General features: G+C 44.5%; 1 protein-coding gene and 2 long non-coding RNA genes across 5 annotated transcripts; 1 reads left to right on the forward strand and 2 right to left on the reverse strand.

Annotated features, from left to right (window-relative positions):
• Positions 1-730: 730 nt before the first annotated feature.
• LOC128140002 (uncharacterized) lies at positions 731-3,490 on the reverse strand. Of its 2 annotated transcripts, XR_008234585.1 has the most exons (3): positions 2,563-3,485; positions 1,398-1,506; positions 731-1,012 (listed from the first exon to the last, which is right to left on the reverse strand). It is a non-coding gene; the product is annotated as an uncharacterized LOC128140002 (long non-coding RNA). The 2 variants fall into 2 exon arrangements; XR_008234584.1 differs by having other exon boundaries at positions 1,398-3,490.
• A 6-nt stretch (positions 3,491-3,496) lies between these two features.
• On the forward strand, positions 3,497-28,845 carry TRMT61A (tRNA methyltransferase 61A). Of its 2 annotated transcripts, none has more exons than XM_052783290.1 (4): positions 3,497-3,618; positions 6,377-6,741; positions 16,332-16,598; positions 25,828-28,845. In XM_052783290.1, the coding sequence occupies exons 2-4, from the start codon at positions 6,411-6,413 to the stop codon at positions 26,154-26,156; spliced, it is 927 nt and encodes a 308-aa protein (XP_052639250.1). In that variant the 5' UTR covers positions 3,497-3,618; positions 6,377-6,410; the 3' UTR covers positions 26,157-28,845. The 2 variants fall into 2 exon arrangements, with proteins under 2 accessions (XP_052639250.1, XP_052639251.1); XM_052783291.1 differs by lacking the exon at positions 3,497-3,618 and adding an exon at positions 4,113-4,219.
• Positions 28,632-29,454, reverse strand: LOC128140003 (uncharacterized). Its single transcript, XR_008234586.1, has 3 exons — positions 29,280-29,454; positions 28,871-29,150; positions 28,632-28,739 (listed from the first exon to the last, which is right to left on the reverse strand). It is a non-coding gene; the product is annotated as an uncharacterized LOC128140003 (long non-coding RNA).
• Positions 29,455-71,469: the final 42,015 nt, after the last annotated feature.

The following is a 71,469-nucleotide window of genomic DNA, read 5'->3' on the forward strand; positions in this document are numbered from 1 at the left end:
GCGAGTGTGGATCTGAGTCGCAGAGTTCCTTTCTTTGACACGAGTTGTGAATGTCAGGAGACATCAGCTGAAGCTCTTTCCCCACCACAATTCTTTCAGAACCACAACCAGTACCCTCACCCTGACAACGAGAAGCGTGTGCACTTTACAGAACTGCTTAGGATTTAAAAAAAATATATATACATATAGTGGAAATCATTACAAAATATAAAGCATAGACTGCTTCAAATAAAAATGCGTTGTGTTTGGCTACCATCCAGATTTCGGAGTTACTCCAGGTCTGATAGACTGAGATGCTGAGTATACAGATCTCCAGCAGAAGCCAAAGGGCTCGGCATCTGTGCAAGTCTGGTCTCTTATCTCCCGGATCAAAGAACAAATCCTCTCTCTAGGTCTCCTCTGCCTTTTTAACCTCACAGAATCTTCCCCAACGTTTTACTAGTTTCATACAATATTCATGCTTCAGAATAGTGTAAATTGCAAATAATGCCATCGCTAAGCAAGTATTAAATGAATGTAAGTGTAAAATCATACCCAGAGTCTTCAAAATAAATGTAGTACTGCTGCGTGACCTCAGTTGCAAACATAGTTCTGATTGTGGATTTTGTTGATGTAAAACGCTCAGTTTTATTTTTAAATTAGAACAACAGAAGTAAAACTAAGCATTTTCTTACTTCACACCATATTTTTGTGGCATTTTTCTTCACAAAAAAAAGCATATCAGGGTAGGTAGTGAAGGCTACTTTTGTTTTATTCCATCATCTGTTGCCGCACAAACAGAGAAGCAATCAACTGTTCTGTACTATAATTGTTCCATAGATTCATGGAGTCAAGGTCACCTCAAGAACCAAAATCCAAGGATCCACTTCTGTTCATTGGATATGCTCTTTCCCTCCCAGTCTTGCAGAACAGGGAATACCAGTCATTATTATAAGCTGGTAGTAGTCTCAATGTGCCATTCATTACAGCACTTCCGACACAAACAGACACCTCTTCTTCACAAAACTTCTCTCTGAAAAGACATGGAAAGAGTGTCATGGGTACAAAACAACCAAAATATATCCAATTTATGTGTTTAATAAATAGCGCACCCTCTACCCCCTTTTACTCACCACTATTTGACAAATTTCTAGCATGCAGTAAGTCAAAAGTGTCTATTACCTCACTGGGTTTTATTCAGACAGCATTTTAAGATTTGCTGAAAGCTGTGTATAAGTTGGATCCTACCTTTGTTACAGCATCCCATCCCAGCTTCCCTAGTGACTTAATTATAGATGCTGTGCCTTGTGTCAACAGCCTCTGATCAACCGTTTTATCTAGCTCATCTGCTGAGAGACTACTTTCTTTGGATAAGCCTGTATGGCCTGTTAGACTGTGATAAAGGCACCAATACTTACCTTCCGTGCTGGGATGACATCTTGGTGCATACTGACTTACATGCTACGTTGCCGTTCTGCAGCTCAGGATGGAAAGGTGGGTGATTACTCCAGAGATCTCTGCACTGAGCTTTAACAATGAAGAATTAAGGGAAGTTAATCATGGGCCATGCAGCTAACTTCCTAAGAGGCTTAATTATAAATGTTGTGCAGTGTACAACTGCAAGAGGAGATGGGTGTTAGCTAGTGAATGTGTCTTCTGAAATTACTCGCGTGAACATAAGATGAACCTGAAGAATTAGGGGATAAACATCTTGAAAATCTAGAAGAATATTCCAAATTAGGAAATAGCAAGAGAAAGTGGTTTGCTACGAACAACTGAATTGTTTCCAATTCCTAATTGACAACTAAACAGCACTTGAAAATTAAACATAACACTCATGTATCAGCAGATTAAAGAAATTGGTTATAGCTGCATCTGCTTAACTTCTCAAATGAAACTTCTCTTCCCATTTACATTTATTGCTTAAAATATATTTTCCTGGTTATTATCTTTGGTGTATTTTTTTTCAAACTGCTTAGGCAGTCTGTTGAAAATTACTGATCATTTCCAGTGAGCTGAGTGCCTGTGGAAACTAGGAGTTGCTGAGTGTCTCGATCTTGCAGACAGTTGGGCCCACAGTGATCAGAACAGCAGTTCATCATGGGAAAGAAAGGACATAAGAACATAAACAATGACAAATATAACCAATGACACTAAAAATGACAGAAAAAACCCCAAGGTAGATGCAAATATAAAGGCACAGTAGAGCCATGATTGCCAGTCAGAAAAACAGCTGAGTAGGAGTTCACAGTTTAAGAAACCTCTGAAACTGCATACATTATGTTTAGATTAGATGGAGAAGAGTTTCATAACTAAATAACAAAGACTACTGCAATTATGATATGGGCAGGTCAATAGCACAACAAAAAATATGTTCTCACTTAAGGTAATGGGCAAAAAATTCCCTAATACTTGATGGAATCACATTCATTAAAAAAAAAATCTCAAACTGTCATCTAAACAGCACTCCATTATTGTGTTATTGATTGTGGAAGGATGACTTTTTCTCCACTATTGTGCATTACAGGTTACTGGTGAACGCAGCACCGTACAGAGCGTTATCTGATTTAGTCGGAACGTTACCTGCACGTCCAGGGTGATTCACATGCTCTCTGCTATGCCCATACCCCTCCCATGCCAGGTGGCCTGGGCTTGTTGCAAGCAGAAGATGAGGCGATACTCTCCTCCTTTGCTCCTCCTTGCCTCCTGACTACATCCCCCGTACCACTGGGGCACGCAGGGCTCTCCACATCACTTCAATCCTAAACACGAGACAGAAGTAGGAGTTAGTACCGTGCTATTTGGGGTTTAGATAACGATTCCGCTGCTTCTGAGCCCACATTGTGGTTTCTCCTACAGCCTTACGAAACCCATATGAAGAGCTTGGTTGGCCTTGAGCTGCCTTTCCCCCGAGGAGGCTGCCCTGGGGGGGGGGCAGGCAGAGATTTCTGGAAACCGCCTGCGTGGGTGCCGGAGGCGAGGCCTGGGTTCACTGATGGCAAAGGCAGAGACATTCCCTGGGGAAGGGGCTTCACCCTTGCTGCCGGTGACCCTCAAGTCTCCCCAAACACACATTTGATGGGAGACACATGAGTTCCCCTTGGGTTCATTGGCAACCCTCATGGCCCGTCACAGCAACCCGCTGCCCCCTGCGACCCCTCAAGTTTCATCGAGAGGCACGGTGAATGGCAGCTGCCCCTCTGCGCCCTCACGGCCCCACAGCCGGCTGGGACCGCCACCCCTCGCCCAGGCGGGACCACCCCGGCCGGCTCGGCGAGGGCTTCCCGGGGGGCTGCCGTCGGTGACCGTCGCCCTCCTCAGGAACCCAGCAAGGAGCGCTGAGAGGACCGGAGGCTGGGTCGGGCAGCGGCGGGCTGCGGGGCGGAAGGCTGAGGGGCCGGGCGCCTTGATCGGGCTGCGGGCGGTGGGGGCTGAGGGGCCGGGCGGCGGGAGCTGGGGCTGCCCGCGCCGGGCACGGGCGGCGGCGACTCCCCGGCTACCGGCAGGGCTGGCGGGGGCGGAGGCGGCGGGGAGGCGGGAGCGTCAGCAGCCTGCGACCGGGGCGGAAGGAGGCGCTGGGCGGGCACCGCGTGTGAGGAGAGCCAGGCCGGGCCTGCTGGCGGGGCTCAGCCCCGGAAGGTAACGGCTCTGGGGACGGGGCGAGCTGGTGGCTGCTGGGGGGACGCGAGGCCCTGAGGAGCGGCGGGGGCCCTGGGGCGAGGGCGCTGCCGCTCCATGCGGAGCCGCCGCCCGGGCCCGTCACGGGTTAATGCTGCTCTCTTCCAGGCTAATCCTTCCTCTGACCTCGCCGGCAGGCTCTCTCCCCTTCCCTGCCTGGTCTGTGCTTTTAACCCCCACCCCAGCAAATACCGAATTAAATCAATCGACCCTGGACACGGCCCCGGAGCAGCCATTAGGTTCCCGGGTCCGTTGCGACGGGCTCACGCGCTCCCACTGCGCGGAACGGCGTTACCGGCCCTCACGGCACGGGAGCCGGGCTGCCGCTGAGGGGGCGCGGGGAGAAACGGCCCCCGGGAGGGCGGGAGGCCCTGCGACCGCGGAGAGCCTTTCTGCAACGGGTGGCCACGTAGCGGATTCACCGGCCTTCCTGTTACCGGGGGGGCCTGCGCTGGCCGGGAGGTGAGACGGTTACGCCTGCCTCCGCCGCCTCCTCCTCGGGAGGTTCCCCCTGCTGCCGTGTCAAGCAGCCAGGCATCTCGGAGAGGGAAGAGGCAGCCTGGTAAGTCTGTGTGGAAGCCAGTCAGGAGAGGGAGAGGTGTATCTGGGTTTGGTTGAAGAGAACACAGAATCACTTTAGGGGTTTAACTCGTGAGGCTGCAAGGGATCGCCTGGGTCATTGAGTTTGGGTCGCTGCAGTCAAGGGAAATGTAAAGCTGAGGCAAGCCCATTGAAAAGTCCTAACCCCTTGCCACAAGCCACTGCCTCACCTTCCCTTCTGCTGCCACTCCACAGCACCATGTGGCAAAAGTAATACTGTACCAAGACATCTGCGTGCTACCCAGAGAGTAAAGGAGACAGAGGTAACACCAATGCAGGAGGCCCCGCATTGGTAGGGAAGGAAAATTATTGAAAATGAATGAAAACGAGTGCTTGTAGATCACTGTGCTCCTTGTCATAGCGGGAGACAAAGAAACTACCAAAACTACTCACAGACCCCAAATTTAGTGGCAGGTGAGATCTGAGCCCGAGAGATCTGTCACTTGCGATGTCAGCATACACTGTTGTGACAATTAGCTGTGCTCAAAGGAAGGCAAAGAAACTGGAAGCCAGTTTGTGTAATCAAAGGGAGAATAATTCTCTCCATGTCCCTCCAGACATGCTGCAGGAATGTTGCTTTTGCACATGGGTGTAACTACAGTCTAAATAATGTGAAAGAAATGGATTACAGTCAAGCTCCTTTCAAATGGTACTGTTCTAAGAGCTGAAAACTACATTGCATTAACAGTATCTAGAGTGAGAACTACAAGTGTCATTTATGAAAGATTAAGACATTAATATAATCAGAAGGTGCAAGCTATAAAACACGGTTAAGCATTTGTACTATCTCACAAAGTCCAGTATGTATATGTATATGTTTCTGAACTCATGGGATGCCCTTCTTACTCTTTCACCATATGTCCAGACAGGCCTATTCTGCATCTGAATACCTTATGCAATAAGCATGTCATAAGTTATGGAAGTTTTGGCCACAAGCACATCTGTTTATCAGTCTCAGTGACTGCAGCGGAAAAATTCTAAATCTAGCTGCTTAACAGCAAATTGAACTACAAAAAGTTCTGGTCAACAAAAAAAGACTAGAATTTGAGAACTAAAAGTTTTTAATGAAAATGATGAAGTAGGACCAAGCTATTACACACTCAGTACAAAAGCACTGGAATCAAGTCATTGTTCTGAAACTAAAAGTAACGCTGCTTTTAATTCTGTAGTGGAAGAAGTACCAGAAATCTGACTTTCAAAGCCTTCTGTCATAGGCTTTAATTTCTAGTTTTGGGATTACCATTACTTCCTTCCATGAATTGATCAGCCTGCAGCTTAGACAGTTAGCTGCCGTATCTGAAACACAATGCCAGGTTTCGTTGTAAGCTGCCTTCTCATTTCTAGATTGTCTTCTCAAAGGCAACAAAATTTAATTGTAGTTCTCCAAACAGCTCTGAGATCATGGCGCTAAAGTGATACAACTGTTTGCATTAGTTTGCAAATGGTTGTTTACATTTAGTTGCAGCACAGATCACTTCCCGGACAATTACTTTGCACCCCCAGTGGCATATTAAAGGCCACAATATTGTTCTTTTCCTTTTAGTTAGTCATATTTATGCATAAATTAATGCAGATACTACCTTTATCCTATCCCTAAACCTTCATTTGGAAGACTTTCAAGTAAACTTTTGTTAGTGGTCCTAATAACTAGTGATTGATATCCAGGCAAGTAACAGTTGTCTTATGTTGTAAGTCACCAAGGGATAAGCCAGCAGATGGAAATAAAAGTTACTACTTAACAACAATACTCTGAGAGCTTCTGAACTGGAATTGAACAGAGTGCTGAAATTGATACTACCTTGCAAGTTTCTCAGTAGTATTCTGGAGCAGGCTGAGTAAATTATAATTTATTTCCTAAATTTTCTTTAAAATGTACCATAAAATGGGAAAAATACGGGTTATATTAAAATCTGTGGGATCTTTCCATTGATTTTAATTGGATCAGCAGTGCAGTGGCAGGGAGGTCCCTGAACTTCATGGAGTTCTCTTGCTAACATCTTATTTGCACAGTATGGTTTTGTTCTGTATTGGGGAAAATAGAATTACTTGGGTTTATGTCTGTAGTTTCAGCTCCATTGCGATCCTGCAAAACTCTCTTGGCATATTTATTCTCTTCTAGGTGACAACCACCAGGCAACTACAAGACTGTCACAATGAGTTTTGTTGAATATGGAGATACGATAAAGGATGGTGACACAGCTATTGTGTTCTTGGGCCACGAATCCATGTTTCCTGTGAAAGTCCAGCATGGCACTGTAACTCAGACTAAGTATGGGGTCATCAGGCATTCCACAGACCTCATAGGCAAGAAGTATGGCTCCAAAGTGACCTGCAGTAAAGGAGGGTGGGTGTTCATTCTTCATCCAACTCCAGAACTGTGGACTATGAATCTTCCGCACAGAACACAGATTCTGTATTCCACTGACATCTCTATAATCACCATGATGTTAGAACTGAAGCCAGGCTCCATAGTATGTGAATCAGGTAATAATTAATATGTTGAAATCCTTTATTAAGAACTAACACCAACACTTTAATGAAAAAACAGGCTTATCTTTACATTTTGCAAAAGGTCTCTTTTTTTTCCATTGTGATATAATTTTCCCAGTCTACACATTGAGTAATTCTATTTCATGTGCACGTGTTATCAGCTGCTGTTTCTTCAACAAGTGATGTTACCTCAGTATGCTGGCCTTATGTACGGGTATACCTTTCAGTATGTGTTTGATTAATTTTCTTAGGATAAATATATAAGCATTTTTCTTTCCCTTTTCTAAAACTGTTGTTAAGTACTTAAAAAATATTTTTAAATACATGATTTGAATCAAAATTCAGGCTTTGAATTTGCAGTTTCAGAGAACAGAATTGAGATCACCCAGTGAAAGAGACTGTGATGATAGGATGTTGAGCTAATAAGGGAAATAAATTGGCAGTATTTATATAATGTGATACCATATAAGTACATGTATTGCATCTTTCTCTTCCAAAGTCTGATCCACTTGTAGCACTGCAACTGCATGCAAAATCACTGTAGCTGTATAATACAATGGATGATGTGTTCATCACAGGGCTGTGTTTTGTTTCTAAACTTGGTTTAATTTATTATGGCTTCCATGATTTTGCTTAATTTGCAAGTAAGGAAATTTTATATTAATAGATATTTTCCTGGTTAAATACAGTTTATAGTAATGCCTTCATGACTTTATTACTACAGGCAGTATGAGGCTTGCTTGATTTGAGTGCATCTCCATAGTTTGGAAAAATATGAACTGAGGTAGTTTATCCTTGTTTTTTTCTGGTTGTTTCCTTTGAGTCTTTTTATGAAGCAGTTTCATATACTTCCCTCTCAAGCATAGATACAGCAAAGGATCAGCATGACAGGATTGTGCTGCACTGCATTTTCTTGCATTAAACATTTCCTGTTCCCACCCAAGCGTAATTTTGGACAGCTTTTCAAGCCTAATGGCCACTTTCCAACACAACTGAAACACCACTTATCTCTGCATCCAGTTGCACCCATTAAGAAGGAGGTGGTATATGGAGCTGGTTGCTGTATAGCAGCACTTGAAACAGGCAAAGCCATATGCAGAAACCTCTGGTACTGCTAAAATGGTTGGGTCCTATGAGTTTATAATTTGGTTTGTAGGACAATCAGGCATTTTTAGGGTTGTCATGGGAAGTAGCAGTATTGATCATTGGGCAGCTCTTCACATCTTCCCCTCCCTGCTATGTTTAGACAGAATGGGAAAAATAAACACAGCTAATTATTCAGGGTGAGGGAGGTTTGAATTGCTCCATGTTCTGTCTCACTTGGAATAGGCGGATGTTAAAGTACAGAGCTGCACATATGTTTTCAGTAACGTCAAAGGTACCTAGAGAGGGTGAAAATGTTTGAAAGTTCATTTATCTAAAGAGCTAAGAAATGGAAACACTTGATGAGATAACCTATTCAGATTCCCAAAAATGTTGTGAGTCAAAAGTCATAGCCACAAACAATCCTTTTTGCTAATGGGAAACTGTCCCCAGGTTTATTATAATGCCTATACTGTCAAAGTATTATAACTTCAGCTTTCCGGGAAAAGTGAACAGTTTTACTACTATAGTTTTACTTGTATTGCTTGAAAGATTCACTGTTCACGAAGAAAGAAAGAAAGAGTATTGCATCAAATTCATCTGGTTAACCTTGAAGCAAGAGATACTGCAAATGTGCTTGCAACTGACCAGCAGTGGTGATTTGAATTAAAAATTTTACAGGTATTGACAACTGGAGCCTCCAGTGTGATGATGTAACCTACTTCGGTGCCATCCTAAATTAGACAGTATTCAGTGATCCAAAATCATTAGTTGTAGATTAACCTTGTGTGGCCCAGACGGAACCAGCCCAATGGCGATTAATAGAAACAAGACAGGAAATCTGGTCTAGTAATGACATTTGAGTCTGCTTCCTGCTGGTGCTGGTTTTAGGTGTATTTTGAGCGTTAATTAGCATGGAGGTCTGTCTTTTTTATTATTTGAAATTGAACTGATATACATAGTTGCTGTACGGACTGCCAAAGTAGGCACTGTAAACCGGCCAGGCTCTCTTCCTCTTGTCTTACTAATTAGACTGTGGAAGAGTACCCTGCATTTACCCAGTGCAAGCAAGCAGAATGTATGAAGAAAGGATCGATAAAGTGAGATGAAATACCCTCTGTGTCATGTTGTAATGCTGTGAATATGAGTGTAAATGATCTTTTGTGTGTGATTAGAAAAATTCAGTAGAATAACCAGAAGGCTTAATTTTATATCACTTGAATTATGCAGTTTAAATTGATTAGTCATGATTTGTCATAAATGATACAAACATATTAATACAGTTTTTACTATTTTTAATCATCTTTAATAAATACATAAAGAGCAAGCTTGTCAGCAGTGCATGCATAATTAAAATGATCCAAGCATACTCTACTGAGGCTATAAGGGAACTCGGCATCTGCCTGATGTTTCATGATGGAGGTGTAGGAATATGATCCTTTTTCTTTCTTCTGCTAATTTCTAATTTATAAAGGTATGTTGAGATTTAAAAACTGTTAGCACCGTTGCTGGAGCTAAGATCTCTTGAAAGCATTGGTCCCTGGTCTGAGGAATTCCCCACTCTGATAGTCTTTAACAGCTGAGTCTTTCCAGAATTAAAGGATACTTGAGATAGCTGCTAAAATACCTTCTGTGGGTGGCCTGGTAGTGTGAAACTTTAATTCATCAGGTAACTCTGATCCCATTTGCGTTCATTGCATGTGCAGCCACTGTCTAGATGAAGGCATGAGCTGAATCTTTTTTTGTGTGTGGCTACACTCTCCAACACTAATCTTGATGTCAGCTTCCCAGGCAAGGCTATTTTCAGTCCAGTGATTACAGCTGCCTGTAGTAAAACAACTCCATTTGACAACAAATATTGAGTTTTTTTACATTCATTTTTATACTACATCTGAACCAATATGAAACCTTTCAAATATTTTTTCCAATCAAAAGTGTGTGGAACCCTTTGTTTTTAATTCCCCGTCCCCACATATCGAGGCTGTCTTGCTGTCCTCTCTCCCTGGTGAGACCTGAACAAGTGTCTGTCCTAACCCTCTAAATTGCTCAGGGAATGCAGTACAGCACTGTGAAACCTCGTTTAATCTGATAAATCTCAGAAATATTTTGGCTTCGATGGAGCATTGTATTTAGACAAAATGTAATTTAGTCAAAAGTATTCTAACCACCATCCCAGTGATCCTTCAGCAACCAACAAAATCAGACTCACATGAGCAAAAATGTTGATTGGAGTTTTCGTTTCCCTTCAGCTAAATCCCAAATTAAAAATTGCTAAACCCTGTTCATTGCCACACAGCAATGGGTTTCTGAGCCCACAGACTGGATTTCTGAAGACTGAGAACAGTATTCTGGGTTCTCATGGTTTCTCTGTGGAGGAGTAATGAGAGCTGCTGGCCGGCCTTACACTAGAGCTTCTCAAAAATAATTATGAAATTTTCAAACTCACAGCCTGGCTATAGATTTTGTTAAGAGTACACTCATAAAAAAATAATGAGGACTTAATGATTAATGGATACTCAATAAATGATTAATAGTTTATTGTGGAGTCCCAGCAAGTCAGCTGTATACTTAGGACTCTTCTGAAGCGCTTATAGACTTTTTGACAAATACTGCTCATGTCTTTACAGTTTTTGTGGCATAAGTATATGTAAACTGTTTGCAGCTCTATCTTTAGTGTAAAATACAGACCAAAGTTTCTAAATATTAATTTGATTTTGGAATGTGCTCATACTAATTAAGTCAATGTTTTATAATGTCTCCCTTATCTACCTTTTAGCAGCTGTTCAGGTTAGAGTGTGGGAAGAATTCAAAAACCTGATCCTTGTATAGCACCTTTTGAAGTATAAGAAGGGCCTCATCAGTACAAACATCAGAGAGCATAGTATTCTCTTGACATACCAAACAACTGAACCAAAACTGTGGCCACATGAGGCATCCCTTTAATGTATTCAGACTTGTGGCTGATCTGCAGCTGATGAGGAATGCTGTTCATACCCTAAAGCATTTGTTTCCAGACCTTCTGGACTCACTTTCATCTTATCATTTCACTTGACCACCACGCGCATTTCTCATGCAGCTCTGAACTTAACAATATTATGTCCGTTTGCAGAAGAACCCTCCCTGAAGAACTCTGACTCTTGAATCTCTAAGGAAAAATTCTTTTCAGTTTTCACATTCCCATTCCTTTTGTAGGCAGTGCCAGCCTTGAAAACTTCCCTGCTATCCTTCCTCCAACTTCTCAGTCTGCTCAGTGTGCAGTGGCCCTCTCTGACTTGCAGGCTGCTGCCTAAAATGTCTATTTCAGCATGGTGTCCACAACAGATAGGCAGGAGAAAGAGCTAATCTTCTGTAAAGGGAGCTTCTTGATTTGCTGTTTCCTCTTTCAGCTGCCAGCTCATCTCCTTGAAACTCTTTCCCTCCCTGTCCTCCTCCCTCTCTTTGTCCCTGCTCTTGCTGTGTCTCACCTCTGCCACCATGATTTGTGACCTTGACTATCTTCACAGTAAGATCTTAGGGTTAGTTTCCATCAGATGCTTAGTATCTCTTAATGTATTTGCTAAGAATTATTAATGATTTTCCTGTTACATAAACTTGTCATGTACAGTGAGCAGTCTTTCTCTGTTCAGTGTTTCTTGACAGATAGTAACTGTGGAGTTATTAGCTCTGTCTAAAGATTAATTTTCCTTTGGTTTGGGGCTCCTTCCGTTCTCATGGCTGACTCATGACCTGTCTTACTATTTGCTAGGTCTAAGTGGCGTAGCTAGGAGACAAATACAGCAACACTGTCATTGTTTTGTTGTATTTGTTCATTTTAGAATATCTTAGGTAGCCAAATTTTGCAGCAGAAACTTCAGTTCTATTAAAATGTTATTAGATACTGTATTGACCCAGTATTAAGTAATATTCCTTATACTTTTTCACTTTTCCTCTTTTCAAGCAATATGAACCTATGTATGCACTTAAGAGCTTCTTCAGCTTTATTCCAGAACGCATTTGCTTATGCGCTGCTGTAAATATCTATAGGTCCTAAATCACAATTTGTAGTTCCTTTTTTAAAAAGAAGCAGCCATGATGAGAAATTTTTAGGGAAGACAAGCCAAGCGATAGCCTGCAATGAGGAAATGTAGTGGAACACAGAATCAGGTCACTTATGTTTATAGCATGGGTGGGATTCCAGGAGGTTAGACAGATATGCTTTGCAAGAAGAAAACCAGACTAAACAGAAAACTGTAAAAATGCACTCTCTTACTTGGTTATCAGTCAAGTGCTATGCTAGATACTGTGGTAACACTCGTGTTTCTGTTGACAGTGTTCTGATGTGTATCTATACTGTGTTGAAATAGCACGCATTATTTTTGAACAGCTCAGATGTTGTCCACTGCAGCTTTGAAAAGGTGAGAAATTATCTTAATGTGGACATTGTCTCAAGATGGCTGAAGTGTGTGGAGGCTTCTATGTGGAAAACCTGTCACTTCAATAAGCAGAGAGTGAGAAGAACAGATCTGTTTGAGGTCAGGAGAATGATCAGGGAGTTCATCTGATCAATACTTACGTGTCTACAAATCAGAAGGAGGTATCAGTAAGTGCTGAGCTAGAGTGTTTCATCTAGGTGTTGACTTCTTAGGATTGAGATCCCTCTAAAACTGCAGTGTTTTCCTTGTCTTGAGAGAGGGCAGAAACACTCCCCTGAGCTTAAATGTATCAGAGAAGAACAGAGTGCGCTTGAGCTCAGGAAGAAGGGAAGGATACTACATCCATCTGCAGGGCCATTAGCCAACTAACTCATGGTTTTAACACAGGATCTCAATTCATGCCTTTGGACTGAGATGGACCACTTTCTTAGTCTACATGCTGATCCCCTACACAGTGCCTCCTCCTCAGATTTTGAGCTTTGAGTATGGCATATTGGGGACCCTGTGGTGTCTCATTAAATGCCTTCAATGCAGATGTCTTCTGCTTTTTGACTGAGATGTTTAACATCACAGAGTAGTCAATGTAAAACAGCATCATATTTTCCAAAGGCATTAGCAATGACCTAAGTGCTCACCTAAGTGAGCTCTAAAAACAGCAGCTGTGGTGTTAAGAATGTCTTCAGTACAGTTTGAATTATCGTCGTTTTACCTCTCTTCTATAGACTCCATGATTAATACGCTGTAGTTAAATGGGCATTGTCTTGTAAAGAGCAAATAGTTTCTAAGGCTATTTATAGTGCAAGCTCTCAGAAAGGCAAGCATCCTGGTATAAAAATTATAAACTGTATTTGTTCTAGAAGTTGTCTTACCTTTCGCTTTCTTGGTCAAACCAGGAACATAGGCATTTCACCACACCTGTATGAGAATGAAAATCTATTGAAGTCCATCCAGTTCTTAACTTGCCTTTTCTGATACAAAATAGTAATTTTTGAGCATTCAGGTTTTTGGTTCATTGCTATACAGGTAATTCAGCTGTGATATTTCAGGTTTGGTAGCATTCTAGTTCATGTCTTCAGTAGTACTCCTTGCGTTTTGCTGCTTTCCTGACTGATTCTGTATCATGCTAAGGATACCTTTCATTTCCCAAGGAAACCTGAATCTGACTAGAACTTACTCCAAACTGGTGCCTAAGACTCTTTGAGTCATATTTTGCCAAATACTGCTTTTTCCAGTAGTGATCTTGAAATAAGACCAAAGAGAAGTTGAAAAGGAATTGATAGGGTGGTAGGAGGGCTCAAGTGTTGACTGTTGCAGATTTGCAGGGGAGAAGGCGAATGTAAACATTCATCTCCCCTTCTACAACATCAGAGAAACATAAGGTTGAACGCCTGCCTTCTGTAGACAGTGCTGATGGGTCTTTAGGGGTTGTGTTGACTATGGACTCATGCTGAACTGCCAGACCCTCATATTCTTAATGAATTACATCAAGTGTGCTGAACTATCAGGCACATGAGAGTTGAGGGTCATCATTTCACAGGACTGAGTTCAGAATCTGTCATCTCTTCAAAGATAGATTTTACAATGGTGCACGATTCATAACCATCTTTGTTTCTTGCAGTTTTGAGAGTGTTGTCACGGAGAAGGCAGGCAGCATCTTCAGAACTACTCTCATTAATGATGTTAGTGTGATAGAATTTGATATGTTAAAATGTGATACATATGTATTATTCTCATGTTTGCGGTAGCCAGTCAACAATAAATAATTCCTGGCAACTTTGTTTAACAAAAGCTCAGTCTGTAATACGCCTGCAAGTGGTGACTTCCAACATCCTGGTTTTAGTTCAGGATTTGGCTTGGAGTGTTTGTGAATAAAAAAAAAGAGTACAAGAAAAGAAGCCAAAAATACTTAATGGGTTTTCCTACGAAGGAGACAAACAGTATCTTCTGTGGTGTTTTTAAGAGCAGATTTAAAAGGAAAGTGATTAAAAATGTAAAAGAATATGAATAAGGAAACTGGATACATGCACAAGCTGCCTCTCTCTTCTGCTTACAGCCCAGCTGTGCTGACAGGCCTTCTGTTCACTCCTTTAGATTAGCAGAGAAAGATGCAGAAAGTGTGCAGCATGACCCATTTGAGAGGTAAAATAATTAAATTCTGTCAGTTTGCAAAAGTTCTCAATTGTGCAATAGTGCCTTCTGGCATGAAATGCAAAGGCAGAATTTCAGTCATTTTAGCATCCTGTGAACAATAGTTCCCTGCTCTTGTCATTAAAAAAAAACAACAGTGAAGTGCTTTCTTTGCTATGCACATATGTCATTGAGTTTTTACAACCACATGGCTGTTGTGCTACCATTACTCCTTTTGACCAGGGAAAAGTTTATGTTGACATTTAGAGCCTACAGATGCCATGACCAGATAGTTTTTCATGTGTGCACATGCAAGTGTCTTTTGCCTTTTGTTTGCTTTATTTTAATACTGGCATGAATGCATGGATTTTACCTTTAAATGTGTGTGTCACAGTTTCTCTTTTCCCTTGGACCTCTCTGAGGCCAGTGCTAAAATCTGTAGGTCCTCTCTCCCTGTCTAATCTGCCCCATTAAAGTTGGGGGGAAGGTGCTAGTCTGCCTGTTGGGGTCAGAGCCCTCTCAGAGGGAAGCAGAGGACCAGTGCTGATTCCACAGTGCAGGCGGTTGTTCTGGGGGCAAACATGGGCCCTGAGCTCTGTTTACAGTCTGAATGGCTCCCCTTTCAGAGCTGTCGGATTAAATGCAGTGCCACAAGAATGTTTCTCCCCTTACGTGACTAGAGGGCAAGAACCTTGGATCCGTCAGTAAACTCTGACTTCCTGAACAGTTACGGGAAGTATTGCTCCAATTAAGCAGCTGTACCAGCCCCTGTGTCCCCTAATTAATTTCCTTTCTACTAGTTTCTGAAGTACACCACTGCTGTACTTCAGGTTCTGTCCTTTATAAGATTTTTAAGATTTATGTTAGTTGAAAGAACTTGCTTCAGGCTGAAATTTAGCCTGAACAGTCATTGAAGATAGCTAGAAATAGATTTTCTTTCTACAGGAGAAATGTGTTCCAAGTACAGAATTATAAATCAGTAAACACAGATAATTTGGGGTTGCTGTGAGGTTTTGAGTTTGGGGGGTTATTCAGTTAAATGCCACTTGAGTGAGTAATTTGCAATGTGAATTGGTATATGGGAGTTTTCTTCAGTGAAAACACTGCTTATTAGTCATTCATCTAATACTCCAATGGATCATTTAAAAAAAGTTTCCTAAATTATCGAACTAAAAGAAGGAAAAAAATCTGTGTCTTAATAGTTAGTCTGTGGTTGTACATCATAATTGTACTTACATACAATTTCAGGTATGTGATGGATCTCATTAAACTTCGGTAAGATTGTGTAGGCATGTATGTATGTAAGTCACATGTGAAATCAGGTTGTTTGGTCAGTGCGACTGCAAGGAGCCCGGAGGCCTTAGTTTTGGATAATGTCAGTGGGAGCTGAGGATGGCCAGTGTCTCTTAAGAGGCCTGGGCTAAACAGACTCCATATGCTGAAGCCATTTGTTTGCATGGATATCAATAGGACTTTCAAACACCGACCCTTGCCAACATCTCTTCTTTGTTTTAATGAAGTATAAAGTTTTGAAAATACGTTAAAATTTGCCTTCATCTCTTCTCACCCTCGAAGAGTCTGGCACTTTGAAAAAAACTCTCTGGATAATTTCCCTGAATTTTTCCTGTTGCATTTACTTCCTCCTGTTGTCTTGTGGCACTTGTTAGAGCTATAGCTGACCCTTGACATTACTGTTCTACTCCAGGGAGAGAGGACAGGTCCTGAGTTTGCCAGATTTTTAATTAATGCTTTGAGGACCCTAAAGACTGTTTCCTATGTCATTTAGTCCCCTTTTCCTTGTGAAGGAAGGACTGTTCTCTTTCAGTAGTTTAACCAATGGTTTCTATTCATTTGGGTTTTGGGTAAGTGGACTTTGGGTTTTGGCAGGACTAACGGAGAAGACCTTTGTTCTAATGTTTAGCACTGTCAAAAGGCATTTCATGAGTTGTTCGTCTTTTGTAGGTACGGGCAGCGGCTCCCTCTCCCACGCTCTCATCAGGACAGTGGCTCCCACAGGGCACCTGTACACGGTGGAGTTCCACCAACAGAGGGCTGAGAAGGCCAGGGAGGAGTTTCGAGAGCATGGGGTGGAGCATCTGGTCACCGTGACCAACCAGGATGTCTGCAAAAATGGGTTTGGTGTCTCAAACATTGCAGATGCCGTGTTCCTAGATATTCCATCTCCATGGGAAGCCATAGGACATGCAAAGTCAGCATTAAAACCTGAAGGTAACTGCACTTACCTCTTTCTGTTCGGGAAGTACTGTGCATGCACACATCTCTGCCTTTGAGCCATATGCTAGATCTGCTCGCTTCCATTGTGTGATCACTGTTCTCAAATGTCAAAGTCTCTAGGCATTTCTAAGGCTGAAAAACCTTCAAAAGAGGTCTTCAATTTACAGTGGAAGATTTGAAAGGACAAGAACAACTTTTTCCTACAGGCCTGTGCTAGCTGCTACAATTAGCATGGGCAGTTTATAAAAAGCCCTTTGAACCTCTGTCAGGTGCATTTTGCTAGATCTGAGGTGTGTGCGAAGCAGCAGTAACGATAAATGCTGAAAGCAAATTTTTTCGGCAATTCAGTGGAAAGGTGTTTGTATAAAAGGTGTTCAGATGCACTTCACATCAATCATTGCAGATTTGGACCTATTTAACAGAGCACCCCATCAGTAATGTTAAAGAAAATGTGGTTGTACTTAAATATGCTTGCCAATTTCTGCCTTAAATCTTTGCTGTTGGAGCTAATGAGAAGTTTGCTGTTGGTTGCAGTGGGAAAGGAACATAAAGGCTGTTATAGCTTATGCCAGTTATTCCGGGATTGTGACAGCAAGTGAGAACTGCTGTTGAAATTTTTGATGGATTTCATCAGTTTATTATAAATCTTTTCCCTATTGAAAAATCAGCTTCAGTGAATAAATCATTCTTTCATCCTGGAATGAGTTTTCCCCTAAGTAGTGTTACAGTAATGTAACCATACTATTGTGGATCTGAACTAACTTGCACCAGATCACTTCCACCTACAAAAGTGACTTTTCTAATCAAGAGAGCATGGAGTGCTGAACAGTACGTGTGCTGGGACATGAGTTTAATAAAACTTGATTATGTGCCAAGGCCCAGTTCTTTGTTAAAACATGTAATCACAGGCCTGACTAAGTGAATTACTAGGTCTTCTTGAAATCACAGGATTTAAACTTGTCTTTAAAGGTCACTGAATGTGCATTACCTTGCTGAGTCAGGACTGACCCAGCTGTTAGGCTATCTCAGCTACTACTGAAAATTTTCTAGAAGCTTTCTGATAGCAATGTAACACACACTTTATTTAAAAAGTGAATAGGTAGAGACTTTCTAGCACTCTGTACCTGCAAGAGTTACAGCTTAATTTGTAGCTGCTTTCCAGTGTGTCCTGGGAAAAAAATAATTTTCACTGCACTGTACGATGCCCTTCCCATGCTCAAATTATCTAATCTAGTGAGCACAACACTCAGCTGACTTCCCAGCTTAGAAGGCGCTGCATTGCGCAGTCCAATTTGAATTATTTAAGTAGTATATGTTTAGAATACTAAGCAGAGCTGCTTAAACAGTTCCAAGTTGTGAATTCTTGTCTCACTCCAGCATTTGAAATCCTAGAAAAGGTATTATAGTCCCAAACTGGCCATACCATCTGGCTATACTTTTCTGTGCTATGCTACAAGGTTACATCTGCTTAGGCAATATAAATAATACTTTAAAATCCCACATTCAACTTTGTGAAGTGGCATCATGCACTTTACGTATCAGTCAAAAGGCGAAGTTGCTGTTCCTTGCTGCAGTTTTTGCTGCAAACAGCCACCAGTGTCTGAGATCTGGTATTAGTCTAAGGCTCATCTTTTGGGTTTCATAGTACCTGTCTGAGCCAGGGGGCATTTTTTTTAATTTTGCATACAAACAAAATCTGTTTTTCTTATATAATTGATTGCAGTAGTAATAGGTACAGACTTACACACGTTTCTGTTTTATTCCAAATCATGCAGCTAGTTTTGTTGCGGGTTTTTTGTACTGCTGTAAAATCTAAAATACGATAGAAGGGTATCTGTAACTGCTTCCCTTTCCCTACCGCAGGCAGATAATTTTATAGTGCTCCTTTGTTTTATTTTCAAATAGTTAAAGCTCTTCTGCAGTAAGAACAGTCTGTGCACATACTGCTGTTGTTCACCGCCATTCCAAGGGCTAGTATATTGATAAAGCATCACTGGAGAAAAGGAGTTGTTCCACTCTTTTTGCTCCACCCTCCCTCTCTCACATCTGGACAGGGTCACATTTGAACCATTCATACTGTGGGTTTTATTGTGATGTGCCATGCAAATATCGCAGCTGTACTGCCAGATAGTGATAATTTATTCCCTAAAGTCTTAAGGTACTTTGAATGAAATCAGAGCTAAGGAAATTCAATATATAGCATCAGCTAGCCTCCTCTTTAAAACCGCAATATTCATTATAGAGTGTTCAGCTGAGACAGTGTGTATGAGAGAGTTCTTAACCTTAACAAAACCTTATCATATCAGTGTTTTCTCTCCTACTTAAGCTCAAGATCCTGAATAGTTGCAGCTTCTAGTTGGCTGAGTGTTAATGATGCTCTTTACAGAGTACATTTATTGCTTGCGTTACGCCTTGCAGTATGCTGTAAATACACTACTTACAGTAGCTTGGCCTCCCATTTAAAGCACTGCCAACCCCTGAAAAGCTAAAAGAATAAAATGGCACAGTAGGTTTGTGACGCGAAGGTTCTCGTTCTCTGGTGATGTGCTCTGCCGACGTTCAGGGTTGCATCTTAACTGCATCTTTCTGTGCTGATTTCACCAGTCACACTTTCAGCAGAAATGCTGCTTGTAATACCTCTCGGGCAGTGCTGCACTGCAGAACTTGCTTTCATTTCCAGACCTGCACTGTTTTTTCTTTGGCAGCATCTGCTGATTAATGCTTTTCTATAGTCATAGCTGCTGTTCCCAGTATCTGACCTTGGTGGTTTTTGCAAAGTTGCTGTTAATCCTTTCAGGTTAAACTTTAAAAATTGTGAATGTAACAAAATGAAAAAATTGTGAGGTAACAAAAATATGCTCGATATTCTACAGTTCTTAAATGCTCTGAAACTTTCGACTCGCACTCATCTCACAGCTGAATACTGTAGTGCTTTGAATATAATTCTGCACCCACCTAGTCTACTCTCATAAATATTGTCTATTTCTTCCAAGGCTGTGGAAGATGAGGCAGAAACCCACTTGTACAATAGTTTTCATACAGATTTTAAATTTTCAGGTAGGGAGATGGAAAAATACAACCTTATATTAGGTTGGATTGGCCTCTTTCATTACAAATTGGTCCTTGGTGGTGTTTAAATTAACAGTCTGAGTCACAAAATTATTAAAACCACCCCTCTTTTATTTCCTTTCTTTCTTTTAAAGACTTTAGTTGTAAATGCAGACTTGCCACTCCCTCTTGAGCATCATAAAGCCCCTAAATTATGAGTTTGTCAAATTGTGATCCTTGAGATATCACCTGAATCAGGTAACATGGTGCTCTCAGGTCTCCCCCCAAAACTCTGCAGGGAAAGTTCCTCTGAACATCTCTGTGTTTGGGCCTCTGTGTTTCCTGCCATCACAGAAGCCCTTCAGCAGTACTGTGCTCTTTGTAGTAGTAGTAGGTTTTCATTTCCAAAGTCTTATATTTGTTTCATTTGTACACGGACTTAAAACAAGTCTTGTTTGCATTTTTTTCCCCTTAGCATAGCCATCGATTGTTGTCCTAACCTGCCAGGTTTGGTTATTATAGATGCTGTATAAGAGAATAAATAATATCTCATCCTCCCAGTAGCCTGTGGTGCAGGTAAGGCATTGTCTGGTTTAGCTAGTTTCAATTTTCATTTGGGCTTGCCTTCCTCCTCCCCTGAGCTTTCAGGGAATACCATGCCCATGTAGAAGGTCTCACTGGCTATTTTTCTTGAGTCCCAGAGGTTATTCATGATCCGGTTTTAAACCACCCAGATATGGCTTTGAGGAGCAGCTGAAATCCCTGGCCACAAGTCTTACCCCTGTGGTATCAGCGTAGGGAGTACCCCAGGCTGAATCACACTGAGAAGAGGGCAGTGACATCAAGGCTGATGTTGTTTGGGCTCAGACTACCTCAAGAACGCACAGGGAATGTGTTAGGGCAGGAAGTGGAGCCTGACAGTCTAGCATGCTGTTGTCCTCCACCCATGCAGGTGGTACTCGAGTCAGTATTAACATTTCTCATGTCCCCAGGAGATTGTTTTGGAATAAATGAATGAAGCAATAAGTGCTTGCTGAAATGTTGGCACCAGCCTTTGCTAGTGTGGTACTTGCTTTGATTCGAAGGAAAATTAACTCAAGGTGAGGTTAAAGATCCACAAACTAACTTTAAATTGAAGCATATCCTGTCAACATTGAGGAGCCATCTGGTCTAGTGCAAAGCTGCCCCACTAGGATCTAGGACTGGGTGCTGACCCACAAAGCTTCATCTGATTCCCAAGCACTGGCTGCTTGCTGGGCCAGCCCCAGCTTTTGTATCTCATTGGAGGGCATTAACCTAGCTCTGGTCTGTCAGGGCTTGGTAGGTTAGGTGCACGTGATGGGCCTGGCCTGAAGTAAAAGTGATTCTCTCACGTGTCAAAAGTCAAGCAGAAGGATTCCTGCATCGTAATCCATGCTGTGGAATGCCGGCCAAAGCTATTGGCCTTTACACAGTTTATAGGAAGTAGTTTGGGATTAAAGGATCCTCAAAGGAAGTTGTTAAGTTTTCTTCCCCAATTCGGAGCCAACTGATTTTTTATTTTCCTTGTTGCATGCTTTTGCCAGCCCATAATAGTGAGCAGGAATAAGTTTCTTTTGAACGATGCACCTACAAATGTAGAGGTGAAGGTCACATTTGCAGAAAATCACATCAAGCTCTTACTAATGAGCTGGCAAGTGATTTGGAGAAAATTTTCTTTTCTGAATCAAGAAACATCCTTTAATTTCTTCCAACAGCCGAATCCTCTAATTTCACTTGTCAGGGAAGCTACATCAAATCGCCCACGAGCACACTCACTTAAAGGACGTTCTGTCCCCTTTTACGGAGGCAATATTTTTAGTGTCCTACTAGCGCAGAGTAAATGCCATGGTGATGCTGCTCAGTGACTCTCCTGCCTCACCCCTACATAATGATAATGCTTGTGTGATTTTTTTTCTTCCATGAGATCTTTGTAACATAATCTTCCAATTATGACAATGCACTGAAGTCCCAAAACCCAGAGCTGTATTCTTTTACCAGAGATAAAAATGCTGTGTTATATTCTTTACATCACAGAACCATTTCTAAAATTACAGGCCCTTTTCCCTGGAACTTAATGGTGCTGCACTACATATGTTCTTTTTGCATCTTCTGAATAATACTGGGATGATGAAAAAACCTGTCAGAGCACTTGTGACACATACTATAACTACAGAAGTGAGAGCACATAACTTGGACATGTTTTGTGTATTGTAAGCGTGCACTGGAGTTCTTGTCAATTGGGTAGCACTGCCAGATTTTCCATACTTGAAACCTAATGCAGTTATTAGCTAAATAGAACTGGTAGAGGTGTTAGTCCTTGCTCAGACAAACCAGAAACAAAATTGCTGGAGTTGCACGGGAACGCACCAGTAACTGCTCTTGAAGGAGGAGCAATTTCCAAGGCACTAACCTCCTGGAAAGATGCAAGGGTGTGTCCCTTGATTACTAATTAGATACTGTCTGTTAAAATGTACAGTGCTATGTGGATGCAAATCTTCTCTTTTATTTCCCCCTTCCCTTAAGCTCTCTTCTCTAATCATTCCAGTCTGAATTGTACTTCAATTTTCATATCCTCTCGACCCTATTGCTGGTTACAATGACTGCCAGGACTGTGTGGGCTTGTTCCAGCCTACAGATTCGGGAGATTTAGCCTCGCCATTAAATGTTTCAAACTAACTCAGTCCCTGTAAAATTGAAGGTAGAAAAAAATTTAAGTCTTTCATACAGTCTCATTATTCTCTTCTCCTCAACTGTAGCACTTGTCAGATGCATTATACATGAATAAACACATTTCTAGACAGCTCTTCAGATCAAAAAGCTCACACAGCTTCCCAATGTGAACAGGATTAATCTCAGATAATTACTATATCAATTTATGGTGACACACAGATCTCATTAACCAAATTTAGGAACAGTAGCTTTCCTAAAAGGAGAGCTCTGAAAGAACACAAACTCCGTTTGTACTAAAAAGTTTCCGTTCAGTTGTTTTCACTGCTCTCTAGTCTAGTCCACCCCTTTTTGAGCCACAGACAGAGCAGTGTGCCCCAGCGAGCGGAGAGAGGGAGTATATGTCTTTTCTTCATTCACTAAGGAATCCTTGGCATGGCAAGACAAAGCGATGCATATTCAAGTCCTTTAAGCCCTAAATGCCTCTTGATGTCTAAAGGACAAGAGGGCTCTTACAGAATCTGAGAATTGTGAATGCTGAAATCTAGATTTATATCTGTTTGGTGATTGTGACAGAAAGGGCGTTGCCTAGCTGGTAATCCGGTGGGGGTACAGAGGGCAGCCCACAATGTAGAGAATTCAGAAGCATCTGGTCTGTTGAAGATCTGCTCCTAGAACAGATGAGTATGTCCTTTTGAGTGCTGGTTTTCTGCTGCTCAGAGTCCAGTTTTTTTGCTGTCTAAACACACCATGGCAACTGAAGCTTTCCCAAATCTTTCTATTTTAGACAGCGTCTCACAGGCTGGAGCTGCAATTTCATTTTTGCCTTCCAACCTTCTGCGAATTGTATGTTTCCAATTGTCTCTTAATATATGCTTAATCAAACAAGTCCAGCCTGCAAGTCATGTCTGGCCTGCCTTATGGTGAGTCCAGGAAAAAGCAGAGGAGGCCCCTCTCCCACTTGTTAGGATCCATAAAGACAGATGCTTGGTGGTTTTGCTTCTAAGCTGTTTGTAGGTATATTTATTTGGGAGTGATGTATAATAATAATGAGAACAATAGGTGCAAAAGGGAAAAAATTAAATTGGCAGAACTACTGAAACCCACTGGATGCTCTCAGTTATATGGAATACCAGTTGTTACGCTGTTTTCTCACTCTTCATACCTGAGAAGCTTCCAGCAGTGCAGTAAGTAAAGTAACATTATTTTTTGCACTTCCCCTCTGGATATTAGGTATTGCAAGCAAAAGCTTTCTTCCCTACCAAGTGGCTTGAAAGCCTATTTTCTGTAACCCTATGTCCCCAAGCAGTCCGCTTTGCAAGGAGGCAGTCTGATAAATCATCACCAAGTTTGGTGTTGACATGCTGTGCTCAGCTGACCATCCCGAGGCAAAATGAAGGGTGCTCTGCCTTTAATTGAAGGCTTGACAAGAACCGTAGGCGGCTCTGCAGCTTGTATGGCAACAGCTGTGTGCAGACTTCTTAGTTTTTGACTGTAAATCTAGAGCATGTGAATTTGAAAGCCTAAACATATCTTGAAACCCTTGTAGTCAGAATAAATAAGAACAGACTTACTGTAAATGTAAATATATTTCCCTTTTTTATTGCAATATAAAACACCAAAAACAAAAAGCCTGAATGAAATAGTAGTAAGTCTCTGGTCTCTCTGCACATTCTTGCTTTGCAGACAAAGAGTTATTGTGAATTGACATTTAGCTAAGTTAGACATTTGTTCAGTTCCCTACACAATAAGAATATAACATCTTTCTTTATAACATATGTGCATCATAGTAGCTTTCTAATTATGTAACAGAAATTTCTTCCTCAGCTTTTCTCTTTTACATCTACAAACGTGGTAGAAGTGTGTACTGCTTTGGCCAGAAAAGATTAGCTGTCTGATTCAGAATCATTTTGGTAGCCCTGGCCATCCTGATGAACATATAAATCTAATTTCATGGGAGCTAGTGGACTGGGTGTGCAATTAAATCAGCATCAACACAATTGGTTAATAATGACACATACCAGCATTAATTTTGCAGGTGATTATTAGATTTGGTTTTTAATTGTCACTCGAGGGAATTACTTGTCCAGGGTACTTTGTTGTGAAGATGCATGATAAGAACCCCTGGCTGTGGAGACTTTATTTCAGGACTAAAATTAAATCCTACTTAGTATATGGTGGATTAATGGTCATGGAAGGTGTTCTTCCCCAGTCAGTACCCAGCACATCATTGCTGCACAGTAACTAGAGTGCTACAGTGACGTGACACTTTCAGACCTGATGCTTTCTTTTTTTAGACTTTAGAAACAAAAAAGGAAAAAAAAGGGGAGTTTGAGATAAAGCAGGCTTCATGTAGTCCCAGCATAGCCTCTATTTTTAGCAGGATGCTTTGCTCTCACTTGCATGGGTTCTTAACTACTTAGACAACCAGTGTTGGAAGGCTTGACTGGATGAGCCTGGGAGAGGGCTGGGAAGGAATGTAAATCAGGTCAGCAACCATTTTCATCTAATTGTAATAAGTAAAACAATAGCTGAAGCCACATTGCCCAGTGTTCCTTCCCCTAGCACAAAAGCCTTTCAGGAAGGGCAGTTGCCTTGTGGGACACTGTGTCCTGGGTGAAAGCACATGCCCTGGCTTTATTGGCAGACAGTGTCCTTATAATTCTTTGATCTGATTTGGCTGTGGCTTTCCAGAGTAAATCTGAATCATTCTATTCTCAGCTGTTAAGGTGACATTGTAGCACACAGAAAGTTGTAGGGGGCCTATTAATACTCTGTATTTAGAATCAAAAATCTGATCTGTGCAGAGACAAGGAGACAGTGTTATTTTATCACTTATAAGTCCTATCCTAGAGTTTTGAAACATTTGCTGTAAACCTGCCCAATGTGATATCCAGTAAACTTTAATGCTCAGGAGACGTGCTAGTCAGCTTGACTAAAAGGGTAAAGCCTTAACAGCACTCCATCTATGGCCTGGAGAGATTACTTTATTCTGTACACACATACCATCATTCTGAAATAAACACAGCCGCTTTTATCAGAGTGTGTGTGCACGCACGCTTATATTCTAATGAAGGCAACTCTGTACAGTGTGTGGAGAATGACTTCTGGCTTTGTGTAGGTGCCAACTCCAGTTCGGTGCCTCAGCCCAGAATAGTGGATAGTGATTCCAAAAGAGTCGCTGCTCTAAAGAGATCAACTTTAATGGTTTTGTTGTGAACAAATGTGGGCAACACTGGATTTGGAAGATGAATGAATTTGCTGTTGCAATTTTTAAAGGGTCTGAAGCATCTTGTGGAGTCATCTGTGTTTGATTTTGTGCTGACGCTTTACACCTGCATAGTAGCCTCATGGAGATTTTCTTGAAAAATGTTTTCACTTTGTCTGTATAATAGTAACTCTGTGCATCTGTGAGAATTTGAAAAAAGATAAAAAGTGCTTCATTTTGGTTTTTGCTCTCTTTTCCACTACCTGTCTCATTTTGCAGGTGGCCGCATCTGCTCTTTCTCCCCTTGCATTGAACAAGTCCAAAGAACCTGCCTAGCGATGGAAGAATTTGGTTTTACAGAGATTAACACCTTGGAAATTCTGCTCCGAGTGTACAATGTAAGGACAATTAGCTTGCAAATCCCTGACCTTGGAGAAGCAGCTGAGGATAATTCTAGCACTGGCTTTGACAGCAGCAACCCATCAAACCAAGGCAGCCCGTGCGCTAATCTGCAGCAAGGAACTGTGCAGTTCAAAAGCGGCGTGCCACTCAGGGAGATGGTCGGTCACACTGGATACCTGACCTTTGCCACCAAGAGCCTGTTTTAGTACATGTTGAGTTTGTGCAGTTTGGAGTCTTTTGTGTGTTTGTGTATGTATTCTGTTTTCATGGTTCTTTTTTGTAGGGCATCCAAATTTTTACTTGTCAGGGAATTCCATATATAGTCACATTTTGTTGGAATATGCCTTGTTTAAATAGCAGACAAGCATTAACCAGAGCAGCATCAAGGGAATGTTGAAACTCTGGAGTGGTGCTCCACTTGCTGTCAGAAAGAAGATGAAGTAATAACGAATGGCCATTCACTGGAATGTGCAGAATAAAGATCCCCCCCGATAAGAAAGCAAAACATACAGCACACTCATTGCAAATAAGTTGGATTTTTCCTCCTCTTTTCTGAATTACTTTCCCAGGTTTAGGGTTTTTTTTTTCCTAGCACCACTAGACACTTCTTTTTTTAACTTCTCTAGCGTCTGTGTTGCTCTTAGGAATGTGAAAGTGCCTACTTGCTTCCTTTTAGATAGGAAAGTTGCGAGGTCATAGTTTGCCAGCACAATTAATCATAGAATTAGTGTTTCCTTGGAATAGTGTTCGGCTGCACAGAGGATTATTGGCAGTGCTCAGGAACACAACCTCTCACTCCATTCTAGGCTGGCATCTGCAAATCATTTAGATTACACAGAGGTCAAAGAAGTGTGCTAACTGTTGGATTTGGTTTAAAATAGTATATTGTTCTCATCAATTTATAGTAGAAATTTGGACCTGGATTCATACTGTAGTCTTCTAATAGATCATCCACTTTCATAGTTGATGAATCCACTGTGAAAATTCATTGAATGAGTGGTTAATATTATCTGAACACCTCTTTGTAAGTGGTGTGGCTGAGGTTCTGTTTGTTTGGTGTTTTATGTGCATTATGGTGTACTGCCTTCCTGCAGTTGAATGACAGATTGCTTTTGGCAGGATTTCTGTCTCCAAATTGCAACAACAATGCAAACAGTAAAATCCTCAACCAGCTTTATCAATTAAGTTTTCAGACCATTTACTCTTTGGTCTTCCATACAGAGCTGGTGGTTGTGATGAACTATGTGAATGCTGGATTAAATTTTGTATTTACAGATTAAAATAATTATGCAAATTTATAAAGTTCCTGTTTTGGTTTTTTTTTTCATGAATTCAAAAATATTTTTATTCCAGCCACTAGTACTGTCTCTGGAAGCATTTAGCTGTGCCTTGCATTTGGTACCTGAATATATTGATTGCCATGTAAGAAAAATAACCATTCATAAACCACTGCCTGAACGTTTGAACCTGATATCCCTCCCCCATTCTTGACAAAAATAAACAAAGCTAAGCTTTTAACGTGTTATAGCAGAACGCTAATCCATAACGGTTTAAAGAAAGCTCAACCGATCACGACAGCAAAGATAAACTGTTGAGCAGATTAAAGGCAGAAAGCAATTCTGTTGAACTAAATCAGTTATGTAAGTTGGCCTACAACTGTAGCACTTCTCCAGAAATTACATGAAAGTTCTCTTTCTACTGCTGTTCATGTCCTCCAGAAAGGCATGCAGTAAACTGTTAATACTCTTTGTATGGTTTGGTAGCTGTATTATAGTGACACGCTTGCATGTGTATGCATATGCACGTTTGTGTGCTTAAACCACCAACCATAGAAGTAAGGCTAAGGTACTAACATAAACCAGAAGAAAGGATGGGGAAATACGACATTAAAGCTAAAGGTTGTTCTTAACTTCCTTCAAGGTGATTCTCATTCACTAACAAGTGGGATCCCCAGTCTTCACCAGGGATAATTCCAGCCCTAGACTTGATTCTTTTTTCCTGACAGACTTTATTTTAAAACAGTGTAACATTTAAACAGGATTAAAGAGGAGCGAAGTCACGTTTCTGTCCTACAAATAGCCGTGGAATGGAAATACCAGTGTGTCTTCATGGAGCTTGAAACAACGCTGATGCCTTTCTGCCTACAAAGCCCAATTCAAAACCCCTTGAAATAAACCACTGACTTTGCATGGTCCCATATTGATTTGATCCCTGCTGAGGAAGGACAAGCATTGCGTAAGAAGAGAAGGATTTCATTTCTGTCTTTGCAATATTAGAAAGGCTTCTGTGTTTTTGTTGCCAATCACAGCCATGGCCAGCAGCACCACACCGCTTCCTGCTGTTGCTTTGTTGTCAGGGTCACAGGGAGGATCCCACACTGTCCAGCGTGGATGGTAATGTGCTGCCAGAACCCTCCACTGTTTAATTCTGCTTATGATCACCCGCATTTTACATTCTGGCTACATTCCCTGCCAAAAGCGGTAAATCAGAAACATGGGTCTTTACTGCCACACTGGGAGAATCTGCCTGGGCCATGCTTTCAAAGACTCATTTCTCTTTTTAATCTGTTTTAGTCTTCTGTCTGGAATGAAACATCTCTTCTTCTTGCCCTGACACAGTTCAGTCTCACGCTGGCAGGCTGCACGTTTTCATTGCTGCCGTGCGCTTGGATCCCTCAGTTGTGGACAAGCACCAGTACACAGCTCTGCCCGACAGCCAGGTTATGCTTGTCCCTTTGCACTCCATGCCCTACAAGCTAGCGTGGAGAGCAGTCTTAGACACCTTGCAACCTACAAGGCAAACAGTAATGACTAAGATGAGGCTTGTGAAACACTTCAGAAGTCTGCTGCTGTTCACTGTTTACCTGTGCTTTAATTAAAGCATTACAGATCTGTATCTCACTGTGGTTGTTCCTGCTTACCTGTTAGCACAACACTGTTTTCTTCTGAAGAAGACGTGATCATAATCCTGCTTGAGAACCTTAAAGGGATAAAATAGCAAAAATGCTAGGAACTTACTCCTCTGCTTAATTTCCTGCTCTGTCTTCTCCTTAGGTACTTTGGGATATGTGATGGTGAGGAGATGGTTCTTCCTGGGAAGTGTTCCAGAGATGAGGGTTCTGGTTCACGCTCACTCCCTGGAGAGTACATCTGTGCTCCATTAGTCCTGGCGAACAGGATGATTGCGGACGTCATGGTGACCTAGAAGGGACGGGGGCCCAGAGATGCAGCAAGCCTAGATCTACTTGTAAATACTGGCGCTCATCCCAGCAGAATCTGCATCATTTAGGTGGACGAGTGCACTGGGCAGCCCACGTGTTCGTGCCTTACCAGGTTCCTTCTGGACAGAAACTGGAGAAAACTGTGCCCTCCTGGGCTGCAATTCAGTGCTGTTTGGTGCTCCCAGCTCACCTCTGATGCCAGTGGGAGCGGTGCAGGCTCAGAAAAGGAGGGTTGAGAAATGGCTGGGCTCTCGGAGGCCATTGCTGGGCTCCTTCTCGGCTTCTGCTTGTGCAAATATGGGAGGCACAATAAGAGCGAAGTGGGAGAGTCAGCATTGCATAACCATGATGTTACACCAAAGGTACGTACAGCTGTGACTAGTCAAAGGGAGGAAGGGGGTTGCTCTAGTACCAGAAAGTTCTGTCTGTGTCACCATGAGGGAAAGCATTTACGTGCTGCTGGCCTCTCTGGTGCTTCTGAGGAACTATGTTGTTCAGATGCCAAAAGAAAGGAGCCAGATTGTGTTATTTCCTTTCTCCCTACGTGACGGCTTCTGAACTGGAATGAGTCTGCATCAGTATCAACACAGGGAACAAATAAACCTTGAATTAAATAGTCAAAAATAATCCTCCTCAGTGGTATCCAGCCCTTTACCTGCATATCTCACCCAGGAGCTGTGTGTCCTTTTGTAGGCTGTTCAGGACACGCTGTTCTCCTCTGCCGCAGGCCAACAGCTTTGAACTCGGAGGTTAGCTGGCTGATATGCTGATAGAAATAAATGCAGAAGCCATCTGGGAACACTGGCCTGTGGGGCATCTCACCGTACCTCTGTGTTTCTACCTGGCTCCCTAGGTAGGTGGTCCACAACTGGGCTTCCCTTGCTGTGGAGCAGTCTCCCCCCATCTGCCCTCAAACCCAAAGCTAACAGAGGTACTGCTAGCATGCAACAGCTCTTCCTGGCGCTCCGAGGCGGCTCAGATTGCACAGCCAGGTTTTTGGCAGAGGCAGGCCTTTTCCTCTTCTCTTTACTGGACTGCAAGGCAGGGAGAAGGACTGGGTTTTGCCACCCCATCAGGACATGCAGCTGCAGAGGCTCTGCAGGTACAGCTGCTGTGAGATGCTGTGGTGAGAAGCTGCCTGACTGCTCCTGAGCCCGGGGACCCTGCAGAGAGGAGAGCGGTGTGCTGCCATGGCAGCAGCCCAGCATCATTCAAGCCACTGAAGACCTCAGCCTTCCGTGGGGGCTGAGTGGGTTGATGCTAAATATCGTATTCCTTTATAGTTCTTAAGAGGGCAATTTGCATGAATGGTTCCAGTGGAGCTGTGGAGGAGCTCTCCCCAGGGGTCCAGATAGCTGCAGGAAATGTCAGAGACCAGGACCGAGTGAATTCAGAGCTTCTGCTCCCAGAGGTGCTGGCTGAGCAGTCAAAGCTACATAAGTAGAGGAAGGAGCTTTTTCCATCTTTTTTTGATAGTGCTGATGATACTGATTCAGCACGAAGCCCATGTGCATGACTAGGTCTAGTAGTCAGCTAGGAGAAACTGTTGCTTTAGCAACCTCCCTTTGTATGAGGCACTGTGCAGGAAGGGGAAGTCTGCAGTGGGATTTTCCTCTCTCTCTTATGTTGCATTGGGGGGGCTGTAGTCCCCCCTCCTTCCTTGAGTCAAAAGTATGTTAGCAGTAGTTACCCCTAACACAGGTGTCTGGGACTCGGCATGGCTGGTCCGTGGGCATGTGGAATATAAGTTTGTGATGCCAAAAGACTCTGAGCCAGAAGTTATTTTATTCCTCTGGGGGGGTTAGGAAGATGATGAGACTGTAGGCTTTCTGGTACTTTTTTACATTGGTTCCCCCATGCCCTTAGAAATTGTCTATAAAGCACTATTTCAGAATAATTTAGAAAAAAAAAAAGTCAAGAGCCTCCTATTCCTAGGAATCAACTGGATTTGAGGACAAATCTGTTTGGAGGAAGAAGTGGAAGAAGCAGTAGCAAGGTAGAGAACAATTTCTGGGAGAAGGCTCCTCCTTACCTGACCTTCTGCAATGAACAGGCAATTCTCCAGAAGGTTCCAGCTGCTCCCCTTAAAAGCTGTGGGATCAGAAATGCTCATTAGTGAGGATATCAGTTCAATCAGGCTGTTTTAACAAGGCATGTAGGCTGGGGTCTACAACTGGTGGACTGGAAAGGAGGGAGGGATAGGAGAAGGTTTTTAAAGCATCTGCATTCGGTTCAACCTGTTGGATTACATGTACGTCATGTCATGCCGTTGTTGCAAAAGTTGCAGTATGGTCTAAATTATCTTAGCAAAATATACAATATACTTATATATAATACAGAAAAGAATCACCCACTTCAATACATTACTAGGCAAGAGCATGGGACAAGAAAGATTTGATTACCTGTGTTGAGAAATCAGGTTTAACTAAGACACCAGTTGCAGTTTGTGCGTGTTCTCTTACTGTGTGTTTGTGTTCTCTGTCAGGTAAGGTGGAGACATTTAAGAAAATGGATAGTACTTGAGTGGAATATATGTCCCACAAGCACACAAAGCCTCACAGATAGGAAGTCGACTTCCAGTTTTTACCACCCAATGCTCCCTGGAGGATCCTTCATTGTCAACGTTTCCTCATTGATCTTAGCAGCACTTTAAAGAGAGAAAATCACCCTTTTTCAGTGGAGAAAGCAGATATTCACATGGTTACGGCTGATTACCAGCCTGTGGATACATGTCAGAGCAAGGACAGCAGCACTGGACTCCTTAAGGTTTCTTATATAGACTATAAATGGGACTGTATCCCCCCTCAACAGGTTGCTAGCATTACATCCAGCCCCTATGCATTGCTAGCATTATTGCAACACTGCGAGGCCCAGGTGGGCTAAACACTGCACATAGAGCCTGTCCCAAAGAGCTCACCAGCTGAGCAAGCCACAGGCAAACCAGGCATGGTGTGACTGGTGCACGACCGTGCAGTGCATGAGCTAGCCAAGGCTTTCTGCTGACCCCAGGAACAGCGCTGGGTCTTGTGCATTCTCCTTTGGAGCGTTTTCTGCCTCCAAGGGAGTACGCCGGGCTCAGTGTTTCCTTTAGACTGAGCAAGCACCTTTGCACCTGCCAGGTCCTTCTGTACCACTTCTGGCAGAGGTGTATTGTAAGAGTCAAGGTGCAACTGCCTCCCTAGGAGAGGAAAATATGATTCTTCTGCATGATAAATCTCCGTGTGAGACATGATTTCTGCTTCATAAGGAAACACTTCCTCGTTTCTCATGCAGTTTGATTTTTATCCTGCAAACATTTACTTAGGGAGGGGAAGGGATTTGGTAAAATGGCTATGGCAAGGAGATGGAAGTACCTGCTGCTGTTGTGAGAGCGTGGTGGTACCTCCATGTAAGGGAGCTGCTGGCTGCCTGAAGAAAGAGCAGATTTCTCAAAGAAGGTAAAGGGATTTCATGCCCCAGTTCCTACTGACTTTCCTTACTCATTTATTTTAGTGGGATTTCAGCACAGCTCTCTTGATGACCTGGGACCTGGATGCATAGGCTTCTTTGGGAATCATACAGCACCATGCTCATTTTAAAGGCTGATGCATAACAGGATTGTGCAAGTCAGTGGCAGGATGGAAAACAGGACCTGACGCCCCAGATCTTCCCTCTTCTAGAAGGGTCACAGCTCCTTCCTAAATAACAGTGCTCTCCTAATGCTAAGCAAGAATCTCCTCCAGAGCAAAGCTCTCACCTGGCACCATCTCATTGCCCACAAGTTCTTACAGTATCTGGATGCAAATATAGTTAATGTTCACCGTGTCATGACTCATTACCAAATCAGAGCATGCAGCCATATCAATGCTTAATGATTTTCTGAAACTTTAATTCATTTTACTCTGTAGCCTTTTTCATTAATTAGCTGGATTAATTTTATAGAGATTAAAAATGTAAGTCAATCTCTGAAGCAGAAAAGTGGCATTTTAAAATCTATATTCTACCCCAAGCCTATAAATACATCTGCCTCATAAAAATCAGCTGTTCATGGTTGTTCTTATAGCAGAGCGGATGACTCAAAGAGGCTTATATGCTGCATTGTTTTTATCAGAGCTGAAAAAAACCCAACCAAATTCCCTGTGAATTAGAAGGATCAGTGACTATAGATAGATCCTGTGTTTTTCCCCCACCAGGTAAAACATGGCACTGGTTTTGGATAGTCTGGATCCAATGCGGTCACGCTAGCAGCAAACAGTCGCATTTTGTTGCACTTTCACAGAATACCAGCCAGCATTTGATTTCCTCGAGTAAAAATCAACAAAGCAGAAATACCACGTAGGCTGCCAATTGCTCAAAACACCACGTAGCCATTGGTTTCCTCTCTCCCTGCCCCACTTCATTATAGAGCACCTAAGAGTGGTTGAATTCAATTATACACCCCAAAATAGTATTAAAAGACCATGAGTAAGGCTGCAGAGCCATCCATGCAAAAAGCTAGGGAATCTAATAGAATTAGGCACTTTCTGAAGCCGTTAGTTGCAGGATAAATAAGGCTAAGTAACGAGTGCAGGGATAAGGGACAGAGGGTAGAGGTCCTAGCTGGGTCTCGCAGGAGCATGGAGGTCACAAGTGGCATCCCAGCATCCGTGCTGGTACTTGTGCAGCTCAACATCGTTATAAATGACCTGGAAAAAGGGCTGAGCACTTAGCCGAGGAAGTCTGCTGATGGCACAAAGTTATTTATGGCAGTAAGGATGGGGACAGGTTGTAAAGAAATATAGACTTTACAGGTGAGTCCTTCTTATGAATGACTGACTGGGCAATAAAGTACAGGTGAAACTCAGTGTAGATAAATGCAAAGGGCTACCAAGGTGAGGGGAAGGAGGGCGACTCTGTCAAGAAGTGTGAGCCGATGGATGTTGGGTACCAGGTGTTGGGGCTGCAGCACAGAGAGAGAAGCTCAGCACTTATCCTCTCTGAGGGAAGGACAAGCTTGTTCCTTTTCACAGGAGCTGTTTTAAACCTCCTAGCAAAGTGTGACTAAATGGAGCTAATCTAGGAGCTCATGCCCATTTCCTCCAAGGTCCCTCTGTACCTTTCTGGCAGTGATGGTCTAAAGCTGCGTGACACTTCCCAAAACGTGTAATGGCTGCTTGGTGCAAGTCAGAGTCAAGTTCCAGTTGTGTTTTCAACCACAGTAATGAGATTTATATTGCAAAACTCTAGTGGTTCTTAACAGCACATTTGCCCACTTGTAAGATGGGAGGTTTTCATTATGACTTGTTTCCTAAACATTTGAAAGCCTTTGAAAAGCAAAGGCCTTGCTCAGCTGTGTCCATAAACATTCAAATTTTACTTGACTTGATAAATACCCTGTATTTATCCTCTGAGTATACGTGTTGCTGTTTAGCAAGTGCAGCAGTCCTGTGAGACTAACAATGGAAGAAGCCTCCTACCTGCAGCGCAGCCTGGGGAGCTAAACCTCCTAGCTCCTATGCCTGAATTTGTGATGAACCAAAAAGCAAGACTTCTAAATTCCTTGTTTAAACTCCATTCCACCCCAAAACCGAGGACAGCAACCACCACAGCGCCAGGGAGGGCACTGCCAAGTAGCACCTTTGGTTGCACTAACTGATGGAGAACTGGGCAACCCTCCTTGTCCCGTGACTGCACCTCTCAGCCCATTTACCTGCACCAGGGTTTGGGCTGCAAGCAGGTGGCTGCAGCGGGGAGCAGCCCTGCTCCCCTGCCAGGCAGCTCGAGTGACCTTGGGAGATGGCACGGTTCAACAGGGGCAGTTTGATTTATAGGCATTAGGATTTTACCAGGAGTTTTAAGAGACAGCTCTCTGCTTCAGGAACAGGCAACGCGGCAAACACTGGTGATGGTGCTCTCCCCTTCAAGGCACCCCACAGCTGCAGGGAGTATCTGTTTCACTGCTCCTGACAGGGCTGCCCATGGCATTTCAACTTTTTTCTGCCTACTACTAACTCCAACTCTTCCACTTAGTTTGGGAAAAAAATGCAATAAGCACACACTACAATTTGCATGAAATATTTCAACAGCCCAGGCTAAAATCAGTCTTTAGATGCTTGGAATTTATTTGAAATAATTGCTATTTATGCCTTTTTTTTTTTTTGGCTTTTTACCAATCTAATCAGCATAATTTGATTGTGCTGGAACAAATCTACAAGACTCCAGAACTGCTCTTGCAGATCATGCAGATTAAACATGAACTAATTAGTAGATTTCTGGATCTCTAAGTCCACAGCTTTGGAAAAAGCTGACGATGCCCATCAGTCTTCCCACAAGAAGAGAGAGAAAAAACCCAGATGCACTAGAGAAATGGCTACAGATGGAGACGTGTGAGAAGTCTTTGCAAAAGAAAAAAAACGAAAACAAAGACATTGGGATATTAAGCAACAGCAATTAATTAATTTTTTTTCTTCTAAACGTTTCAAGAATAAAGATCTTTTTCTGACTTTAGGTCACTCTTTTGTGGAAATTGAACATGGTTGTGTAAGAGCTAGTGGCCATAAGCCACCACGGAGTAGAAAGGAAAATGTAGCAGAAGCTATGAAGATGAATATTGAATTCACCCACGAGTTAGTCCAAGCACATCCAAAAGCCATGACGTCAGTGAAACGGAAAAACTCTAACTATCACCCTGGGAATAAAACCAAAAAATTACTTTGCCAATATGCGAAGGCTTCTTCATTCTGAAAGTCTTCTAAAAGTTTCCTTGGGAGACAACAATAACTCGATCAGAAATGTTCCAGCAGATGAAGAACAATAACAGCTGCTCCAAAGCTCGTGGCAAACAATGGAAAGTCCCCAGTTGATTTGCTCAGTCTTGAACGGGGTCCAAAATTAACAGAATTTTGGAGAAGAGGTAAAAGCAGCTGTCTGCCTGTGAGAGTGGCATTCACGCAAGGAGGGAACTGGAATGGCCCCGTTATTCAACCCCCGTCCAACAACTGCCACTGAGAGGCAAGAGCCTAAAAAAATGCACTGGAAAAGTGTGTTCAGCAGTGATCCTGAAGAAGGATGCTGCCTTCCCAGGCTCGGTGTTTGATGGGATAACATGGACAAACTTGGAAAGGTCTCTCTGGAATTAGACCCGTCATGCATAAGGTGACATTGTTAAATCCCACATGCATTAAAGAGGTGTTTTTATGTTCCTGTTTGGTTAGTCACAGGCAATCAGCGTGCCCTCCAGATCCCACCGGTACCGGTTTTATGGGAGGTCTTGCGGTTGCATTTGCTGGCACTGAGCTTATCAGGCTGCCAGCCAGGGCTGCTTGGGCTGGACAGGCTCTGCTCTTTGATCTGATCTGATTAACGTCCCAGACCGTTTCACCTTCAGCAGTTACTCAGGGGATACCCATACACGAGACTGCTCTAACGATTTCCTCTTCTCATCGCCACCTAAGGCCTTCCTTGCTGAGCAAGAGCGGGAGGCTGCCGTGTCTCTGCCCAGAGCCCCCGTTCTCATTCCCAGTGCGATTAGAGTTAATGAGGAAATTTAAACCAATGGCATCAGAAATGCATTTGGCTCATTATCTTTGAAATACAGATAAAAGAGGCAAGACAGCTTCAAAGACATCTGAAGAACATCCCAGTGCTGGAGTCTGAGTTGCACGGTGCGGTGCTGGCACTGCCCCGGCTGCCAGGGATTTACTGCCGCGTAACCACAGCCGGAGCCGGCCGCCGGCACCCGGGGAGTGCTGGGCTGAGCTCTGCAGCAGCACAGGCTGTGGGAGTTGGTGCAGCCTCGCAAGGAATTTTGGTTCGGTTTATCTACGGATAAGGGAACTGTGCTGCCATGGGAGCGACAGTGTAAGCAGCGGGTTTTGCCAGCGGAAGGACAAATTCCTCTTTCACCTTTTCAGGACCCGGACCAAACCTGCACAGTGAAGCTTCGTGCCTTCCCCACGGTTCAGAGCAGAGCAGCTTTGCACTGTGGTGCAGTAGCTGGGGAAAGTAAGCAGGAACAAATCGAATCCGCTTCGCTTTCATAGCTCTTCCCTCCACTCCCCCCAAAAGACATATTTGGGAAGTCCCAGAGACTCTTTCCTCACAATGCAGCTTGAATTTGGTTCCAATAAAAGACCTTACTTCTCTGCAAACGGAGCTTTAACAGCACATTTATTTCTTTAACAGGAAAATCAAGCTGAAGATAAAATAAAAATTAACCCTATTCCTGAGCTTTTCACTAGTACATGTTTATTTTGTCATTTCTCGCAAAGCTGCATAGTCTTTTATTTGAAGGGAGCTTGTGTTGCATCATACCCTTTTGGTCAGGTACAATACTCCTAAAAATAATCCTAATAAACATTGTGCAAACATGCACATTATAAGCATGTTCCCTTCCCAAATTCCTGTCCCTGCCCCATGGAACTGGAATCAGGCTTTTTCCATGACATGGTTAAAGCCGTGCGCAGGCTGAGCAGAGGCTCTGGATCCTAGTCCTTGCAGTTAAAATCCCTCTGGAATTTGTGTCAATTTATCCAAAGACCCACTTGGAAATACTGCACAGGGCTTAAAACCCCCTCCCCCGTGCTATTTTGGGGTGCAAGCTCTAGCAGCTCTGAAGCATTTATTCAAATAGCACCCACAACTTTTCAGTTTGGTCTCTTTTTAATGTGTCAGTTTAAATCTCTTTCCCTTTCTCAGGCAGGTCTTGGGCTGCGTGGTGGTGTTGGGGCTGCTGCCCGAGAACAGGAACAGTGCAAGGTGCGCTCATGGCAGCAGCACCATGGGGATGGCTTTCTCATTTCACTGCTTTGCACATCTTGGTAGGGAGGGGGTAGGTTGGTTTATGCCCCAAAAGACATGTTGGCACTTTGGCATGTGTGAAGGCAATGCAGCCAGCAGCCTTTGCTTTATCTCCTTAATCACCTCCATAACTTTTCCTGCCTGCGTCATGAGCTGCTAATTCAGACATTAGTTATGGATGGGGGGGGGGGGTTGTATTAAAGGTTTTATTTGGGGGGAAAGAAGCAGTTGTACCTTCACCACAAATCATCACACTCAGTCATCACTATGCACTTGCAAAGCAAAGGCTGGCTAGCGACAGAAAATTCCCCTGAGGTGGATATGCCCCAGAGGCAATGCTGCCATCAGCTGCAAGAGCAGGAGGAGTGCACACACCCCGTGCCCCCATGTACCTCTTGGGACACTGCAGGGGACTGATGTTATCCCGCTGGAGGAACCATGTTCTCTCCCTGTCTGTCTCACCAGGAGCAAGCGAGGAGGGAGGAGGTAACTTCAGAAACTCAAGCCCCAGAACTGGGAAGGCTTTTGCCATGTTCCTTGCTGAAATTGGTCTTTCCACTTCTCTGCCAGTCCTCCCCCTCCCAGTCAGGCCTGTCGCTGAGGAAATGCTACACCCCAGGAACTCCAGTGCCGATTTGGGGAGGGCACGGGCAGGGAGGCTGCTCCCCCTCTGCAGAATCAATCCCTCCAGCTGTGGGGGCAGTTTCTTGCAAATTCAAAACAAAGAAATCAAGGAAAATGTGATTACCTGTACAGGAAAGCTTCAGCTGATGGAGCAGGGCCAGTGTCCCTGCTTGGCCAAAGCAGTCTCTGTGTTTGACCTTGGATGGGTCACTCAGGTCCAGCACGGCACTATCACGGGCAAGGACTCTGCAGTCAGTCAGCACAGGGCCAGATACTGCTGCCAGCTCTGCCCTTAGCATTCTGCTGTTTATTATTCATATTAAGTCTTCTAACATGCTCGTTTATAATATTAGTTTCTACTCTACAAAGGCCGTATGGACATGATGATCGATTATATGCAGAAAGCAAAGTGAAGGATGCTTTATAAAGTCAGCATATTAGCGGTTTATTCAGTAAATGAATGTCTTTTAAAATGCTTATGTACATTGAAACAAAGATCTGTCATAAGTTCTGTAGTTCAGGACTACGATTTATATTTCTGAAAGCCAGGGAACGAACCAATATAATTCAGACCTATCTCTGCACACAATAAACACTCTATACTCTTCATCCAATATGAAAGCAAAGTGTTTGGAGGTCTCTGGAGCAGAGTTGCAATAGCCAAGCTCAGCTATAACACGCATTAGCTGGAAGCCAGATGAGCTCATGGTAGCGCAGATTAAAGAGGGAGCAGCGTGATGCAGCTTAGTTCATCCCCTGCTCCTCTCACCTGCATCCCACTGGCCTGAGTTGCACAGGGGCAATGCTTCAATTTAGTAAAGAAAGTGTTCCGTCATTTTTCTCCAGATCTTCACAAGATATAGCCTGTTCTTAATGTAAATATCAAGAATCTCAAAAAACTCTCCCTCGCAGCACACAGAGCTAAACAAAAATGTCTCTTCCTTAGAGCTGGCACTGTATAAGAAGTCTTAACGAGCTTCTCTTATTCACTAAAATGCTTTGTTTTTAAAGCTTGCTGTTTCATATTTAAATAACAGCTTTAAATATGTCTGTTGCATCTCTTCAAATTTGCAACTTTTTTTCCTCACACTTTCCTCCAAAGTCCATGTTATGGAGCATACATGATATGGTCTTGCAGCTGCTTCTCTGTGAGGGAAGTCCAACAACTCACCAAGTGGCAGCTAGGAGGAAATATCAGCAGGGAAAGTTAATTTCAATGAGAAGAAAGGAAAACACCCAGTGACAAAAGGCAAAGCCAGCTTGTGCTACCAGTGGAAACCGCTTGGTCCTGTGGGACCCCTGAAAATCATACCCAGAGGACTCGACCCATACAAGCACCTTTGCTGGGCTTTCTCCGTAGCTTCTTCTTTTAAGGTCCAGTCCAGCATCACTTAACATGGACATCTTGCTACACCTGCATGACATCTCTCTGAATTCTGCCTGCCTGCAAAAAGTTGAAGAAATGGCATTCTCAATTAATTTTTTTCCAAACAAGAACTGTTCTTTTAATTACAGGTTTTAATGTGATATAATGTCACTCCTGTGCTCTCAGGCGCCCTGCTGTGTGCTTTTGCAGAGCAACAGTATTATCCTAGCAGTGATAAGATCTTTATAAACCCATTGTCCTTGCTAAACAAAGAGGACTTTGATTCTATAGTAACATTGCATTTGGTGAAAACTTTATTTGCAGACAGTCCTTTCCCTTCAGCCGACTAGAAAACCCTACCATTGACCTTCAAAGGCTTTTGAATTCATGTCTAGCAAAGGAATTGCAAGGTGAGCAACTGACTTTCACCCTGTTTGTCAGAGCTGCCATTGCTGGCCCCGCCTCAGCGCGTAACCTTCAGCCATGGACTCCGAGCTTGCAGTCAGCGCTTTTACCACCGGAGCTCTTTGAAATGCCTTTCAACCCCATTGCAAATGGTAATACTGGTGATAGAGAGAGATTAAAGGCCGATAGGGGAAGTGTCATAGGAACTATTGGTATCTCTCCAGTTGTCTGCCAATATTTTCCAGGAGCCTGTTTCCTCTTATATCAGGATATATATATTAAAAAAATGATCTGCCTTAAGCAAATACTTCTTATCAGCAGATAAATGCACCTGCACCACCAGGCATATGCGATTAAGGAGCCTGGGCTCGAGGTGACACAGTGATAGCACATGGTACCGTGCAGAACAGCAGGTGGACTCTTTCTGTCTAAAAAGTTGTTTGTACTAACTATAAGGAATGAACCATTAAGCACAAATGACCCATTTAGCAAAACGCTTTGCAGAGCACCATTGAGTGGACCCTCCAATCTAGCCTATATATGCCAGTCCAGGATTGGGGCGAGGACAAAATGTAGCTTTAATCCCTTAAACTCTTCAGGTGAGCAAAGTAATATAAATGTGTATAATATAAAACTGCATGTCTATGATCCAAGGTGCCATTGTGGCACCCAGGAGTTCACCAGCAATGCTTCCTTTCTTCTCAGGACAGCAATATGGGGACCAGTTTCCAAGGCTGTCATGTATTAAGTGTTTTTCTCAATGAAACCATGCTCAGGATTTAGGGATCAGATCTAAACCCATGGACACAGTTGGAAAGCCTCCCATTGACTTCAGCAGCCTTTGAATCAGTCCCTCGTTTCTGCAGGTGCTGAGGGAACAGGGATACACAGTGCTCTGCAGCAGTGTTTTTAAAAATATATTTGGGATGATCCCTCCCTCTGGCAACCTTTAGTTTAGCAGCTTAATCATCAGACAGGAACAAGAGTAGCTGAAAGATCTTTCACCTTCCTGCAATGAGTTAATTTTCTCCCCTGCTATATTAGCCGTCATACATCTATATATATCGTCATTTGTTTCTTACCCTCCTCCAGATCAGAGGGCTGCTTAATCACTGCCTGTCAACTCCCTCCTTGCCATATTTCAGCCTGCTCATTTAAAATGTTGTTATTTTCTCCCTGGGCAGGCAGTAGTAAACCAGAGAAGCAATCAATAAACGTCCTTAACTGGAGCTCAGGCTGCAAGCGGAAGCATTGTCTACAACAACAGGGGGAGGATAAATCCTTGTTTCCTTCCCCCGGCACTGCCGATTGCACGTATGCACTGATTCACTTGTCAGCTTGCCATTAGCAGACGCGCTCTCCCACCCGAAGCAAAGGGATTGCGAAAGAAGAGAGGGGAAAGCCATGTACGGGAGCAGCCGGTGCCTCCCTGGGCAAGCCGAGTCTCCTCTCCAGGCTGGGCTCACACCTCCAGGACATCCCTCCCTGGGCAGGGTTTGGGTGCCTGCAGCCCGTCCCCATCCCAAGCGCCCGTGAGGTTCCGGCACCGGCTGGCACATCACAGCCCCACAGCATCCCACAGGCAGGCCACTGCGCCGGGGAGAGCCCACGGTACGGCAGCGACACGCCACTGTCCCTGCTAAGGGCTGAGCTTTGCGATTGTCCTGCTCAGCGCCGAGCTCACCTCTGTCGTTGCTGGTGCAGCTCCCCACCAGACCCCGCCGCAGCCGGCAGCCCCGCAGACACGCGCCGGTTGGAGCTCCTGCCCCTCCAGAAGCAGGGAGGAGCTGGTCTCCTCTCCGTCACGACGGCCCATACCAGGTGCCCCATCCGTCCCCACCTGTCGCCTGCTGCGTAGCTCGTCAGCGGGAGCCGGGGATTTCCTCCTGGCCTCGAGCGGCAGTACCTCTGCACCCCGAAGCCTCCAGGCCCATAACTCTTGTCAGAGTTGCAAATGCTGCTCAGACGCAAGCGACGTCCCCCTCCTTCTCCTGCTCTCCCAGTCCTCCACTACTGGGATTCTTTGGGTGCAAACAAATGTTACTACACTCTCACCAGCCGTCCTTTTGGAAACTGGAGAGATTATTCTTCTAACCAGCACTTTACACTCAGACAACACCACAAGGTTGCAACAAAACAAAAGCACAAATCTGTCCCCAGTGTTGCCTGCTGCAGTTAATTCAAAGGCGTTGTCCACACTGGGAAGTTGCCTCCTGTTGTTACTTGCCAATTAAATCGAGGTACCAAATGCCTCTTCAAATGCCAACCTAAATAAGGGTGTTAATTCCGCTGGTGGCACAGCCAGTAACTGATGTGGAAAAGGCTTGGTGGGTGAAAAAATGGTGGGAAACATTTTTATTTTGTTCTGCCAGTGATGGAGCTCATGCAGATGACTCTATCCCTGGGTGCTCTCACTCATCTCCAAAGCTCCCACCAGTCAGTGTGTGGGTCACCATGCTCCCATCCAGCCTGAGCTCCTGAGCAGATGTTTCCATGCCATTTGATGCCACTGTGATGGACATCATAAGGCATAAACCTAGCATTAGGTGAGCAATGGGGACAAAAGCTACCCCTTGTGGGGCTGGTGAGGTACCAGAGCGGCTCCCTGGGGCTGGTGGATCTGCTTGCTCAGGGACATGCCAAAGGTGGCATGGGAAAGCAGTGGCACAGCCACTTTGTCCTTGGGTGCACAGACTTTACTGCAAGACCAGACTTGTTTCCATGCTCGGTGATGAGAGCAGGGAAGCCCCATGCTCTGTGCAACGCATGTCTCCAGGTTCATTATAAAGAAAGACAAACAGTTCATCTCTGCTGTTTGCTGCCACGGCTCTGCAGCCCTCACCAGCCTGGGGACAGAAGTCTGGAGAAAGCAACCTTCGCTGCAGCATAGCAAGAGAAACAGAATTTATTACCAGTCATTCATTAAACAAATGGAAAAAAAATCTCTGCTTGATTGATGTGACCCTTTTTTTTGACTCCCAGACCCCTCACTCTGCATGTTCAGAGGTGTGAGCATCCCGGCAGCACCCACAGCCATGTGCCCTGGGACCAGGCACTGCTGCATATCCTTGGCATGTTAAGCAAAGCTGGCACAGAAAGGTCCTGCCCAACCTCAGCAAAGGGGTAAGAAACACTGTGCCAATGGCAACCATTTGTGGGCTTGAGTCCTGTATCTAAGCGGCTCCAAATGCTCAATACTGATGTCTTGTTAGACACAGTAAAAAGGCATCAGCCATGTGGAATGGGCTTGCGTGACAACTGTTTTACCCTAGAGGCATTTCAATAATCACTACATTAATTGCATCCCAGTTTGTACATTTTAACCCAGCAAAACTAAAAACGGCATTTGTCTTATACACATGCATTTTAAGTCCACTTAAGCATACAAAGCCATGAGAGGTGGTTTTCTTTCCTGCCGTCTCTGCCTGGGATCCTGTGTGTGTCTACAAATGTTTCCATTTGTTCCCCTTATCATAACATTTTCTCGATACAGTAGAATACTGGAGATATCCATTAGATTTAATGCCAGTCCGTAGGATGGATCTTCTCCAGTTTTAGCCTTATCTTTCTCTGTAAGCCCTCAAAAGTTAAGTGTTTGAAACTTATTAAGTGTTCCTGAGTTGACCTATAGAGAAAAACTAGGCAAATGAAGCTCATTGAATGATGTTGTCCTTATAGACACACCTTTTAGGAAAGATTCAAATTAGAAATCATCCACCATTAAACAAGCAGGACACTTCCCTGTGGGAAAACCAGGCATTCCAAGCTAGGAGCTGGAAGAGATCCAGAATTTGGGAATTGGAAAATACAGCTGATTTTCACTCCTGATCATAATGGACATGGTTTAGTGGTGGACTTAGCAGTGTAAGGTTTACGGTTGGACTCGATGATCTTAAAGGTCTTTTCCAACCTAAATGATTCTATGATTGCACTTCACTGCAATACCCTGAAACAGCTTGGTGGGCTCTGCTTGTTTCAGTAGCCTAGTTTGGTCTGTGTTGAGTTCTGTAGGTGCAGATGCCATTTAGCTATTATTATTTTATTTTTAATTCATTACTGTCATGGTTTAACCCCAACCAGCAACTAAGCACTACTCAGCTGCTCGCTCACTTCCCCCTCACCCAGTGGGATGGGGGAGAGAATTGGGAAAAAAACATAAAACTTGTGGGCTGAGATAAGGACAGTTTGATAGGACAGAAAGGAAGAAAATAATAATGATTAAAAAAATAATAAAATGACAATTATAATAATAAAAAAATCAGAATATACAAAAGAAGTGATGCACAATGCAATTGCTCACCACTCACCGACAAATAGCCAGTTAGTTCCTGAGCAGCGATCCACCCCCCTCGGCCAACTCCCCCCAGTTTATATACTGGGCATGATGTCACATGGTATGGAATACCCCTTTGGCCAGTTCGGGTCAGCTGTCCTGGCTGTGTCCCCTCCCAACTTCTTGTGCCCCTCCAGCCTTCTTGCTGGCTGGGCATGAGAAGGTGAAAAATCCTTGACTTAGTATAAACATTACTTAATGCACTGATGTTTTTCATTGGTGCTATCAACATTCTTCGCATGCTGAACCCAAAACATAACACTATACCAGCTACTAGGAAGAAAAATTAACTCCATCGCAGCCAAAACCAGGACAATTACTTGTACTCTGATCTTTGCTGTTGGCCCAAACCTAGCATGACAATTCTCCTACAAACCACAGAGATAGTTAGATGAGAAGCCCTTTCCAAAGGGACTTGACTGCCTGAAGTCAGCAGAGGGATTCCCAGGGGTGCTATAGCAGATCTGAAGTAGATATGTGATACAACAGCTGCAAATAATGGAAGGAGGGAATACTGTAGGAAAAGAGTAAAGGAAACAGAAAGTTACACAGATTGCTCAAAATACCCTTTCATTCCTGCCAGTCTTGTCTCCATAACACACCTTCTCCTAAAGCAGCCCTAAGAAACACCATTCTCTGTCCTCTTCCAAATGTGATCCGACATCTTCTGCCTTGACACTGGAAGCTGGGAGCAGGCACCCATGCTGTTGCATTTGCAGCTGCCAAGGTGGAGAGAAAAAATTCAGGCAATTCCAACTGATCTACTCATGTGTCACAGTCATCAGCTGTCAGCAGTGAGACACTGGCCGTCCATGTTGTCCTGTCCCATACATATCATGAAACCAGAGAGCTGCACACACAGATGCACCTGGCCCACACCTTTAACAAATTTTTCCTTCTGTCTCCATCTTCTCTTGCAACAAACCAGCTCCCCAGATGGCTTACACTATAGAAATACTCCACTGCAACAGCTCTTAGATACAACCAAAGTTTGAGAGATGCTACCATGGTGCTGGCTGAAAGAAAATATGGCTTGTCAACTTTGTTCTCAGATGACAATAAGTGTCACATGAATCATTGCCATCCCAGCCAGAGAGCACTATTAGTGTCAAGAAGAATAATAAAGAAGATAAGGAGTGCAGAAGAGCACGTGCAGCCCACTCTAATTACTCTCATCACTAACAAGTCAATGAATCGAAGCATGAAAGTGAATATGCCCCCAAAAGTGTAAAGCTGAAGAAAGCACTCCTTATTCCCTGATGGAGAGGGAGAAAGTTTGCATCAGCAAAACAAAAAGCTTCAAAAGCAGTACAAAAAGTTGAGCCTGAAGCTGTCCTGGCCACACTGCACCCTTGGGTGACTTTGGATAAAGTCAATCTCCCTTCTGCAAAATAGAGGTGGTGCCTCCTTTCCTGCATCATTGCCCATCTGGATTTGGTGTTTTTCAAAGTTCTCCTGGTAGGTGACTGTCCTCTGTCCAGCACACAGGAGCTCCAACCTCTAGGCAGGAATCCCCAAAACCTAAATAGCAATCTGCACAAACTGTGCTCCCCTGCATTAAACAGAGATGCAATGAGGCAAGAGGCTCTGTAGTGGGCTGAAGACTACTACATGTACTCTCTGGGATCAGGACAGCGCTGGGAGGAGATTGAAAGTGTCCTCTTTAGTGCCCTTTCTCCAACACAATCATCATTACTGTTCAAGAATACTCCTCTTTTCCTCCCTCTTGTCTCCATTTCAAAGGGCCTGTGACATTGTGGCAAACTGGCAGAGAATGAGAGCATCCAGGCAGTTTTTAATCAAACCATGCAATTAGGGTCTTTCCCTTCTCATTCTGCCAGCCAGGGATACTTGCCATCATGCTCTGTTAATGCCCTCTGCTCTGGAGCAGAAGCATCAGCTTAGACCCTGATTCAGGCCCTCCGCTTCTGGGAAGGAAGGAATAGTTCACAACCTGATTCAGAGCCTCCTGACACTCAGGAGAAGGGCTCGTTCCAGTCCTGATTCATGCTGTTGTGATCTGATTCAAACCCTCCTGGCCCAGCAGTGAAGTGGGACTGTGACTCAGATGTCCGGGTTCACAGCAGGGTGACTCAGGACCACTGCGGACCACAGCTGGGACGACTTCTCCAAAAACACCTCTGCTCCTCTGCTACCTACTGGTGGACACACTACTGCCTGGGCGCTGGGGATGAGCTGTCCCAAGATGCACTTTGGACCAGATCAATACAAAGAAGCTGTATGTTCAGAGAACAGCAGAGCACCAGGATATTCAGGCTGAAGTTGCACCATGGGTAAATAGATGCTAATCCACCTCTGGTGATCACTGCACTTTCAACCTGTTGCAAGAACCTGCCCAGCACAGCCCTTCCTTCTGACACCGTGCCAGGTCTTGTTCTGCAGACGCTGCTGGATTGATGCCCTTTGTGTCCTGACTGGAAGAATTCAATGAGCTTTTTCGGCATCAGCAGCTCAGGGCTGCTGGGGTTTGTACCTTGTGCTTACACTTATGGGACCTGACAGTAGCTCTTTAATTCTTAATCCTTCCAAGAAGCAGACTCTGTGTTCCTTCCAACTCGGATCAGTCTGGACCTCATTAGTACTTCTCACTCGGGTTTGCCTAGAGGAGGTGGCAGACGTACAGATACGGGCAAAATTGCAGTCCTTCACTATGGTGTTACTCCAATCAAGGCCTGTGAATTTCACACTAAATTGGAACTGAACTCCTTGGTAAAGCCCCTACGGCTTCCTCGGCATTTCTGATTTGCCTTGGTATATTTTCCTTTTTTGCCTTCCAGATTTCCATTTATGATCATAATGGAGGTTAGGGCAGGCCACAGGATGCAAACCGCTGATGCGGTCCGTCTAGGGGCCCTTACTCTCAGTAGTGGTGGGTGTTGCCTGGTGTATTTGGGTGTGCATACATGGGGGAGGTTGGAAGCTTTAGAAAATCTTCACTGACATCCATTGATGAACAGTGAGAAGAGCAGCTAAAAGCTGCTAGAGAATCCAGAGCAGGGTCAATAATGTTATCTTGTGAACAGGACAGTCCTCTACTGGTGCTCTTGGTAGGCACCCTCCTTGGATGAGGTCTGAACAGGTCAGCTTTCAGGTGGGCTCAAGACATCAAACACACCCCATTGGATCCCAACGCCCTCCCCAGGAACAGAGACATATTGCCCATTGGTATGTGCTTAGATAGGGTTGGATCACCCTTGCCTTGGTATCTCAGATCTGCAAACCATGCTTAATTTCCCCGATTTCTGGGTGGAGGATTAAGCTAATGTCATTTTAGAATTTGAACAGAGGAGAGAGGAGAGTAGAGAAGAGAGGGGAGGGGAGGGGAGGGGAGGGGGGGAGAGGAGAAGAGAGGAGAGGAGAGGAGAGGAGAGGAGAGGAGAGGAGAGGAGAGGAGAGGAGAAGAGAAGAGAAGAGAAGAGAAGAGAAGAGAAGAGAAGAGAAGAGAAGAGAAGAGAAGAGAAGAGAAGAGAAGAGAAGAGAAGAGAAAAAAGAAAATGAAAGAGAAGAGAAGAGAAGAGAAGAGAAGAGAAGAGAAGAGAAGAGAAGAGAAAAAAGAAAATGAAAGAGAAGAGAAGAGAAGAGAAAAAAGAAAATGAAAGAGAAGAGAGAAGAAAAAAGAAAAGAAAAAAGAAAAGACAAAAGAGAAGAGAAAAGAAAAGAGAAAAGAAAATAAAAAAGAAAATAAGAGAAAAGACAAAAGAAAAGGAGAGGAGAAAAGAGAAAAGAAAAGAAGAGAAAAGAAGAGAAGAGAGGAGAAAAGAAAAGAAAAGAAAAAAGAAAAGAAAAGAGAAGAGAGGAGAAAATAAAAGAAAAAGAAAAGAAAAGAGAAGAGAAGAGAGGAGAAAAGAAAAGAAAAGAGAAAAGAAAAGAAAAGAAAAGAAAAGAAAAAAGAAAAGAAAAGAAAAGAAAAGAAAAGAAAAGAAAAGAAAAGAAAAGAAAAGAAAAGAAAAGAAAAGAAAAGAAAAGAAAAGAAAAGAAAAGAAAAGAAAAGAAAAGAAAAGAAAAGAAAAGAAAAGAAAAGAAAAGAACCCTCCCCTGCAGAAATATTTGTAACTCATAGCTAGTTTGCAGAAAAAACTAGCTGGGGCATGGGCTGTGAACTTTGGCAGCTGATTTGGGACTATTGGGACCAGCCTGGTACCAACAAGCACGATGGCTGCAGTTTGCACTTGTGACAGCTGTTAGCTAGACAAGTTCTCTAAAAGGAGCAATACTGATGAAAATCAAACACACATAAAAATGTCACTAAACACAGCAGTATTTGAACCCTCCCCACAGGTCTGGGAGTCAGGAACCAAAGAAGGAGAGCGGGATGTCTCCAGTGTCAGCTGTCTCTGGCTGTTGGCAGAGGGCAAGAGGGAGGGACTCAGTTCTCCATCTTGAAGCCTTCACATCACTGAGGGTCCAACTTCCCACAGGAGAATTGTGGCTTTGGAAGCCCAGTTTATAGCAGACCCCAAGATGTGGTGAGACCAGTAAAGCAATTTTAACCTGGAATTTTATACCAAGAAATGCAGAGTTTCCTTCTGCTCTTTAAGTTTGCTTCTGCAGCGCGGTTTCTAGTTCAGAAAGGGAAAATTTGCCTGGCACGCCTGAGTACTGCCTAAGCACTCATCATGGAAAAAGGCAGAGCTTTTCCTAGGCACCACAGCCCTGTGATTGTTTGCCTTACTAAAAAAAGTGATCCTATCTTGTCTTAACCCTGAGATCCCTGGCATTTTCTGCAGTGCACATCAGACCAGTCGCAGGGAGCCGAGGCTGAGGGCTTGGCATGGTGATTGCTAGCCGAATGGGAACAACGTGCTCACTGTTACACAATGCAGACGGCAGGCAGCGTCCCCAGCTCAAGAAAATTAAAATCCCAGCTCTATGGGCAACAGAAAACAGGCAGGGCCATTTGCTGAGGGCGAGCAGGAGTTGGGGTGGGCTTTCCGAAGGGACAGGTGAGGACCAGAGCACGATTTACATTGAAAAGCCAGGCACCAGCATCGCCTCTTAAAAATCCACCTTTATTAAGATTTGAGAAACTCTTAATTGTTATTTGCTGGTTTTGTCTTGGCCCTGTTAGGCTAAGCACGTCAGGGTCAGAGAGGAGGGAAAAGAAAGATGTGTTAAGGAGTTAAGTGTATTTTCACATCATATCTCAGGGAAGCTGTATTTCCCTCATGTTGCTTATGCTGTGGAATATCAAAATGTACCAGAGTCTTGGAGACTTAGCACCAGCCTCCCAATGGTTAATGCAAAACAAACTGTAGCATGGTAAAATAATTCTTTTTTACATGATGCAGCTGCAATTTGTCCTTCATTGTTGTTAAAACCAAAGAAGCTGGAAGTAAATTGTTTTAGTCAAATCAGGACAGAGCTAAGTGACCAACAATCCCACTGCTATGTCAGCCCTGAATGTTTATTTTTTTTCCAGAGACTGATGGAGGCTGAGATATTTGCATTTGCTCCCTTGCTCTCATGTGATCAACATTGTTTCACTCCTCCAGTTTTCGTCGCGAGAGGTATATTAGCAGATAAGTAATCTATGCAGTTATATTACCATTTTCCTTGCTGAAGAGAATCATGCGCATTGCAACAAATCACTAGCATAGCTGGAGTACAGAAATCCATACCTCCTGGCTGCACCGATAGCAGAGGTAGCAGCCTGGCTTTGCAATATTAGCTCTCATTCCAGTTGTGTTCAGCACCCTTGGGTGACCTTGCTAACATTTCAAGCAATGCATGCCATTTATCTGAGCAATGTGTAAGCCAAATGTAAGCCTGCATATGGGAAACTGAGCCTCACACTGCTTGAGTGAGAGCCATGTATTTCCACGTTTCCTTTTTTCTACTAAAATATTTTCTGGCCTCTTTTTCAATAGGGGCAAAACTAGTAGATTGGGTAGAACCGAGATAAGTACAGTCAATCTGAACACAGTCAGATAAATGACTGGTCACATGGTTTATGCTGAATTAGTAACTTGGGCCTCAGTTGATTTACATGAGTGTAGCTCCACTGGTTTCACTGCCCTCTGCCTGTTCATGTGAACTTTCTTTTTGGCCTGTGCACTCAAGACCATTTTGTTGAAAGGATGCAGCACAGCACTTCTCCATCACCACTGTACCTGCACCCTGCCCTGTTCCCAACCTCATCTTGAGCACAAGCCTGCTGATGCCAAGGGTCTTTGCACACTGCAGAGGCCTGCTGGCATTGAAGTCACTCCCAAGATCTTTTTTTTTTAATTGAGAAATTAAAAAGAAATACAGTCATCAGAGAAATTCTATTTTTATATTATCCGCTGTCCATCTCTGGAAGGTGAAGGAACAAGAAAAATGCTGTTTGTGAAATAAATAGCAATGTCACCATAGACTTTAGCTGAAAGGGATTCAGACTCTTGTTCCTGAAACAGAGAAATCCCAGCTTAGTTATTAAAGTCATGATTATCTTCCTTTACTTCTGATTTTTTTGGTCCAACATATGCACAAGTTTCCAGGCCCTGCTCTTGCCTGACCTTTACCAAATGACCCTTCTTAGACCCGGCTATGCGGTACCATGCTGTCAGGCATCTCCTTCCTTCACCAGCTGCATGGGAGCTGATTTACTTGCCCTTTAAAAAATCATCTTTGCCTAGACATTTCTTCTTCTAATTACCCAAACCTTTGTTTCCTTTCCACTGCCTGATAAGTGCTATTTATATCCACAGCTGCTGAGGTATCTTCTTCCTGATAGCAGGTGAAGAAGATTCCTATCACAGCACATGCTCTAAAAATCCTAATCTGTTTTCTAAAGTCATTTGATGCTACCTGCCTTTTGCCTTGCGGAAACTGCCTCTCTGTGTTTTGGTGGCATGCACAAAATGACAGGAATGTCCCTGGGAGGAGGGAAAAGCAATGAAAATTAAAGGAAAGCACCAGGACAATACAGCTAAGCTGACTGCAGAGCTGAAAATGGTGGTCCCACCTCCCTTCCCCTACAACGAAGCACTGGGGCTTCTCCAGCTTTATGGAGAAACCTGTCAGCTATCTTTCTTTCCCTTGTGGGATTAGTTTTCTGATTGTGCAACTCCTTGAACTTCCTCACTCTACTGGCACAAGAGGAAAAGTGGAAGCAGCAAGGGGAGAAGATGGTAGAAGAAATACCCCTTCCAGCAACAGCTCTTCCATACATCACCAGAAGTATGCTTGGGTTTGGAGATCTCTGTCCTCAGGTAGTTAATCTGATGGATTTATAAATCTGCCCCAAACTCAGAGGAGACATGTGGAATGGTCATACAGCAAGTCAGTTGCTTCTGGCGTTGTAGCCTGTGCTGCAAACCTCATCCTATGCTGCAAATAAACCTTAGGCCATGCTGCAAACCTTGCGCAGACCCATTCCACACAGCTACATCCAGGCAAACATTCCCAGGGCCAGCAACACCTGCACTGCAAAGCCCAGAGTCAGATTTTCAGCTTCTTCCCTGCGGTATCAGGAGATCCAGATCTTCATTACACCTGGGGATTTTGAGCTCTGACGTTTGTTTGTCCTACCACAGAACAGAATTCACACCTGAATGCAAATGGACTTGGTTCCCTTTTGTGTCAGTTAGGCTTCAAAGCAAATGTAGTTAAAATTGAAGCTTGTGTTAAAACTGACCCTCGTATTCGCAATTTAACTGCAATTATTGAGAAACTTTTCCATTTAACCTGGCACAACAGAGCCTTCAGGCTCAGCTGTGTGACCAGCGATTAAAATTAAAAAGTCCATCCTAGACAAATGAAGAACAACACTATTGAACTGGCTGAGAAAGGAGCGCAAGCCCAACTCTGTAGCTTAAAGGATGGGTTTTGCCACATGGAAATCTGCAGACCAAAGGGCAGAGGCTCTGGTTAGAGCGTTGAACCTACCTACTGCAGCTGTATGCCAGGCAACACAACTGTTATGGACTTAGTCCCATAGGCACCTCAGCAAGATGCATCCAAGAGAGCCACTTCAGGATTCAACCTTCAAAATCTATGCTAACTGCATGAGCATACTAAAGAGTGAACCAATGTGCAGAGATCAGTTCTCAGTTTTTAAAAGTTTTGCAATTGCTCCTTGTGCCGAAGCAGGAAGGAACCAACTGCAGCTCCGTCTGGGGAGAGGTCAGGAAGCTGCACCCCAGCAAACTGCCAATCTGATGATGGTCTCTGCTGGCTTCAGCTTTATCAGGCTCATTCCAGGCACCAGTGTGCTACAGCAATTAGTTTTAATTCAAGCACCAGCACCTTGTGCTCAAGTTCAATGTACTGGCATCTCATGTGAGACTGACAAGATTTATCACCGCTCCAGGAGCTAACTTAGTAACACTCCACTGCCAAATATTTTAAAGGGGTGTTGATGCTAAAGAGGTGCTCTGAGTTATTTGCAACCAGAGGCAGCTTGGTGGACCCACTGTAACATACATGGGGGCAACCCCCAAAATAATCATGAAAAGTGCAGAACATGATGTGTAACATGAAAACAAAAAGCAGACACTGCTGTGATCCCTGAGCGAGGTGCCGCAAAGAGAGACAATAACTCCATATAAAAACAAAGTTATCCATGGAGGGCAAAGAGGAGGAAGTCAAAACAGAGCCATGAGAAAAAGAGAATGTTGCTGTAAGAAATGAAGAAAAAGTCTTCAGAGTGACATTGGGAGCAGACTGACCCCTGGAAGGGAGCTGACATGGCACAGCGAGAGCATTGAATAGACTGTGATATGACCACGTGTATCTGGACTCTGAGGGCAAAAATGCCAGTTTTGTGCAAACACCTCTGCCAGGACACATTTATCGTGGTTTTCACCTACCGTGCCAGGCCAGCATGCTAGCCCCGTGCATCACTGGCTGACACCAGTTAGGCAGCTGCTGTAAAATGCTGTGCCCTGGGAATACTGTACACAGGTAAGCCCTCGTGTGCATTGGCGACAAGGAAATAGCTAGTGATACTTTATGCGCTATTGGAACCTAATAACCTCTACTTACAAACATCGCTCTGATTTTGGACCTCTCTGCCTTGGAAAGCCAAGCCTAGCACACATGAAAATGTCCTGAGAAGCCACTTGGTAAAAAAACCAGTCCTTGTCTCAGCTCTTGCATTGCGCTCCTGGGAACAGGGGTGCCTAGATCCACCAGCTGCGCTCCCCAGTAAGCACCATGCAGGCTAGCAGGAGGGATGGCCCTTCCTCTGCAGCAGGGACACAGCAGCAAAGGTCCCTCCGCGCCATGGGCTGACAAGGACAAGGGTGAGCAAATGCCCTTTGCATTCACCAGGATACGTTGGCTCCCTTGGTGCAACGTCAGGGCCATTATTCAAGAATACTTTGTAAACAGAGGTGTGTTTGCTGCAGCGTGTTCCTGACTGGGCTGGTCGGAGCTGCCCTGGCAGGGCAGAGGGAGTGGAGCACCCACCTTCCGTGTACTGCAAGACGTATGCTGGCGGCATGGTGCCAGCAACAGCCACGCTGCGGGGTTAGAGGCTCTTTGCCATTCCCAGGAAAAAGTCCACATTCCCCAGGTGGGGCTGCAGGGGGTCCCTGTCTGCCCCTGCAGCCCCCATGCACACCCACATTTATCTGTGGGCGCAGGGCACTCCCCCTGCAAGGTGCTCTGAGCTCCCGTGGGCCAGTGCTGGCCCCCACCAACTGCGTGCATCCCCTTCCTCCCTCCAGTTTTCACCAGAATGACCTGACCTTGTTTGTAGTAGCCCCCCCAAAGGTGGCACACACAGAGGCCTCCGGCCGTGCCAAAGAGCCTCTGACTCTTTGCCCAGCCAACGAGGCTCGCCTGCCCACCTGCAACAGCCCAGCACTGGGTACAAGAAATCCCATCTGCCCCATCCCTTCCCAGGAAAGATTTGCATATTGGGTCAGGCAAGTGTTTCCAGCCACTTGATTTCCAGGGGATAATATTATTCATGAAGCTATTTGCAGTCCCCAAATCCTTGGTTGCTCTTTGTTTGCTTCTTTCTCACTCCCTCTTCCCTGCTTTTTACTCCCCCTTGGCTGTTTGTCTATTAAAAAAAAAAAGTTTCCCTTGGCTGTACTTTCAGTAGGACATTTCAAAGTCAGGCTGAGATGGGTACTAAATGAGGATAGATGCCAGGTTGCTTTTCGCTACATCCAAAACTACCAGAATAGCACCGAAAGCTGTAAATTAGGTCAGCTTTGCACAAGTGCTTCCCGAGCCTTTGCTGGGAGTGATGCTGCACAGCCTTTGGGTGACTATTGCTTTAAACAGATCTGGTGCAGCTTGTCTTGGGGGATTGGTGTGATGCAGTGACACCTCTCCCAGGGCTTCCCCTTCCCCTATATAGGCACAATTTGGGACTCAGACCTGCTCCTCTGAGGGTGCACAGTCAGGGGGAGGCACAGGAATCCTGTGGTACCCCAAGGCTGGGGCCTGATAGCCGAATGAGATAGTGAGTATGAATATGGGGCAGGGTCCCAGCCCACAGAGGAGAGAGGCTGCACGTGGGTGAGATGGGCAGCAGCAGCAGCAGCAGCAGCTCTTGGATGAACGGCAACAGGCTGAGCAGCAATGCTGAGAACTGAGATTGCCTGGGGGAGCTTCCCGTCAAGTCCTGTGCAGCTTCCAGCATGTCGCTGTAGAGGCTCAAAAACACCTTTTCGGATACAATGGGTGAACCAGGAGGATTGCTGGTGCCAAGATGATGCATCCTGCACCTGTGGGCAGAAGAACAGGCAGCCAGCTGCATGTGCTTTCTTGCCAGTTAAGCCATTGCCACCTTGGTACGCCATTCACAAGGTGAAGCCAGTTCCTTGCTCCCTGCGGTGGAAGATTAGCTCCCTGGTTTTGGAAACGTGGAAGCAAGCAAGTGGGCATATGGGCAGGCAATAGTTTGAGAGAAATTCCTGTGGAAGAGAATTAATGGTCTTATACGACTTTTCTGACTTTGCAGAGCACTTGCTGGTGCAACACAGGGAAGAGCTAAAAACAGAGCAAAAATATATGTGCCTTCCCCAGAATGCTCACCCGGCTTCCTCTGACCTACAGCTGAGGGACATCCTGTTTTAGGGGTGATGCCTGTGTGTTTAGTAGCCCTGGGTGTACTTGCCTTCAGTGATTTTGTCTAATTGCTTTTTGAACCCGTGCAACCTTGGGGCAGCGTGTCCCACCCTTCACATGTGTGTTTGAGAATACACAGGCTGTCTCCTCTCTGGTCACTCGGATTTCAGAGTCCTATCCCATCCAACATGGTGCCCTCAGTGCTGGCTCTTTGCCTGGCGCAGGACCATCTCCTGGGCCAGGGACAGGTACACCAGGAGCAGAGAAGGAAGGAGGAACGGGTCCAAGTCCTCAGCCATTAATGGAAACGCAGGAGCACAAGGAATGTAATTAGCGTCTTGGCATGGTGCTTGGGAAAGCCAGAGAGGCACGTCAGAGGGAGGAGGGGAAAGGGATCAGAGGATAAGCTGGAGAGCAAAGATCATGAAAACAGAAAGCAAAACACAGGGCCAACATCGTGAGGCTCCTAAAGGACAAAGGTCTCCTGGCTTGGGCAGCTCCACTGTGCTTCTCCTGGTGGCTTCAGGCACCTGTGGGGACTCTGGGGATGTAGGAGACAAAGCTGATGGTGTGAAAGGCTTCTTCAAGGACCTGCAATCCTTTCCAAACCCTTTCTACCCTGAATGCCACTTCTGCGGTTTCTGTGGAGATGTCATGAATGGGAGAGCGAGTGGAGGTTGGTGTGTCCTGGGTAGGAGGGACTGGCAAGAGCAATCTCACCCGCTTGCACCAATCACAAGTCTAAGCAAGTAAATAGATACAAATTAGCTAGGAAAATTATCTCGCTGCCCTGACACTTGCAGGAAGCACAATGGAGGTTCACACATGGTGGCCCTTTGAGATCTTTGTGCGCTGGAGGCAGGCTAGAGGAGAGAGAGAGAGAGGGTGATGGAGAGCTCCTTACTACCTCCAGCCGAGCTCCCCAGTGGCAACATGGTCCAAAACAATGAGAAAATAACCACTTTCTACCCTAAATGGCAACAGCAGACCTTCAACAAAGCCTTGAGTTGCTTAAATTGCAGGAGTGAGCTGCAGCTCGGCTCGTCAAGGCCACCTGTCCCCATTCCCTCCCGAATGGTACGGCCATCCTCCCCAGCTGTCCTCCCCACAGCATGGCCATCGTGCCCCAGGACAGGGCAGTGGGGTGGCGATCCACAAACAGGGAGGAGGGAAGGCTTGGACCTCACCACCGAGTGTTTATTTGCAAGATGCCGTTGTGTTTGGATAGAGCTCCGGGCAGGATGTGTCTGCAGTAAACACAGGAAAAGGGCTGACGCTGGTGTCGAGTGGAAGGGCTGGCAATAGTTTCAAGTTTTAATTAAAATGGCCCCTCTTGGGGTAGCATGTGATTCCGAAATGATGGTTGATAAAGGCAGGCAGGTTGCTGAGGGCTCCCTCTTCAGGGTGCTGTGGAGGTCCCTTGGGCATTTGAGTTTCCTTTCTAGAAATGGCCCAAGGAGACACCAGATACATCTGGAAAAATACATGCATGGATTTAAACACTGAAACATCTCCTGAAAATTTTTCTTTAACCTCAAATCCAGCATGTGTTTGAGGCAGAAACAAAACCTACGTTGTGCACAAGCCCTCCTCACCGCAAGTGCTGCTTCTCGGCCAGGGAGTAAGAGGGATATTAAAGAAACTCCAGGTTGCCGCGCCAGGCCCTGTGATTTCAGTTCCCATGCTCAAAATGGCCGAAGGCCTGTCCATGGATTTTCCATAGAGCACTGCCCCCTGCTGTGGGCTCGCCATTCCCACACATTTCACTCCTCACAAACCCTCCCGGGTAAGAACAATCTGCAAAATAATGGTGATCTCAAGAAATTCTGGGCCGTTCGCTGCCTGTTTGTCTGCTTGATGTCCTACGGGTCTCCCACAGAGCAGAGGCTTCCTCAAAATGCGAGGAAGAAGAAATACCAACAGAACAAAAGGGAGGAACGAGGGGCAAGGAATTCGGTCAACGTATCTCTTTACCTCAACGAAAATCCCTGACTGATACCTGAGATCTGGGGGCATCTGGGCCTGCAGCAGCTGCAGCTCAGGCCTTTGACACCGGGGCTTACCCCACCACGGAGGCACGTTGTGTGACTAATGCAGCAGGTGGGGACGGATGGGACCAGTTGAGCACAGTTGCTGATGCCACCGGGGCAAGCCCTTACGTACGTGAAGGGCTTGAGCGATTTTACCGCTCAGCAGCGATGGAGGAAATACACATCTCTAAAGCATCGCTCATCTTAGCGCTAATAAGGTGCACCGGGTCGAACCTTCAGCCATGGTGCTTGGGGAGTTACAGTCCTGCACAGCAGCGGGAGAGGCACCCCAGGAAAGCACAGGCTGCCCACAGGGAGCAGCTCTTTCCAACGAAATGCTGCTATCGGCACTCTCGCAAAATTTTCCCAACCAGTCAGGACATAAAAATGCACCCCAATGACATTATATTTGCAGCAACCAAACCCTCCCATGCAGCTATCTCACTTGCTGATGCCGAGCATGTTTATTTGGCACAACAACGTGGTTTTTCACAATATCATTCTTTTCTCAGCGTTTCCAGGGCTAATGTTTAAAGTCCTCTTGACAATTTAGCCACGCTCAGGGTAAGTCTGGTAATTCAAAAGTCTGGTTTCTGGTAACTCGATCTGTCATTGAGTGAGTGGTCTGCCTGCAGCTGTGCTGCTGGACGGCCTCATTTTTACGGTGGATAATGTATTTCAAAGGTGCCCTCACATCCCATGGAGGTGATGCTGTTCTCCTCATTTCTGGTAGATGAACACAGTAGCTAAATACCCAGCCTTTCACCTGCTGAAGTCCATCACAGCTTTGCCCTTGGCTTCAGGAGAAGCTGGTAGCAACTTTCAGTTAAAGAAAAGAAAAGGTAGAAGAATGAAGTAAAGTCCTGTTAGCATCCAAGCTGCAGGAGGAAGAGCTGCAATTTTTGTAAACAGAGGACACAGAGAGGACAGGAAGTTTTGGAAACTGCATGCATTCTAGATTAAATGAGCTTAGTGTGTATTTACTCTGAGTAAACTATGAAATATCTTGGCAAAAGCCTACCCTACAGTAGATTGTAAAGTATTATATGGTAAATTATAAAGTGACTAGTCAGAGAATACCTTGATTGGCAGATAAGAAGAGGTGGCTGCTGTAGTGCGATTCACAAAACGAAGCCCTGGGGCACTGCTACCTACAAAACAGCAATACCACCCACACCACAAAGACACGGCTGCAAGCAAAGGGAAGGGAGAGAAGAGTTTCTCACATGGTTGTAATTGGGACCTTGGGGAAGCAGAGGTGGAGATGGCTCTGGGAGGGGTGTTTTTTAGCCAGGAAGAAGGCTTTTTTGGTTAACATTCATACTGGGAAAACCTGTTGGCATTGGTGAACTGACAAAGACTATGAGAACTATCATGGCATTCACTGTTGGTTTGGGAGACACAAGGCTTGATTCTGCAACCAGGCGTCTTATTCTCCACATCAGCATCTCCCATCAAAAGGTAGAAAATTTATCTTTATAGTGATGTCTGTGGCTGAGCTAGGAACTGAAATAGCAGGTACTGAGGAACATGTTTGCTGGCCTGGAAAAGTCACCAAGGCAATGCAGTGTAAGGTATATTTCTGCATCCTCGATCTGCTTTGCAAAGTCTCTCTGAGAAAGCCAAAAGAAAAGGTTTGGGACTTTTTTTTTTTACACCTTCTGCCATTTATTTTCTTGATGAGACTCACCATTGCCATTAAATTAAATGTATTCAGGTGATAGGAGAGTGCATTTATGCAGGGATTAAAATAGGCTAACATTATGCCATTGAAAAATTACTTAGCTTGCTACTGAATGAAAGCTCAGTGCTGACCTGCACAAGTATTTCTGCCCAGGAACAAAAACAGGTCTAAAAGACAGAAATGAGAAGACAGCTGGCAGGATGAAATAAAGAATGAGAGAATGTCAGCTGCCTCTCTGGGGACCAGGCATCTTTGAAATGAGCCCTGCCAGACAAAATAGAAGTCCTGTTGCTGGGCCCTAGCAAAATATTAGCAAAGGCCAGATCCTGTATGCCTCAAGGCTGGGGTATATCAATGTAAGATAAAAGTGATAAGCGGGGATGGAATGTGAATGCTCCAGCTCAGCATTAATGCTCATGTCCCACCAGTCTCTGCTCCTCAGCACACCCAAGAGAAAGGGAAAGAGTCTGCCATGGCCCTAAGACTGGCACCCATCAATGCTGAGGGCAATCTCTGGTGTCTCCCTCATGCTAAGCCCCTGCAAAGGACCAGGGACAAGAAACTATGCCCAGTCCATCAGGAAGATGGACAGAGGGATCCAGTATGGGCCTTCTCCTCACACCGCCATGATGATCCGTCTCAGGTTTAAAAAGGGATTCCCACTAACAAGCCACACTGTTAGCTGATGTAGGTGGACTTCACATGAGCTGAGGAGCTTATTGAAATGTTCCAAAGTAAGAGAAAGGTTTTTCCTTTATTCTGTCGGTATGACTGCAATTTCAAAGCCAGAAGGGTTTTGGACTGAGGGAGGATCCTAACCCTCCTCTGACCATAATTATTTCAACACAGCTGTTCAGACAGGACATGGGCAGTCTTCATCCTGCCATAATTATTTTTGCCAAGATATGTTTTCATTGATATATCCAGGAAACAACTGTTATAGGGTGCTTCATACTGCTAGCCATATGGGTCCATACCGTGTCTGCTACACAGGACAGATTAATAACAGACCTGTACTTATTTCTGTATGGATAAGAATAAATATTCATCCCAGTAGCTGGTAAATCCCATTTCAACCACTGTATATAGTTATATGACTACCTCCCTTGGTGCATAAATTGTACTGGTATAACTGGTATATATGTTTTAGATGGGGAGAGTTACTCCATTTCTGTACAGGAGTAGCTATCCTGATACAGATGTATTTACACCATCCCATCTGTGCCTACTCAAAAGGAGTTTTGTCATGTTAACTGTGCGCACAGTTCAGCATGAGGGCATCTTCTAGTCAGCAGAAGCTATCAAAGAGAATGTGGTCTACCATAACACGTGCTCTTCTGCAAGATATGATAAACACCCTTCCTCCAGCAACACAGGGGGGTGATCAAGAAGTAGAGCCAGTGTTGAAAAAAAAGTAAAGCAGGTGACCTCTAATATCAGGAGAGCTTCTTCAAAGAAATCATGTCTTTCCTCCAGTGGGGAAAGTAGACTTGTTTACTCCTTTTTTGGACCAACGGTAGTGGGTGTAATTAAAGGCAGCCAAAAGCATGGCCTGATTTATTTGACTCATTGACAATCTGAATAGCTGCCTCTTGTTTTGTTTGGCCACACCAGAAGCCAGCCCATTTTGCAGGGTGACACAAGGCCCAGGTATAACGGGTGAATAGCCCCCTTTCTAAGGAGCCCCTCTTTTCCTCCTGAGCCACCAGGCTCTTTCGGCATTTGACACTTCTGGAGAGTTTTTCCCACTATGGGTTTTCCATGTTGCTATTTTCGGAGATTTCAGAAGTACAGCACAACCTTCGTCTGTTCAGCTTCTCTCTGACTGTAAAAAAGCCTCCCTGCACCACTAACCATCTAAATGTTTGGTATTAAATTATCCATCAGAGCTCCTTTGGTAGCAGAGGGAGTTGATTGCACTGTTTTTACGGAGGATAAAAATAGGAAACGTCACAGGCGAGGGCAGCAGGGAGGGCTGAGGCAAGGCTAATGAAGGCAGCAGCACTTTTACTGTGACTGAAGTTGGTATCTTCACCTACAGACAGTGGGGACTGGTAAAAAAGGATCTAGTTTCTGTAATCGATCGAAATGTAAATGGTGGTGTCTAAATTCATGCTGATGACCTTCATCTGTTAAGCAGGGAATGAGACACTGGATACCACAAATTTCCTTGCAACAGCCTGAAAACTCCCAGGCACCAGCCTAAAACCCCTGCCTGCTTCTTCAACTGCCTCCGGAAAACAACCCCGCTTTCCTTTTCAGTGCCAGTGCTGCACTGAGCTTGCACGCCCCAGCGTTTCAGGAGGCACGATGAGTTCCCTGGGCTCTGACAGCTCCTTGCAATTTTTGCAGCTGTTAAATAAGTGGGGCACCCTCCTACCCCACTCCGCTGAACCTCCAGCCCCTGCCCACCCCCTTCCAGCTGCTCCGCTCCTAATCCAGGCTCTGACATCCTAGCTCGGCCAAGCCCATCGGCATCATCGATGCAGTGCGGTAGCTCTCCCTCCACACTTCGCTGAGAACTGACGAACTCACTGTTGCTTGTAGCCCAGAGGCAGGATTGACATGCAGAGGTGGGAGTCATTTGCTGATAGCATGTGCTGAAGTGGGGAGGAGGTGGGATTTGCCTCCTTTGGCCCATGCACCAGTGAGCCTGTGGTCACCAGCGTGTCACGTGCCACTTTCCCTGCTCCCCGCGATGGGCTGGCCCAGGAGAGCACAGCCATCTGGCAGCTCCTACGTGTGAATGATGCTGCTAAAGAAACGAGGATTCCGCATTCAGATCCCTTTTTTTTGCAGAAGTGCCAATCAAACATGTGCTACTTGGGCTGGGAAAATGTTTTAAGAAGTTTGCCAGGATTAATAGAGCTTCGTATCAGTTCAGTGGAAAAAAAAATCAAAAGGAGCACATTTCCCTGCAAGTCCAGGTAATTTCAGGCCCAGAATTCAGCTTTTCTGGGACTAAAGCTCTGCATGGGTGTAGAAAGGACACAGTTACCAGGAGCATTTCAGGAGACAGTAGAAGAATAAAGTGCAGGAATTGTACCTAAGTACAAATCAAAGTGCAGCATTGGGTAGTGAGTTTATATCCTTTATCTAGAGATGGGCATAGGCTCTGATAGCAGACCAGAATCAGATCTCCTTTTCACTGGTATGAGGGACTGGTGGCACAAATTTCAGGGATCTGAACGTACATCCTATGGTACAATACGAGCTGAAAAAAATAGGTAATGAATCCTTTACTGTTCCCTAGCACCTTTTCGGACACTGTCAGAAATCATGCACCCCCACAGATACACACCTGTTCAGCAGGGACATACCATTTATTTATCTGTGATGACTTTCTCGCAATATTAAGCTTTTATTAATCACTAACTGGATAGCTGTATCTCAGAAATGCTGATGCTCTGCTATTTCAGCACTGTACATATAGCCAATGGCAATCCTTCCCCAAAAAGCAGACAGTGAACCTAGTCCACCCATGACCCACATACTTTCTAGGAGCACCTGTGCTCTACTAGCTCAAGCAGTCTCTGAGAGCACATCTCATACTTTCACATGCAAAAAGCTGTGGATACTATCGGAAATTAGACATCATAGTACTAAATTCCCAAGAACTTGCTTGGGAAGCACAGAGCCAAACCACCCCAGCAAAGTGTCAGTGCTACAGGCCAGGTCCTGAGGCTGTGACTCACGTGAAAAGAGTTCAGTGGTCCTGCGTGGGTGCGAAAGAACAAGATTTGCCACATGCAGACATCTGTACTCTTAGATAGGACCCAAACAGTGAAGATCTGTGGAGTTCCCCATCCTTCCAACAGCTCAAACACTTCCAGGGCAAATGCTGAACGCAGAAGACCATGGGGTGGGGGGAGCGAGCGGCCACACTTAGATTGAATTTGGTGCACAGGAACTGTGAGAATCTGCCTTCTCATTTGTATGACTAACCACAAGATACATATTCAGTCCTAGCAGAGTTTTCCAACTGATGGAGACACTAAGGCATGGAGAAGAAACAGTCTAAAATGATCCTGCTTTGCTAAAAGTTACATCTGCAACTTATAAAGCAAATTGCCATGGTAAATAGCTATCAGTAAGGCTGAATCATCTCCCCATCCTCTGCACATTTTCACTTTGACATTTGTTGTCCTTCTTCTTCTGTTTAGTGAGCGAGTGAAATATATTTGAAACTTGTGTCAGTGCATCCTAGCAGTTGAAAAACTATTTTAAAGAAAAAAATACATTTAAAACTGCTTAAAGCTTCTCAATGTAAAGAGAGCACATAGAATGATTCACCTATGCTATCGTGCATTTTATTCTGGTCTCTAGCAAATCAGAAATAATAAATCTGAAGATCCAAAGCGATTAATACATCATTTTCTCTCTGCCTTTCATTGGCGTCAGCTCCACTAAGCATTGATACACTAAGCTTTATTTGGGTAAACTAAGGTTTGATACTTCAACTTTACATATTTTGCATATGAGATATGCATTGAGATAAGAATTTATACATATCTCAATATCTTGAGATATATATCTCAATTCTGAGATATATTATTCAGGGGAAAACTGAAGTTTAATGACACGTGTAAAAAAGATGAGCATTTCATATAGATGAGTTTTGTGAAGATAGCAATGTGATGACTGGTCTCTGTGTTACTAACACTCCATTAGGCCTTTTTCCAGCCCATTACTAACATCAGGAAAAATGTGTCTTTCTGAATAAACTTCATGTGGGTACAGTGTCACCAAGATCTTCACAAGGCAAGTATCAGATGGAAAGAGCTCCAGCCACTGGGTAAGGCAAACCAAGACACTTGACTTCATATGCTCTCTGTGACTGTCCCAGTGATATGTAGACAACGCTGCTGTCTTTTCTAAATGAGAATAAATTGTTGCAGATTCAGGGCCAAACTTACTGCTAGTGCAAACTAGCAACTCTTCACTGACTTTTTACAAGGGCATGTAGTGATAGGACAAGGGGTAATGGCTTTAAACTGAAAGGGTAGATCTAGATTAGATGTAAGGAAGAAGTTCTTCACTGTGTGGGTGGTGAGGCACTGGAACAGGTTGTGCAGAGAAGTTATGGATGCCCCATCCCTGGAAGTGTCCAAGGCCAGGTTGGATGGGTCTTTGAGCAACCTGGTCTAGCGGAAGGTGTCCCTGCCCATGGCAGGGGGGCTGGAACTAGATGATCTTTAAGGTCCCTTCCAACCCAAACCATTCTGTGATAACTTGAAGAACTTGTGCCAGAATATAGCAGGATCAAATTGGACCTAAAGACAGCCTGATGGCTTCAGGTCAAATTACAAATTAGGTAAAGCCTTAAAGGAAAAAATCAAGTATGCCCCAAAATTGTTTTAAAAACAATTTTAACAGAATGTGGTAACACAACATAAATCACCTGGAAAATCCAAACAGTCAACATAGCTTTCTTCAAACAGACAGTAAAAGCAAAACAGTGAAACCTGCTTGTTTATCAGCACTGGGACCTGAACCTGGGAGTCCTGCGTGGAAAGCGCAAAGCAGCCCGCACTCATGTAACTGAAACCTCAATGGACCTTAGACTTGGTGATCAGGGGTGGTTCGGAGCAACAACTTGTTTTTCAGAGAGGAGCTGTGACATGACGCATAGAGCTGTAGGCTCAGTTATTTATGAATCCTTGGGAGATCGGAGGGGATCCTTGTCAAAAACTGCAGAATATGTTGGAAACACAAAAAAGGAGCTCTGCTAGTTACACGAAAATGAGCTCTGCTTGTTACCCACTGGCAGCAGGACCTCACCTATGAAAGCCACTAATATGCTTCCCCAGACTCTACAAGGTGATGATCAGAAATGTCATGGAGCATTGCACTGATGTTGAATTAGGGGATTAATGCCACTTGTTGAATGACCTGTTCTGGTGTATAATGCAAATGCATGGGCTGAGCTTATCGCTGTGCAGCCCTGGTGCGCCTGGCCTGCAGGAGTTCGCAAGACACCAAACCAGAGAGAGCACAGAAGCAGGCAGGGATGCTTGTGGGAGAGAAATATGTTCCTTGTGACAACTGTCTGCCAGCAAGAAAGACAGCTGGACAGTCAGGTATATCAACTCAAGGGAAACAAAGGTTAACACAAGCAGGGCTTAAGGAGGGATGGGCAAGGCATGGTCTGAATCAGCTATCACTACAATTAGAGTGCAATTTTAAACAACAGGTGGATACAAACATTAATAAACAAAGTCCATAGCCGGTAACTGCTCAGATTTAGCTGGTACCTTTCTGTACAAGAAGCAGAAGATAAGCCCAGCCAGTTATAGCCTGAAGGGAGTCCTACAGGTAAGATCTTGAAGTTGTTCCCTAGTTAGCTCGAGACACAGCCAGCATCCAGTTGCCTGAAATGCCAGAGGGACATCACACTCCTCCTGACACGTCCTCATCTTGCCTGAAGCTCCCATGGCTGCCATGTCTCGTGCTCCCAGTGGCACCTCAGGCCCTCTCCTTGCACAGAAACACCCGCTGCCTAATGAGGTACAGGATTTGCCAATAGCAGTACTTGAAGCAACTTATTTTCCATGAGCAATTTTGTTCCTGATACTCAGACTGCCCTTTTATCTACAAGGGGATAGAACATTTGTTCCTCACCTCAGGGAAATACTGTAGTCAGGTCTTACATTGCTGAATAGGAAAGTCTAATAATTATTCCTTAACAGAGGTACACCGCTTTTTGCAGAGATGTTCTACACTTAGTTATTTTCTTGGTCCTGAGGCATTCACACTTCTCCAGTGATATCAGCACTGGCAACGTATTTATCCTAGGGCTTGTAGGGCTCTACATTATTCTTCATAACTCACAGGTATAAAATTTGTCCTCGTGACCTCCTGACGTTTCAAGCCAACACAAAATCAACAAAGCACATTGAATCACCAGCCAGCTTAAAAAATTAACCCAGCTGCAAGCATCATTGTAACAGCGACAGAAGAGCGCTACTATTAAACAGTCAGAAGTGTCATTTGTCCCCAGCCTGGACCATTGGTCCAGTCTTTGGGGTATTTCAGAGCGATTCCTTTCCATCGTGTCACTTAAGCAGTAAAGGGGAATCTTTTATAAGCTGAGAAAGGGCCTTGGTAGCAGCTGACGTGATGTATGTTTAATAAAGGCCCTTTAGCGCCAGGAAAGAGGGGCCCTGCCAAGTCTCAGGCATCTCCCGAGCCGCTGCTATTGTCCCTGGGGCAGGAGCACTTTTTAGGTTCCCTCTCCATCTCTGTACACAAAAGGACAGCTGTACGCTTGGCTGGCTCTGGACGGGGCTCTTTGTGTGCGATTAGTACCCCGAGCACATCATTCATGGCTCTTGAATAAAGATGACCTCTCGCAGGACAGGATGGGGGACAAAAAGCCTCTTTATTCAGCAGGGCTTGAATTAGCATAAGGACAAGGAAACCGTTCCTTGGAAGTCACAGGAAGAGCTAGATAAATAAATAAGCAAACTACAGGTTCCCTGCAAATACTCAGTGCTCAAGAGTTAGGCCTGGGAACTGTGAAATCCAAGGGAAGTTGTCTCCACTTGCAGTTGCTAACGCATGTGCCACCCCTCGCTCTCCGGTTTGAGCACTGTATGGCCCAGCCATGCACCTGCAGCTGGGAAAATGCTTTGTCACAGAGGTTATGGCCCAAAAAGAGGAGAAAGGAAGTATGCAATGTGGCCAATGTGAACTAATTTCCAGCACCTGATCCTTCCACCTCTCTTGGCCAGGCAGGATGATGCCTTGGTCGGTGGCTCTTGGAGTGGCAATAATATTTGCCTTTTTTTTCCCGGTCCTGTGTGCAGACTGGCAGGTCAGGCAGCGAGCTATGCAAACAGACAATGACATACTGAATTTTTTCACATGCTGGGTTTCCTGGCCAATGAAAGGCAATTCAGCAGCTTATCACCATGTATGCCACTGCAATTAAGAGCCCTGGGAGCAGCGGCAAATGAAGGTCTCCTTCCCCAGCCCCCTCCACCTCCCATCCCTCCCCCATGCCCACAGGAACAGGCTGTCTCTCACCACCCACCACACCAGCACAATTGCAACCCTTATACTCGGCGCTGAGTTCCACCAAATTCTCTCTGACCCAGCAGCCAGGGGCACGGCAATAAGCACCAGGGTGTCCTCCAGACTCAACCTTCACATCAGATTAGTTTTCAGCTGAAGTCCTGCTGTGTCAACTGTAATGGCCCTTACAAACATGAATTTCTCTCCTGGAAGGCTTAGCAACAGCAGAGTTAGCTTGGACTTGAAATTAGCTAAAGGCAGCAGACAAGGAATAAAACAGGTTTTAAAATTAAATTAAATTCCCAAACTGTTTTTAATGCAGCATTGCCACCTTCTTTGATTTTATCAGTGCTCACAGTAGTTGCTGGCTTTCTGCAGGTCTCACCTCCTGAAAATTATTCCATCCCTCTTTTTTCCTTTTTAACTGCACTCTTTTTGCTGCAAAAAAACTGAAAATGCAGCCCTGGCTGTAGTCAGAGGCTCCAAATGGAGGAGGCAAACAAATAAAAAAAGAGATATTATTTTATGACTTGTGATTTTCAGGTCAGTCTCATTACTTCTAACCCTCTGTAGCCAGCAGCACAATGAACAAGCCAGAGTCTTCACTGTCCCTCTTGTGTTCTGTAAAAGTTTCATGAGTCTCCAAAGAAGCTGCAGCAGAAAAATGCATAAAACCACAAAACAAGGCTAATTACTGAGCCGGAATCAGACTCCTCCAGTGGTCTGGATTACTTTGGGGTAGAGATTAACAAAGGCCAACTCTAGCCATAGGTAGCAATGTGATTTACACAGGTGGGCATTATCCCCCTCATTCTTAAAAGCATGAGAGGCCAAGAGTCTTGCCCTGATGGTGTGGTTTGTCACTGGAAAACTGAGGAGTAGAACATTACCATTTCATGTAAACCATGAACCCACATAGAAGGACATGACACACTGAGGACTTCTGACAGTGGGTGGCCAAGAAATATTGCTGGAGCGTAGACATTTCCTGTTGTGCATTAGTCTTTGGTCTTCAAATGATAGAAAATGAGCCATTTGAAAGTTATTTCCATGAAAACCACTTGCATGTTCCTCCCACTCTTGCCTTCTTCCAACTCCCTGCCCTGCACCTCACGTGTGTCCTGTTTGTTTCTGTTCATCACTGATGGGGAAAAAAGAACATTCTGAGCTTTGTAGAGGGGGCTAAACTCAACATTTACAACAGGTGTCTCTGATATATGTGATAACTACACTTCTGCACCGTTAACAGCCCTGTTGGAGTTGCAGCAAATCAATGAATGAGTCCATAAAGGGCTGAAATACAATAAAAATCTGTGAACGGGGCTGTAAGAAAGCTCAAGTGCATCAAAGGGGAAGCAGTAAACTGAATGAAGGGACTTCTGAGAAGAGTAGCTAGTGAGAAAAGATTAGCAAAAGTGCTTGTTATTTAAGAATGTTATTAATAAAAGGGAACTCTTGCCATCCTTAGAGGTACTCTGCCTCTCTGCTTCATTATGGAAATGCTTCCCTCAGGCCCCATCTGTCTGGTTTTCTGCTGCAGATGAAGTTGACCCAAAGGGAATTCATTACCACACATCTCCTACGGCAAAGCAAGCCTTGCTGCAAATCAGGCAGCACAGCCTGATGAATGCCGCCTGAAGAGGCTCTGACAAATGCATGGCAGACAGGACTCGACCGTCAAAAAGATTCTCATGTGACAGTTTCTGCCTCCTTCTCATGCAGCTGGATGTCTTGGCAGCAGGCAGGGGGGTTGGGAGGGTAATATGACTCATGTAGGGTTTTTGCTGGGAACATGCTCCAGCAGGACAGAAATAATAGTGTATGCTTGGATCAGGTACTGTCCTGGATGCAGGCAGGACATGAGAGCTACATACAAAGGAGATGCCTCTACAGGAGAAATCAGGCAAAATGCTGCAGGTCTCAATAAGGGAATATATATAGTTATCTCTCTTCCATCACTTTTCTATAAACATGCACAGATTAACCATCCAGTACAGCTGGGAGTACAAAGGCAGGCTTCACTAGTCAGTGTTAGTAGAAAAAAATGGGGCATAAAACGTGAAGTACTTCATTAAAGGCCAACAAAAAGTCACAGCCAGACCTCCTGCCTGTTTTCCAGTATTGATGACAAAAAAACCAAAACCCAGACAAAGAGTGGAGTCAGGCTTTGCCAGCTTGAAAAAGAAAGATAAAATATGTAGGGACAGACTTGGCAGTAAAAGAAAATCACCATGTGAGGCAGAGGGGTGAGACCCTCAACCTATAAGTAAAGCCAGGGCCCACCTGACCATCAGAGTTCAAATATGTGGCACCTTTTAAATATGTAAGTGAATTAGACAAAATGAATAATCTCATGGTTTATATGTGTCATGAATCAGGGAGATGAGAGGTGGGTAGGCACTGTACGTCAAACTTTGACTTTAACGTGGAGGATTAGCACAGCACCAGGATTATCTGGCAAACCCCATGCCAGGTACAGCTGAGTTGGGTCAAGCAAGCAGTTGAAGTTAGTGTCTTGCCAAAAGGCTCAGTCACATAAAAACCGTCTGTAACGTTACACACCCATATGACTCAGGCTCCTAGCATCTTCAGCTTTATTCCACAATAAAAAGAAATACAAATGTGAGCGTCTACGACAGAGGCCCTCGCAGCCCTGGCCAACAGTATTTATGAGGGTCTGTTATCCTGCAGGTTGCTGACTGACATCTTTGCACTAGTCCTCAGTTCTCCACCTGGGATGGCTGGACCTACAAAAAGTTGATGCTCCATGTTTCTGGGAGACTTTGCCCTGCTAAGCCCTGTGGTTCCTCTGCTGCTGTTTTGAGAGGGCAAGGGCCTGGTGGAGGAGACATGGCATGCGCCTGCAAGTTGCCAGGAGTATTCCCAGAAGAGGATGAGCTCAGCGCCTTCTCCGGCAGGATGTCAGGCAAACATCAGCTCAGGAGAGGTTTGGGGAAAGCGATTCCCTCCGCTCCAAGGCACGGCTGCTCCAAGCTCTGAAGCACCACGTCCTGCGAGACGGTTGCCAAAGGGAGGGGGTTCATTGCCTCCTCTCCAATGTGCAAACAGTTGGCAATGATGTGCAGTGTTTTTTTCACATATCCATGGAGCTGACTCCCTGGTCTTCTGGGGTTTTTCCATCTCTACTAAACCCCTGCGGTGGCTGAAGGATGCAGTCCCGCAGGGCACGTACGGGAGCAGGGGGAGTAGGAAGGAGCGCAGCAGCATGCGAAGGAGCGGGGCGTGCGGAGGACACTCCACGGCACCAGCTTGACAGGCAGCCCGGAAATACGGGATTTCAAGGGTTGTTTTATGCAGCCTGGATTATAAACCTTGAGGTTTATAATCTGTTGCAGTGTGGTGCTTTGCCTGTCTCCTGCCAGCTTCGTGTGGACTGTCTGCAGCTCCTTGAATTTCTAACCTCCTTCTTGCTTAAAAGCCTTCATTTCAGTGTGGGGCTGTGAACTCCTTCTGGTCTGTGGGATGAGCCACATGAAGAGCGATCACAGAAACTTGTATTTTCTAGTAAGATGGCATTTGTGTGTCACCAGGTGGAAAGAGATGTCCAGGAGGCCACGCGTCTCCTGCACTGCCCTTAGCTGTGGCACATCCAGTGTGAGAACACAGGCAGACTCACACATCCAAACCATACTTTTTGGAGTATGAACGGTCTTCAAAGACCTCAGCAAAAAAGAGTTCTTTCAAGCCTCAACACAGGCTTTAAAGCAATGAATCCTAGTCTTTGCAGTAGTATGGCAAATTGATGCAGTGTTTACAAATATTTGCAGACATAGCATGGTAAAACAAATGCCACCAGTCCTCCAGAAAATGCATGATTTATTTTCTATTTCACACACAAATATTTATGCTGTTCTGGCTTTGAGAGCTGCTGAGTGAGAGCAGTGAAGCAGCCTTTCCAACCGGCTCGGCCTGGGAGCTCTGGCTGTACGTAACACCTCCAGCTCTGTGTGAGCACAGAGATAATGTGAGTGGTCAAATGGGGACCCAGCCTGGCTCCTGCAGTGGCAAATAGCCCTGTAAAAATTTGTTTTG

This window comes from Harpia harpyja, chromosome 3 (genome assembly GCF_026419915.1).
Source record: "Harpia harpyja isolate bHarHar1 chromosome 3, bHarHar1 primary haplotype, whole genome shotgun sequence".
NCBI classification, from domain to species: Eukaryota; Metazoa; Chordata; class Aves; order Accipitriformes; family Accipitridae; genus Harpia; species Harpia harpyja.

Coding starts and splice junctions, on each gene's coding strand:
- TRMT61A (XM_052783290.1), top strand. CDS start 6,411: ATGAGTTTTGTTGAATATGGAGATACGATAAAGGATGGTGACACAGCT. Junction 6,742..16,331: donor CTCCATAGTATGTGAATCAG/GTAATAATTAAT, acceptor CGTCTTTTGTAG/GTACGGGCAGCGGCTCCCTC. Junction 16,599..25,827: donor GTCAGCATTAAAACCTGAAG/GTAACTGCACTT, acceptor CTCATTTTGCAG/GTGGCCGCATCTGCTCTTTC.